A 72,089-nucleotide genomic window follows, 5' to 3' on the forward strand; every position below is an offset into this window, starting at 1 on the left:
AGAATATGTATTGATTAGCCCAATGCTTTCCATTCCAATGGGAGGTGCTGATGTTGTACTAGGAGTCCAATGGCTACAATCCTTGGGTACAATAACTTTTAATTTTCAAGAACTTTTCATGAAATTTTCTGTGGAAGGAAAGGAAGTTGAATTAAGGGGTATTGCAGGGAAACCAGGAAAGATAATTAGCTCTAACGGTATGACAAATCTTCTAAAAAAGGAACAAAGAGGTGTAATTGCACAATTATGTTCGCTAGATGTGTCCACAGTGGAATCATCTATTTCTCCAGATCTCCAAAAAGTCTTGGACAATCATTCCAAGGTATTTGAGACTCCCAAAGGTCTCCCACCTATTCGTGATCATGATCATGCTATTCATCTGATTCCAGGAAGTGTTCCTCCAAACATCAGGCTATACAGATATCCTTATGCCCAAAAGAGTGAAATTGAACGTATGGTTGCAGAAATGCTAGAGGCTGGTATAATTCAACCAAGTCAAAGTTCTTTCTCTGCTCCAGTCATATTGGTGCACAAGAAGGATGGATCATGGCGCATGTGTCTAGATTATAGGGAGCTCAACAAGCTCACTATTAAAGATAAGTTTCCCATTCCTGTCATTGATGAATTACTGGATGAATTGCATGGATCAATTTACTTCACCAAGTTGGATATTTGTTCAGGATATCATCAAATCAAAATGAAGATTGAAGACATTTTGAAAATAGCATTTAGAACTCATGAGGGTCATTATGAATTTTTGGTCATGCCTTTTGGCCTTACCAATGCACTTTCAACATTTCAAGGTTTGATGAATTCAATTTTCAAACCATTCCTTAGAAAATTTGTGTTATTATTTTTTGATGATATACTAATCTACAGCAAGTCTTGGAAGCATCATGTTCAACATGTTAACAAGGTGCTACAACTATTGGAGGAGAAACAATTATATGCAAAAAGATCCAAATGTTTCTTTGGAGTACAAGAGGTGGAATATCTGGGTCATATTGTATCTCATGAAGGAGTTAAGGTAGACCCTAGCAAAATTAAAGCCATTAAGGAATGGAAAATTCCCACATCCATAAAGCATCTGCGAGGATTTCTCGGGTTGACAGGGTATTATCGCAAGGTTGTTAAGAACTATGGGAGAATAGCAGCACCTCTAACAACATTATTGAAGAAAGATGCATTTTCATGGACTCCAGAAGCAACAAAGGCATTTGGACATCTTAAAGAGGCAATGTGCCAAGCACCGGTCTTAGCTACACTGGACTTCACAAAAACCTTTATTGTGGAATATGATGCTTCAAGAAATGGAATTGGTGTTGTTTTAATGCAAGATGAAAGACCCATTGCTTTTGAAGGTCGTCCAATCAAGGGAAAGTTTTTACACAAATCTATTTATGAGAAGGAAATGTTGGCAATACTCCATGCACTTAAGAAATGGCGACCCTACCTAATGGGAAGACACTTCAAGGTAAAAACTGATCATGATAGCCTTAAATACTTTTTAGAACAAAGATTATCCTCTGGAGAGCAACAAAAGTGGGTCTCAAAGATGTTGAGTTATGACTTTGAAATCATCTACAAAAAAGGGAAGCAAAATGTGGTGGCAGATGCACTCTCAAGAAAGGATGAGGATGTGGAAGCATTGTTGTGCGCCATTTCTATTATCCAACCAGATTGGATAAACGAAGCAAGGGAGGAATGGAAGAATGACGAAGAAGTGTGGGCACTTATTCGAAAGTTACAACAAGATTCTAGTATATCTGATACATTTAGCTGGCAAAATGATTCGTTATGGTACAAGGATCACTTATACCTCTGTAAGAATTCCCAACTAAAACAAAATATTCTTATGGAATTTCACACTTCTCCCTTAGGAGGGCACTCAGGATTTTTAAAAACTTACCACAGGGTTAAGAAGGAACTTTTTTGGGATGGCCTTAAATCAGATATTGAAACGTTTGTGGTGGAATTTTTGATTTGCCAACAAAATAAAGTTGAAACAATTAAGACACCGGGTCTATTACAACCTTTATCCATTCGAAGCCAACGTTGGGAGGAGGTTTCAATGGATTTTATCATAGGTTTACCCAAGTCTGAGGGAAAGAGTTTCATCATGGTGGTAGCTGACAGACTTACCAAGCATCCACACTTTTGTGCATTATCACATCCATTTAAAGCTAGTACAGTTTCTACTGCATTTATGGAAACAATTCAAAAGCTACATGGAAACCCAAAGATTATTGTAAGTGACAGAGATCCCATTTTCACTGGAAATTTTTGGACAGAATTATTTTCTTGTCTTGGTACTCAATTAGCTCATAGCTCATCTTATCATCCTCAATCTTATGGGAAAAATGAGATAGTAAAGAAATGTTTGGAAGGATATCTTCGTTTCTTTGTATCTGATAAACAGACACAATGGTTCAAATGGTTTCCTCTGGCTGAATGGTGGTATAAAACTTCCTTCCATACAACAACAAAAATGACCCCATTTATGGCACTTTATGGGTATCAGCCACCATCCATCACATCATATTTAAGAGAAAATTCTAAGGTTCAAGCAGTGGAACATCACATTGAGCATCAACAACAAGTCCTCCAACTCTTAAAGGATAACTTCGTGTTGGCACATAATAGAATGAAACAACAGGCAGATCAACATCGTAGCGAAAGAAGTTTTGATGTAGGTGATCGGGTATTCCTAGGGCTACAACCATATAAGCAACTGTCCCTCAAGCAAGCTAAGAAGGATAATAAATTATCACCAAAGTATTATGGTCCATACAAGGTGTTGCAAAAGATTGGTACTATGGCATACAAATTGGAGCTTCCTGCAGGTTCTCGATTGCACCCAGTTTTCCATGTTTCATGTTTAAACAAGGTTATAGGTGACAAGCTCCTAGTTCAAATGATATTTCCAGAACTTGACGAGGAAGGAAAAATTATATTGGAACCGAAAGCAGTCACAGAAACAAGAACTCGACAGCGACGAAATCGATCAATTTTGGAGTATCTTATCAAGTGGAAGAAATTATCTGGTGAAGATTTTGTTATCACTCAGGTTGTTCCTCAGGAAAGCTCTAATGGGGGAATATGGCCAAGGTAACCAATAACCAGTCTTTTAGCTGCAGACTCTAGCCAATCTACAACCAGAGAGGGCTCTCTCTTTGTAATTTATCTTTGTTTTCAAGTATTTTAGGCTACTTATGATGTACAGGGTTTTGTTTTAAGTTTGTTGGATGGTAATCTTAAACAAAGCCGGGATGCAAGTCTAAAATAGTTTATACCATTGGGCAGATGGGGTCAATGAGGAAGAACTGCTGATAGTGTTTTCTTTGATAAAGGAAAATACTACAGAGCAAGATAATCGTTCTTGGAGCAATTTTAAGATCTGGAAATTGGTGGAATGGAAGCCAGTGGATGAAGGGCAGTTAATAATTCTTCATCACATTGGCAGAGGGAAAGTGTATGAATATTATCATGGAGCAGTGAAGAATTCCTAGGCAATATTCAAAGTGAAAAAATCAATTGAAACCGGAGCAGCTAAGAATTCTTGTTCATGCTAACTCTAAAGAAAACATAATTAACAACAGAGATTGAACACAGAGTGTATTTAAACAAATTATGGGCTATTATTTTTCTCTATTGCTAAGATTATGAAACATATATGGATTTTGCAAACACAAAAGACATAAAAAGCAGTTTAGAATAACTTATTGATCCATAGAAAGACACGGGAATTCCATAGTAGGTCCCAGAACATCAAATCCACATTTAGACGGTCCAACAGCAATGACCTTCAACAACCTTTGTAGTAACAAGTCTCAGAATTACAGCGCAGTGCAGAGAGAAAATCACCAACCCCGAATATATCTTATGGGAAGGTATTTATACAAAAAAGGAGATACAAAATATCATGTAGATAAGCTATTGAGCAATAACTTCCTACAACTACTCTACAAAAGAAGTAAATGAGAGAAATGAATGCAACAGTAAATATTGGTGTGTTGGCTGTTATTTTTTCAGAGATATTTGACTTTTGGACTGAGTGAATCGGCTGGTAGCTACGTCTTTACTCTACGTTGCTGCTTTTGTTGTCTTGTTGTGTCGCTGTGTTGTTGTCCCGACCTTGTCATCAGTACTTGGTCTTGCATTAATGAGCTGTAGTCACAATCTAATTTTATTTTTTTTTTGCCGTTTTCATTCTTTGCCAGGTGGCCCATGCATTTGAATTTGCTGACCTGTAGCTGATTCAAAAAGGGAAAAGAAATAAAATTACCTTGGTAAAACCTCCAGCATTCACTGCCACCATTGTTCTGTTGGCAACTGATGTCTCTGTATCTTTATTAGTGTTTCATCAGCTTCAGTGTATCTATAGAAGTTGGGCTGGACTTCAAAAAGATGATTTATCTCATGTTCAATGTAGAACAAATTTTCCAATTTTTCATATAGAATCTGTCCAGAGGGAGGTCCTGTCTCTTCCATGCTGCTTGATGATGCTGTAATTTGATTGGAAACATAGGTATTTACCCAGTTAGCATACTGTTCATGTGTTAACAGCCTCCCAGTACTGGTCAATAAGCTTGGTAACCGTTTGCTCTGCAATGTTGCAAACTTTAGTTTGAAGGCATTTATCTCTGTCTACATTTATTGGCACTTTCTTTCTAAAGTCTGTACAAAATTCCTCAGGGTCAGCACCTTTTTAACTATCAGAATGGTGTCTGTCCTGTTCCTGATATCTATAGCTGCCATTTGTTCTTTGGTATGAGTATTCAAAAACTAAATCACTCTACTGGCCTGTTCAGGCATATTTCCCAATAATGCTCTGGCCTTTCGAGTCTCAAATTGAGCTATCCCTATCAATTCTATTTGCTCATGTATAGTCTGAATTGATTGCCATTGGTCAGTGATAGATTGGCCAATTCTGGCCCACAAAATTGTCTTAATTTCAGCCAGAGTTTTATGCAGAGTAAGCTCTTTTTCTAGGGATTTTATTTTATTATCCAAGGCCTTTATTTCCCTTGTTTTTCAGCCACTGTTATCTTGGACTTGTCATAGCTTACTTCCAATTTGGCCAACTTTTCTTTGGCCTCTTTCAGCTCTAACATTGGGACTTCTAGCTCTTTTACTACTCTCATCATTTCTTCCATACTCATGCTGGATTCTGGTGCTGTTGTCGCTGCTGCTGAAGCATTCGTAGTTGATGTGCCTGCTGTTGATGCTGGGATGATAGGAGGGATTGCTGCTGCAACTGTGGGAAGGGCAGTGGTGACTGTTGGAGTTGTTTCAGGTGGCTAGGAGGTAGACTCTCCTTGCTTGGCTTGCAATGCTTTCTCCAATTCTTGCTCCATTTGAATTATTCTTTGATTCATCCTCATCAGTAAATCCATTGTATCTCCTTCTACCTTCTCTTCTGCAAGTTCTGTAGTTTGTGGGTGCATGGTTGCAGGCAGCCTCAATTGCTTTCTAAGTGCAGCAATATCTTCTTCCTTTTTCCTTATGAGGGCTTTGATGCCGTTGGCATCCTTAGGATCATGCCCTAGCTCAACAATAATTTCCTCCGGGGTCTTTATTCTGTTGTCTTTAGCCAAGGAAGATATTCTTTCCAAATCTAATTGGGCAGATGTCTTGCTTAATGATTCCTTTAATTGATGAGCCAACATCGCCTTGTCTGCCAATGTTGCATAGACCATTTCACCTGTTTGCTTGTCTATCTCAATTTGGTCCATTGGATGTATGTCTTACGAAGCAAATTTGCAGGGTGATGGACTGTGCAAGCCTGGTGACGAATTGGTCGTAAAATCGCATGCAGCGGCCTCCACTAACGCACAAATAGAAGTAAACAAAAAATAGTCATTTTCGCGACTTTTAACATAATTTGGGCCTTTTTGGGATTTTAGCGCTTTTTTATGATGACGTCATCATGATGTATTTTTGTCGTGTAGTGGGTACGGAGGATGATGTGTCAGCTAACGTGTTGAATGATGTGGTAGACGACACATAGGCAAGGTGGTGATGTCAGTAGGTGAGATGGCGCTGATGTGGAGCAGTGGCGGTTGACGTGGGTATGACGTCATGGGGTATGAGGCGGGCCGGTAAGCGGTATTCCCCGCACCGCCTTAGGGCCATGGTGGTTTTGGAGGAGGGGGCTCTGATCACGTCGGGAAGCCGACGTGTGGCAGGGGTACGGCAGAAATACTGCCAATCCCCCGGACGCTAATGTTCGGCGGATAAGGGCTTCTGATATCAACACCAGTCGTTGGATCTATGGCGCGGGATCCGACGATCGACGGGTAATGCAAGTAGCAGGGGATTATTAGCGTGGGACCCGCACTAATATTTCAATGTTTTATATTTTTCGCAACGGTTATAAAACCTTTGGTCATGGTGGAATGGTTATTCATTTAACCAAATGTCAAATGAAACCCGATATATACATGCGCACGTAGAGTTAACATATGGTTTAGGTGGGAGGGTTTAGCATGGTTGTTTATTTAACTGGGTGTTAAATAAACCCCGATGGACTATGAACGCGGAAGGGTTATTATGAAGGTCCCAAATGGACTAATAATTCCTGAAACTGTTATATGGCTATAGTTTCCAAGGGTAGGAATATTTATGTATTTTTTGGGTTTTTCATATAGTTTTTTTATAGAATAGGGGTAGGGCAAATGATAAAGGAGCTATATAATAAAGTTAATGTTAATATGGTTTTTATGGATAGGTAACGCTAAGTTTATAAGGAAATAACTTAGGTTTTTAGGGAAATGAAGTAAAATGGTAAGATCTTTTACACAAGAAATGTGGCTTCTTTTAACTAAGTAAACTCAGAGTTCAACTTAGCATTTCTCATAAAATAAAGTGAAATAGGACCACTGGGCAGATCCCAAGGTCGTTGAGAGGATGTTAGTAAATGATTTTTGGGGGAATGAAAGGGGAAATTAGTCATGCTCCACTGTTTCACAACCAAAAAACTGCCATGGTACTTGTGTCATTCATGAGATGAGTCTTTCTTGACAAGACAAAAAGGTGATCACAAACTTTCTTCTGCAACCTCAAACAGTCTACCCAGCCTAATACACCTAGCATTTTTTCTTCCTTTTTATTGGGTGCATTTGGACTAGCAAACCCTGATTTTCTTCTTTTTCTTTTGAATACTCTCCTATCTAAGTCTGTCGTTATCTCTTCCAAGGGCCTAGATTAAGTAGTTGGGCACCTTTGTTTCTCTACCTATTTACTCATCTGCCAAGCTTGAACTGTTTGGACAGATCTTTATTCTCTATTCTAAAGACAAGTAAATTCAAACATGACCTAGCCATGATTGTATTTTTTGGCTATTCATCAACTGTATCAAGAATCAACCACCTGTACACAATGAAATTCCCCAAAAATGGAACAGTAGCGCATTTAAACTAGCACACTTTCTTAGTCTTTTGGTTTAGGGTTCATTTTTATCACTTTTTCTGACCAATTCACTCTTTTTTCCCTTTGCTTTTTCTTTTAGGGTATACCCTCTTTTCATTTTTTAATTTTCTTCATTTGCTTACAAAATATGGAACCTTTGCAGCATGCAAGGATGAACATATTTGGCTCTTCCACAGTCAATCATGAAAAATGAAACCTATTGGTATAGGAACCTAATAGTGGCCCCACTTGGGGATGGCTTTTCCTGGTGAAAAGTCACGAACAACAGGTCAGATGGCCTTATGTTTCAACTCTTGCTGTAATGTGAAATTCCTCCTTTGTTGTACACAAAAAGGTGCCTCTGCAAAATTTGAGTGTTTCTCATCAATTCATTCACTTAGTTGCAGCTTTGTTTAGGTTTCTCTGTCTAAATATTTGTGATCATTTTCACAGCTCCCAAGTCTCCTTTTCAACTTCTTCTGATAAAGACAAAATTTGGTACCATAGGGTGGCACAAGTCTTTGTCTTACCCTCAAAATTTGCTACATCTCATTCCTTATCATATTGCTGTAGTAAATTGTAGAAAGTAAACACTATTATGTACAAATTAAAGTGTTGATTTCTTCAAAAAACCTTATCAAAATAATGCTTCAGCTTTCGACCATTTACTGGCCCATCATCTGCCTCAGTGTCATCCAAGCTTTTGAGAAAATAGGTGTTGTTTCCTTGAACAGCCTGAATGACATAACGTCCTTTCCAAAGGAAATCAAATTTGCCATGCTTCCCTTTGTCCTCTCTCCTGGAATCTCACCTTAAAACTTTGTCTCCTATGAAAAAGTCTTTTGCTTTGGTTCTCTTATCAAATAACTTTTTAAGTTTTTCTTGTAAAACCTGACCTCTCTGATACACTTCTTCTCTAGTTTGTTGCAAGTGAATGGTTTGATTGATTCTCCTTTGAATATCATTAGGCTCTGCTTGTATTTCTTGCAGCAATTTGATCACAGGGATTCCCAAGGAGGAGGGGAACACAGCCTCCAAGCCATAGACCAATTCATATGGGCTTGTTCCAATGGATCTTTTTGTAGTTAACCTATCTGCCCATAGTGCATTAACCAACTTCTTATGCCAATTCTTTTTGTTCTCCTCCAAAACTTTTTTGATGATGTTGATGAGGCTCTTGTTGGAGGATTCAGCTAGGCCATTACCTTGAGGGTAATAAGCTGTGGAATGGCCTAGGGTAATATGGTACTTATGGAAAAAAGCAATCATTCTCTTTGATTTAAAGGTAGCAACATTGTCTGTAATAATTTTCTCTGGACAACCAAATCTAGAAAGGATATTGGATTCTAAGAATTGCATGATGATTGAATCATTGGCTTGCCTGCAGGGGATAGCTTCTATCCATTTGGTAAAGTAGTCTGTGGCAGTCAAAATCCACCTGTGTTGGCCAAAGGATGAAGGGTGAATCTCTCCAATGAAGTCTAAACCCCATTGTTGAAATGGCCTTTCAGTTGAAATGGGTTTGAGGGGCAAACGCAGCAGCTTTCTCTTGCCTTCAAAGATTTGGCATTTATGGCAAGAAACTACAATTTTTTTCACATCAGCAAACATGGAGGGCCAATAGAAGCCAGCTCTTACAATTTTATCAACTGTTGACTTCCAATACAAGTGTCCACCACAGTCCCCTGCATGAAATTCCTTAATTAATTTGTCAGTTTCATCAAATGTTATGAAATTAAGCAAAATACCCTCATGATTTCTCCAAAACAAAACATTGTCTATGATACAAAACTTTATAGCTTTCATTTTCAAGAATATTTTTTTAGTTCTGGATAACCCTTGAGGAGCTTGCAGGTTTAACAATATATAACATATGTCATCATACCAAGGTGATTGTAAAAAGGCTTGATTGATCTGTGGAGTCGCCATCTCCTGTTCGTTATCCAGTTCATTGATGTCAAGGGCTTGAAAATTGGTTTCAGTCATTAATTTAGCTAACCCTTGTCCTTTTATGAGTTTTGTAGGCTTGATTTCAATGTCATACTCTAAAATTTTAGCTATCCATTTGCCCCTTTTACCTTCAATTCCTTCTTGAGTCAGAATGTCTTTGACCACGGCATTTGGGACATAAGCTATCACATGAGAATACAAGATATAAACTCTGAAATCTTTGATGGCTTTTACAAGGGCATAGGCCTGTTTTTCCATGATTTGATACTTTAAAGGTGCATCTCTAAGTGCTTTGCTTAAAAAAGCAATGGGCTTCTCACAGCCTTGGTCATCTTTTTGTAATAGGACTGCAACAATGGTATGCTCAGATGCAAAGGAAAAGATCATGATATCTCTATCAAACTTGGGGCTTGTGAGGACTGGTGTTTTTGTTAAAGCTATTTTGATGTCATCAAAGGCTTGTTTAGCTTCCATTGTCCATTTGACTTTAGAATCTTTCTTCAGCACATTATTCAATAGTCTTATCAGTTCAGCCAAATTGGGAATGAACCTCCTTAGGAAATTGATCTTTCCTAAAAAAGCTTGCAGTTCTTTGATGTTTCTTGGGTGGGGCACTTGGAGAATAGCTTGTATTCTATCCAAGTCAATTCTAATGCCATCTTTTGAGATTATGTGACCTAGGAGTTTGCCTTCTTCTAGTCCAAACAATGATTTCTTTGGGTTCAATGATATGCCATATTTTCTGCAAATTATGAACACTTGTCTCAGATGTCCTAGATGTTCTTGGTCTGATTTTGAAAAGGCAGTGAGATCGTCTAGGTAAATGACTAGGAAATCATGTATCTCTTTTGCAAAGGCTATGTCCATTTCAATTTGAAATGTGGTCCCTGCATTTTTGAGTCCGAAAGGCATCTTTACATATTTAAAAGTTCCCCAAGGTGTTGTAAAGGCAGTTTTGTCTTGATCATCCTGGTGGACTAAAATCTGATTAAATCCTGAGAAGCCATCTAACAGTGAGATCCTAGAAGCTCCCACTACCCTTCTTAAAATATGATCCATCTTGGGTAAGGGGTAGTAGTCCTTGAGAGAGACTTTACTCAAATTTCTTAAGTCAACACACAATATTATCTCTCTTGTTTTCTTCCTAGTAGGTACTAGATTTGAAATCCACTCCGAGAACCTGATAGGTGCAATTATTCCAGCTTCATACATTCATTTGACTTCCTTTTCAATAATGGGAAGGAGGATAGGATTCACCCTTCTAGGCTTTTGTTTAAAAGGTTTTTGATTTTCCTTCAAGGGTATTGTATGTTGGATGACCGAAGTATCATAGGACTTGAGATCCTCATCGCTCCATGCAAAGACATCTTGGAACTCTTTAAACAACTCAATGTATTTTAGCTTTTGATCAGGAGGCAATGTTTTGGACATTTTTACCATTTTGGGACTTTCTGTGGTTCCAATATTGTAGTCCTCAATTTCTGCATTCAGTGGTTGCATTTTTGGCTTTCTTGGAATATCATTTGAATCGAATATATCCTCCAAAGGAGTAAGGCCTATGGGCAGAAAATTATCCTTTAGTTCAATTATTTCAGATTCTCCCTCAGCCATTTCATGAAGGTCCATTTGCTTCAGCTCCTGTAAATTTTTGTTGTCAAAAGTTGTTGGATGCAAAATCAAATTTGTTGTTTCAGCTGATATATTTTGCTCACTTTTTCCTATTTGGTGTTGATCATCAATAGTGCTTGTATCAATGCTTGTGCTTGAGAATTCCTCTTTCAAAGTCAGGAAATTATTTATTTGTGTATCATTTTCAAATACCTACCAATTTTTGAAATTATCTGGGACAGTAGATCTGTGTTTGACTTCAACAGTGAAGTGGTGGTTGGGCTCAAATGGAAGCTTGCAAGTGCTGGCAAAAGTTGCCAAACTATGGGCATGTAAATTGTGCTTTCTTGGAATTTTGGTGAGCTGATATTCTAAGAAGGTGTTGAGTATTTCAATGGCTACCCCTCTATAAGATCTTAGCCTAAGGTCATTTGTGACAAAGCTCCCCTTCATCTGTTGGATAATCAAGTTTGAGTACCCTGGAATGGAAATCCTCATTGCCCCTAGACTTCTAATCAGTTTTAGTCCCAGCAAAAGTGCTTCATATTCAGCCATATTTTTTGTACATCTAAAATTTAGCCTATATGCATGACCTTGAGCATGGTCATTCTGCATGTTGTGTATCCAAACCCCTGCCCTTGCTCCTAATTTGTTCACAGATCCATCAAAATCTAAGTACCATAAGATTTCTTGATTACCACTAGTCTTAGGAGTTTGAGAAACTTGCTCAGTGGGCAGATTTGGATTTTGTAACTCATATGATATGTCATGTTCATTTGTTGCATCAATCACATCAATAATTTTTTGATCTCGGGCACTAGATTGTTGATTTATGCTTTTTGTTTGTGCTGTTTTCAGGAGTTTGACATCAGTTTTGGGACATATCTCAGCATTGTATAAAATGAATGAATCCATATCTGAATGCACAGAATAGATAGGGAATTTTTGGGGTTTCTGTTGACTGCTAACCACATATTTCATCAATGTTTCTCGGTATAATCTCTTTGGTTGACCAAAGACAGAAATGGTGGCATATGACATGTCTAGCTGCAAGGATCCTTGGAGTTTGGCACCCCAAGATCTAGACAAAAGCATTCCATATTTGGGTGGGATATCAGCTACCACCACATCCATCAAGATTGTCTTGGCCGGGTATTGCACTAGGGATACACACAAATCTTTGATTAGGCCTAGACATCTGACCTGGCTGGAGTCAAATGAGAACAAGTCTTTGTAGGGTCTGGTGATATCTAGGTCCAGTATTTCCATGACAGACTTAGGCATTAGGTTATGGGAAGCACCAGAATCAAACATTGCATTATGCAGCACCTTATCATGAATGTTTAAGCTCACATAGAATGGAGGGATTCCACCATCTACTGTTTTACCATTGACCTCAGGACCAAAAATCAGTTCTGGTTGGTCATCTAATACATTGACTGCATCTCTATTCTCTGATATTTGAAGTGACCTATTGATTTGTTCCCTGTACACTTCATGTTTAGCCAATTCAGACAACAGAATGGCTATTTTCAGTTTGCCTATTTCTGTTTCCAAGTTGAAAGGTTTTTCTACTTGGACTCTTGTATTGCTGGCAGCAAGATTTTCCTTTTTTGTTGTATTTTCAATGACCTTTTCTTCATCCTGAGTGTTATTGTGGGCTGAACCTGTTTTGACATTACTTTCCAAGGGGTTGTTTGGAATTTCTTTTGAGGGAAGGGATGCGGAGGGCTGATTTTTTAGAGGCTGTAAGTCAGAGATGTCCTCAACAATGGGTTGCTTTGTGTTGAGGTCTGTTTCAAGAGGGGGTTCTGTCAGGGCAGCTTTATCTTTCATTTTCTTTGGCTGCTTGGTATCTTTCAGCTTACTAGGCTCAGGCACATCTATGGTTCTGCTTCTTAACTTATATTGTTTGTGGAATTCATAGACCGCTGCATCATACCCTTCTCTGAAATCAAATGACTCTCCTGATTTGGTTTGGAATTGGTTAAAGTTATGAGTTTCTTGATCATCTTGTGTTAAAAAAAATTGTTGTTCAGTGTTCAAACCCATCAGGTTAATTTGGATATCCTCTGTTGGTTCATTAGAGGTTGAGGCTTCGGCATAGTTCTCTTGAAATGGAGGTCTGATATTCTGATCAGGGCCAGCCTTGCCGCTGTTAGGATTTTGATTTCTTCTAAAGTTTGGATTTCTAGTGGTGTTACCTGGTTGGCCCTCCTAAGAGGATTTTCTTCCAATAGTCTCTACTCAGTCTCCTAGTCTATCCATGCCTTTGATGATTGCATCAAGTTTTTGTTCAAATGCTGAAGGCTCTTCTTTGAAAGTGGTTCTTCTTTCAGCTCTAGCTCGGGCTCTTTTAGAGATCAGATTTGCCTCTACACTAACAGCTATGCTCTGCATGTCTTCCAAGTTGGCTGGAGCTCTTTCCCTTAGCTGATAGGCCATGTCAGGGTCAAATCCATCAGGGAATTTGATTAAAGCCAAGTCAGGTGGAGGTCTGAGATTTTGAGGGATAGCAGTGTATATATTGTTAAATCTAGCACAATAGTCTTGGATAGCTTCTTGAGGGCCTCTTTTCAAACTATCATATTCTGAAAGGATATGCAAAGGATCTTTCTTCTTTTCCCATCTATTGAGAAAGGCTTGGTAAAGGGTATCGGGATCAAAAATTGAATGTGGAGCAAGTGCTCTAAACCAGGTCCTCACTTCACCTGTTAGGCTTTGAACAAAAATTTTCATTCTGACATCATCGTCATCAATTTCATAGTTCTCAAAATAGTCCATCATTTTCTTTGTGTGTTGTTGGGCTGTATAGGAGCTAGTACCATCAAAATATGTTATTTTACTCTAGTAATCCTGAGGCATAGCCCCTGGATTTGCAGGCAACTGTAAAGGAGCATAACGGTTTGCCATGTTTGGAGGTATAAATGGGACAACTGGTAACAGAGGGATAACAGCTGGGATAAATGGAGTGAATGGATGGGTGGAAGCTGTACTTTGGGATGATGATGGTGAACTAGGAGGAGGTGTGGTAACAATGGGAACTATCACTGCTTTCCCAGGAGGAAATTGGGTCAAGTTTTGCTGAAGGATATCAAACTTTGTATCAGCAGAATTTTCTAGACTTCCTTGTCTTCTTAGGGTCTTAGGAATTAAGTTGGGATTTTCAAAAACAGCTGGAGGATCAGGATCAGGATTTGATCTGGTATACCGTACTTTCTTCTTTGGAGCCAGCTTCTGAATCTATTTTGGTATTTTGTAGAAATGTTTAAGGATCACAGCCTTTGGCAATATTCCAAAAGGAAACTCTGTTTGAAGTATAGGAGGCTTTGGGCTTTCCTTTGAATATGTAAAAATGAGGGAACTGATCAAATCTTTAGGGAAGCTGTCTGCAACCTAAAGCTAGACTGGAGATTGACTAAAGCAACGTTTATTTAATCCTGTAAATGCAGAGCAAAAACAGTTTCAAAGGCTACCTGGCTAACTTCAGGCTCCATTTGTAGCTTTAAGAAATAGACATCAATAACAAATAGTCATTCAGTTCCCCAATGGAGTCGCCAATGATGTTATCACTCAGGTTGTTCCCCAGGAAAGCTCTAATGGGGGAATACGCTGAGGTAACCACTAACCAGTCTTTTAGCTGCAGATTCTAGCCAATCTGCAACCAGAGAGGGCTCTCTCTTTGTAATTTAGCTTTGTTTTCAATTTTTTTAGGCTAGTTATGATGCACAGGGTTTTGTTTTAAGTTTGTTGAATGGTAATCTTAAAAAGAGATGGGATGCAAGTCTAAAACAATTTATACCATTGGGCAAATGGAGTCAATCAGGAAGAACTGCTGATAGTGTTTTCCTTGATAAAGGACAATACTACAGAGCAAGATAATCGTTCTTGGAGCAATTTTAAGATCTGGAAATTGGTGGAATGGAAGCCAGTGGATGAATGGCAGTTAAGAACTCTTCATCATGTCGGTAGAGGGAAAGTGTATTAATATTATCATGGAGCAGTGAAGAATTCCTAGGCAATATTCAAAGTGAAAGAATCAGTTGAAACAGGAGCATCTAAGAATTCTTGTTCATGCTAACTCTGAAGAAAACATAAGTAACAACAGAGATTGAACACAGAGTGTATTTAAACAAATTTTGGGCTATTCTTTTTCTCTATTGCTAAGATTATGAAACATATATGAATTTCGCAAACACAGAAGACATAAAACGCTGTTTAGAATAACTTATTGATCCATAGAAAGACACGGGAATTTTGTAGTAGGTCCCAGAACATCAAATCCACATTCAGACAGTGCAACAGCAATGACCTTCAACAACCTTTGTATTAACAAGTCTCAGAATTACAGCGCAGTCCAGAGAGAAAATCACCAACCCGAATACATCTTATGGGGAGGTATTTATACAGAAAAGGAGATACAAAATATCGTGTAGATAAGCTATTGAGCAATAACTTCCTACAGCTACTCTAGAAAAGAAGTAAATGAGAGAAATGAATGCAGCAGTAAATATTGGTGTGCTGGCTGTTTAGTTTGTCAGAGATATTTGACTTTTGGACTGAGTGAGTCGGCTGGTAGCTGCGTCTTTACTCTGCGTTGCTGCTTTTGATGTCTTACTGTGTAGTTGTGTTGCTGTCCAGGCCTTGTCACCAGTACTTGGTCTTGCATTAATGAGCTGCAGTCACAATCTAATTTCTTTTTTTCTACTATTTTCATTCTTTGCCAAGTGGCTCGTGCATTTGAATTTGCTGACCTGTAGCAGATTCAAAAAGGGAAAATAAATAAAATTACCTCGGTAAAACCTCCAGCATTCTCTACCACCATTGTTCTATTGGCAACTGATGTCTCTATATTTTTATTAGTGTTTCATCAACTTCAGTGTATCTATAGAAGTTGGGCTGGACTTCAAAAGGATGATTTATCTCATGTTCAGTGTAGAACAAATTTTCCAATTTGTCATATAGACTCTGTCCAGAGGGAGGTCCCGTCTCTTCCGTGCTGCTTGATGATGCTGTAATTTGATTGGAAACATAGGTATTTTCCTAGTTAGCATATTGTTCATGTGTTAACAGCCTCCCAGTACTGGTCAATAAGTTGGGTAACCCTTTGCTCTGCAATGTTGCAAACTTTAGTTTGAAGGCATTTATCTCTGTCTGCATTTCTTGGCACTTTCTTTCTAAAGTCTGTAAAAAATTCCTCAGGGTCAGCACCTTTTTAACTATCAAAATGGTGTCTATCTTGTTCCTGATATCTAAAGCTGCCAGTTGTTCTTTGGTATGACTATTCAAAAATTGAATCATTCTACTGGCCTGTTCGGGCATATTTCCGAATAATGCTCTGGCCTTTTGAGTCTCAAATTGAGCTATCCCTATCAATTCTATTTGCTCATGTATAATCTGAATTGATTTCCATTGGTCAGTGATAGATTGGCCAATTTTGGCCCACAAAATTGTCTTAATTTCAGCCAGAGTTTTATGCAGAGTAAGCTCTTTTTCTAGGGATTTTATTTTATTATCCAAGGCCTTTATTTCCCTTGTTTTTTCAGCCATTGTTATCTTGGACTTGTCATAGCTTACCTCCAGCTTGGCCAACTTTTCTTTGGCCTCTTTAAGCTCTGACATTTGGACTTCTAGCTCTTTTACAACTCTCATCATTTCTTCCATAGTCATGCTGGAGTCTGGTGCTGTTGTCGCTGCTGCTGAAGCATCCGTGGTTGATGTGCCTGTTTTTGATGCTTGGATGATAGGAGGGATTGCTGCTGCAATTGTGGGAAGGGCAGTGGCGACTGTTGGAGCTATTTCAGGTGGCTGGGAGGTAGAATCTCCCTGCTTGGCTTGCAATGCTTTCTCCAATTCTTTCTCCATTTGAATTATTCTTTGATTCATCCTCATCAGTAAATCCATTGTATCTCCTTCTACCTTCTCTTCTGCAAGCTCTGTAGTTTGTGGGTGCATGGTTGCAGGCAGCCTCAATTGCTTTCTAAGTGCAGCAATATCTTCTTCCTTTTTCCTTATGAGGGCTTTGATGCCCTTGGCATCCTTAGGATCATGCCCTAGCTCAACAATAATTTCCTCCAGGATCTTTATTCTATTGTCTTTCCAAATCTAATGGGTAGATGTGTTGCTTAATGATTCCTTTAATTGATGGGCCAGCATCGCCTTGTCTGCCAATGTTGCATAGACCATTTCACCTGTTTTCTTGTGTAGCTCAATTTGGTCCATTGGATGTATGTCTTTGGTGAGGACTTCTAGATTGGTCTTTATGTAGTCCGCCGTTGTCTGTGGTTGGTGAACCTTAGGCTTGAAATGACTTAAGATCATTTTTTCCTCCTTAATGTCATAAGCTGCCATCAGTCTTTGCTATTTGGAGGGTGTTGTTTTGAGAAGTTGATCATAAAGCTGTATTCTCAATAACTCATTTTGGGCTTTGATTTCCATGAAAGTTCCTTTAATCCCAGATGGTTGCTTACTTTGCTACCTTGAGGAGGACACCTCCATACCATGTTGCCTCTCTGTTTCTTGTCTGTGAGAGCTGGTGGATGTTTGCTGGCTAGTTTCCCTCTCCCTCCTTGGACTCTCTATGATTTCTTCACTAATTTCCTCTTCAATTTGAGGATCTACTTTCTGCCTTTTGGCCTCTCGCTGCTGTGTTGACCCACTTGCAGGAGTAGTCTCTTCCCTATCCCGTTTCTTGCTTCTTTACTCATTGAGAGGAGTCTGTAATGCTGGCACCTGTGGTGCCTCTGTCTATAGTGGAGGGGCTTGCCCTTGACTCTGTTCCTTTGAGGTAGTTGGCTCGTCTGTCATTGTTTCTTGCTCTGTATCTACTACCTCCTTGCCTTTTGTTGTACCTGCTGCTGGTGTAGTCTTTTCTTGGGCAGCTTGTGAGGCTATAGTAGTTGATGTGCCTTCTCCGACTTGTTGTGGCAGTTTGAAAGACACCTGACCAAAAGAATACAAGTCAAGAGTCTTTTCCAAATCTTTGACATTTTGCTCCATTATCTCTTCCTGAGTGAACTCCTCAACTAGTGTGCCTTCTACGCACTCATCTTGATTGGAAAATTGTTCTATCTGTGGGATTTTGCAATGTTCATAAGCTGACAGCCTATATTTTATTTTTCTGGCATTAATAAAGCCATTTGGGTCATAAGGTACCCACCAAAAACTCCTTTTCAATCTGAGTTTTTCACCCAATATCTGATCAGCATCTTGCCATCCTTCTTTTTTTGTTCATGACATAGGGGCCTAGTTGCTCTTTGAATTTCAACTGAGCCTTTTTCTTGGTGCTATGGAAGTGAGTCAAATCTGAATTGATAAATTGCTTGTAATATTCCAAGGCAAACAGTCTCATTGGCACATATCTTGGCAGCCTGTAGGGACACAGCTCACAACCATATATGCTGATGACAGTGTGATTTTGGTAGAAGTACCAGTCACCTATTTTGTAGTTTTTTGAGAGCTGGAATATTTTTTGCATGTCATAGGATAGTCTAGGAGGAGGAGCTCTCTTTAGGAGAGAAGAGAGTGGATAGAAAAACAGGTCAATGATAGTGGATAGACAAAGAGTAGGGGGAGCTGCGGACTTCATGAAAGACTGAGGTCCAAAAAATCACAGACCTCTTTTCTCCTTTAGAGTCCAATCTTTTGATGGGGAATTGGAAACAGTCTGGCTGATAATACAGGAATAGATAATAAATGTATGATGAATACTTGAATACTCCCTCCCTATCTAGTTTCACTAGCTGGTCATGTATTTTGTTAGCAATGAATTTGACATAATTGTACTTGACAGCAGGGGGCTGCCCTGGGATAAACGCAGACAGTAAGACCAATATAGTTTCATCAATATGTTCACCTGTCTTGAAACCCAGAACATAGGATATCATATCAAAAAGTAACTTACCCACTTCATTAAAACATACATAGAGAAAAGGAGGTGGCCCTGTAGGCTGGCGATCTTCTCTCATGAATACTTGGACAATTCAAGCTATCTCTGAGCTGGAGAGTTTGGGACCTTCATCAAGCAGGAATTTCATAGAAAAAGGGAACAAAAGCTGAGTTGGCTTGAAGTTTAGCATTTGATTGATGGAGTCATGAGTTATATGAAAGAGGATGCTCCCAGATGGAGACTTGACTGCCCTTTGACTTGGTTCATAGTTTTCACAACAGAGGTGAATTATTTCATGGAAGATATTGACAGAGGGGAGGTAGTATATGGGAAAATTTGATTCCCATATCCCATAAAAATCATTGTTATTCAAATAACTATTCCTCAGCTCACAGAATGTCTGCAGGTGGTTTCTGTCACCAGCTAAGTCCTGGATTAGATAGTCTCTATCAGCCAAAGGTAGTGTCTCGAATTCCTTATGGGGTGCATTGAGAGGAGTAATGTTCAATGCCACTGGAGTCTCAATGGCTCAATTTTATGAGTGTGAGATTTGGAAACTGAGGTTTGTGTAGGCGAAATGAACAGAACAATAGTTTCAGGCCTCTTTCTGTGAAATTTTGTAGATTAAATTCGGCTGAATGAACTTATGGGGTGAAAATGAAAGTGGAAAGATAGTCTGCAGAGTTTTCTTTAGTGGAAACTGGATTATGGACAGCTCTGGGCTTTTTCCTTTGGTGTTTCATAGAATAGAGTGAACTCGAGTTCGAGTCTACAGGAGAAACTTTTGCAAAGGGAGACTATTTTTACAGGGTTCTTTGGTGAAAAACTGGAGAAAATCGCGGTTGTGGTGCACTTTCCGCAGGTATTTTAATGTGTTTGAACTTAAAATTTGGAGTTCATAAGCAATTTAGCAGCGGAAACTAAGAAACACAGGGTTTGGGCACGACTATAAGTAAATACCTGTTTTGATGGCGCGGTGAGTGATTAGCAGCAGTGACTTGAGCTGCAGGGTTGAGCTACGAAGCAAATTTGCAGGGTGATGGACTGTGGAAGCGTAGTGGTGAATTGGTCCTAAAATCGCATGTAGCGGCCTTGACTAACGCACAAATAGAAATAAGCAAAAAACAGTCATTTTCGCGACTTTTAACACAATTTGGGCCTTTTTGGGCTTTTGGTGATTTTTTATGATGACGTCATCATGACGTATTTTTGTCGTGTAGTGGGTACGGAGGATGATGTGTTAGCTGATGTGTCAGATGACGTGGCAAATGGCACGGAGGCGAGGTGGTGATGTCAGCAGGTGAGATGGCGCTGATGTGGAACAGTGGTGGGTGACGTGGGTATGACGTCACGGGGTAGGCGACGGGGCGGTAAGCGGTATTCCCCGCACTGCCTTAGGGCCATGGTGATTTTGGAGGAGGGGCCTCCGATCATGCCTGGAGGCCGACGTGTGGCAGGGGTACGGCAGCAATACCGCCGATCCCCTGGACGCTAATGTTCGGCGGATAAGGGCTTCCAATATCACCTCTAGCCATTGGATCTATGGGGCGGGATCCGACGGTCGACGGGTAATGCATGTAGTGGGGGATTATTAGCGTGGGACCCACGCTAATATTTCAATCTTTTATAATGTTCGTAGCAGTTATAAAACCTTTGGTCATGGTGGAACGGTTATTCATTTAACCAAATGTCAAATGAAACCCGATATATACATGCACGCGTAGAGTTAACATATGGTTTAGGTGGGAGGGTTTAGCACGGTTGTTTATTTAACCGGGTGTTAAATAAACCCCGATGGACTATGAACATGGAAGGGTTATTATTAAGGTCCCAAATGGACTAATAATTCCCGAAACTGTTATATGGCTATAGTTGCTAGGGGTATGAATATTTATGTATTTTTTGGGTTTTTCATATAGTTTTTTTATAGAATAGGGGTATGGCAAATGATAAAGGAGCTATATAATAAAGTTAATGTTAATATGGTTTTTATGGATAGGTAACGCTAATTTTATAAGGAAATAACTTAGATTTTTAGGGAAATGAAGTAAAATGGTAAGATCTTTTACACAAGAAATGTGGCTTCTTTTAACTAAGTAAACTCAGAGTTCAACTTAGTATTTCTCATAAAATAAAGTGAAATAGGACCACTGGGCAGATCCAAAGGTCCTTGAGGGGATGTTAGTAAATGATTTCTGGGGGAATGAAAGGGGAAATTAGTCACGCTCCACTGTTTTACAACCAAACAAATGCCATGGTACTTGTGCCATTCATGAGATGAGTCTTTCTTGACAAGACAAAAAGGTGATCGCAAACTTGCTTCTGCAACCTCAAACTGCCTACCCAGCCTAATACACCTAGCATTTTTTCTTCCTTTTGATTGGGTGCATTTGGACTAGCAAACCCTGATTTTCTTCTTTTTCTTTTGAATGCCCTCCTATCTAAGTGTACCCTTATCTCTTCCAACGGCCTAGATTAAGCAGTTGGGCACCTTTGTTTCTCTACCTATTTACTCATTTGCCAAGCTTGAAATATTTGGACAGATCTTTATTCTCTATTCTAAAGACAAGTAAATTCAAACATGACCTAGCTAGGATTGAACTGTCTGGCTATTCATCAACTGTATCAAGAATCAACCACTTGTACACAATGAAATTCTCCAAAAATGGAATAGTAGTGGCATTTAAACTAGCACACTTTCCTGGTATTTTGGTTTGGGGTTCATTTTTATCACTTTTTCTGACCAATTCACTCTTTTTGCCCTTTGATTTTTCTTTTAGGGCATGCCCTCTTTTCATTTTTTAATTTTCTTCATTTGCTTACAAAATATGGAACCTTTGCAGCATGCAAGGATGAACATATTTGGCTCTTCCACAGTCAATCATGAAAAATGAAACCTAGTAGTATTGGAACCTAACAGATTCCACATGGGAGGATGAGAATTTTATACAGAAGCATCCAGAACTTCTCAAGCGTTTGAGGACAACACTTTTTTGAAGGAGATGGGCATGTTGGGTCCCTATAATACTAGTGATTACCCCATTACTATTGTAGTTGTAATCCTTATTAATATTGTTGTGCCCCTATTATCCCTGTATTGTTATTACTGTGCCCCATAGAATCCCTCTATTGTTATTTTTGTGGCTTTATATTATTATTGTTAGGTCGGTTGGGTTATATTGTGACTCCTTAGACTGTTATATAGAAAGGAGGTTTTGTCATTTGAATCATCCAAGAATTTTTCATTTATGTAATGTAAAGGAGGTTTCCCCCTCGAATAGGCTGAATTCTAAGGCGTTGATCTATCTTTTCTATCTTTTCTTGAGGTGGTTTCATAACATAACATTTCTCAGTTAAAATAGGAATTAATTGAGTACTGGTATTTGAACCCATTTTTTACAAATAACTAAAATATTTAAAACAATTTTCCACTTTACTATTGTCTCTTCCTTCAAAATAAACTATATAAAGAATTTCTTCAATACTGAGCTGAATACTTTTCAAAAGATTTTTGAATAAAACAATGCTAGAGGAAATAGAGAAATTCTATTTTTCTTCTGCTTACACTCCACTCGTCAACTTCCATAGAAACAAATTGCAGGAATAAATTCAACAATTTTTTTTATAGCAATATCTTTTTAACTCTAAATTACTTAACCCTCCTTTAAATGAAAATTTCAAGGAGCATACCAATAGTTGTACGGTTTGAATGCAGCAATTTGGAGTTTTAAACAACTCCAACTTCACAGCTTTCACACTCAAATAAAATTATGGTTTCAGTGTAGCATTAAACAACTCCGACTCCATGGCTTTTACACTCCAATACAAATCTGAAGATGGTAACTCTAATGAGATGCATACATGGCCTTGACTTAATTATAATTTTCAGCCCAATATAGCTCCACGCCACTCTCCAACAATTCCTTAACAATAACAACTATTTTGGTCACAAGTGATCTACAGAGTAGTTTTTTTCATCCTCACACAACAACGGATTTAAGGGTCACAACACTGGCTTCTCACTGAATCTCAAGGAATAAAGACTTCCAATGAACTCCAAACTAGCTCTGATACTAGATAATAAAAACAAATACAAAGTTGATCAATAAAAACATGAAAAACAGAGTGAACAAAAGCTGGAGCTGCTTAATTACACCAACAAGCAAAAACTGAGATTGGAATATTTCTTCCTCTTCGTGATCCTTCTATTTATAGGAGATTTTAAGTCTGTTACATCATTTAAAAAAAAAAATTAGGCAGTGCTACCCCTTCACATTTCATCGGTGTTGGCCTTTCATATTTGAGGAGGTGAGGCAGTGTGATCAATCAACGGCGACTCTTCGGAGTTTGAAATTTCATAGCAGTGGTGATGGTAAAGGACGTGAAATGATTAATTTTTCTTACAGATCCCAAGACGGTCAGCATGAGAATATACTGATGTTCTCAGTAACTAGGATTTAGGTCATGTCACCTTGTTCTACTCTTTGATATTGATAGAATTAAAGTTAAGGAATTAGAATCTCAAGTTAATTACTAGTGCCATATTTCTAATGAATTAGAATGGCTCCAACACAAATCTGGACTGAAAATGCAATCTCTCCTTGCTCTACCTATTGCCTTTGCTAGGATAGACTATGGCCTAAAAGCCTTCTCATTTGGAAGGACCAGACTAATTGTTTAATGTGATTTTCCTTGATAGGAAGTCAAAATATACACATTCTATAATTCCATTACCATATTTTCAACTGATTTTTAAGCTATAAGGAATTTTCTGATATAAATGAAAGCAATGTCATCATATCTCATGTTTCCAAACTCCTTGATTGCTTCTCCCATTTTCTCATCCTCTACGTAGCTTGAAGTTTTCCTGTAAATATTTGACATAAACAGTGATAATACATGCTAAGGATTCTTCACTAGCCTTTGAAATTAAGACAAATTTGTGGCCCTTTCAAACATTACTATTATGATCTCAATTTTGAAGTGAAAAAAATCCTATCAAACTGCATTGTGGTCACTTTTCATGTCATATTTAATGAGGTTTTGAAACATATACAAGACATTGATAGTGATTTTAAGTTTTATGCTAGTAATTCTCTATACTAGGAATTAAACTGGTTGCTGCAGAGAACTAATCTCTCTACCCTTTGATTTTGGAAGTCATATCTCAATCTTCCAATCATCCATTTTTTTCACATACAACATATTTTTTTGAATACAATACCCTTGATTTCTTCACAATTTTATAAATACTTCTTAATATGTTATCATATATGACTTTGTAATGCCTTGCATAATAGGCATGCCACTATTCTTGATGTCCTCATTGAAGGAATTCTAATTTGCAATTCTAGGAGCTTTCATTTTCCATTGTATTTCATGCTTCCCTTTTATAACTTATAGTTATATGTTTTAATATCTCTTCCACTACATTAAATATAATTATAGGCATATCTCCATAAAATAATATTGTATTGTGTTGAAATAATGGAGCTATCCTTAACTAAGAATGTCATTTATATGTTGTTGAATGGCTCTACATAGATTCAATCACTACTCCAAATAATTGGCATCGACTATATTACCTCTTTAAGAACTACATCCTCACACTTCCACATTACCCTCTCTGATAGAATGCATCAACACCAAACTCTCCTACTAGTTGCATATTGTTGGGCCACCAAATTAGCATACATTTTCACTACCATTTTCACCTTTATCCTCATTTTTTCATCTCATTTCATCACATTATCACTACATAACCCTATATTTCCATTACCATATGGGTTTATATTTTCATTTTCCAAAGTTATTAATTTCAAGTATTTAAAGTGAATTTATGATTAAAAGTTAGAAAAATAACATGTATTTGCTTATACCTAAAGGTGGAATGAGTTTGGTGACATGTGTAGGTGATTTGGAAGGTTCCAAGATACTCTTATGTGGCCTCCAAGACTAAAATTCGAATTCTCTTGAAGATTTGAAGGATATTTGGGATAGGGGTCAAGCATATCTCATGAAGAAAAATCATGGATAAAGGAATATGTGTCCCATATTAGTTGTAACCATATGAGGGATTAGTGGATCCCCATTAATGAGTTAGTTGCTTAAATTTTTGTATAAATAGGAGCACCTCCTCCATTCCAAGGGGAGGACTCTTGGAGCATGTATCCAACTTATGATGGAATAGAATAAAGCTTCATTTTACATAAATTTCCATTATATAGTTTTAGATATGAATTGTGTTAATGTAGTATATGAATTTATGGAATAGCTTGTCACTTTGTTCTTAGGAGAATTGAGCTCACTCTAAAAGGATCAAAGGAACATTTTATTTCATAATAGATCTTATTTCATTGCTTAGATGTTTGAGGATTTGTTTATGATTGATGAATGAGTTTTAAATTAAAATCTTATCAGCATATGAGGGAACAACCAAGGGTCTAAGTTAGGCTCTTCCTCTATTTGATTTGCATGATAATTGAAATCCATTCTTTTACTTTTAAGTTTCAAGTTATTTCATTTATTATGCTTATGAATGAATATTAGTTTAGTTTGGATCAATATATGAGGGAACAATCAAGAGACTAAGTTCGGCTCTCTCTCTACTTGAATCTGAACAACAATTAAATTCACTCTCTTGTCTTTATTTCAAGTTTCTAGTTTTATGCAATCAATGATTTCTTTTCAATCTATAATACTATAGGGAAGGACGACTAGGACCTCCTCAATCAGGAGCCTCTTCCTTGCATATTATATTGAATCGGAAATCATTTAGTTAGTCATAGAGTTAGTTGCCTACTCCTCCATATATTTTGCTAGCATCATCACAAGCTTACGAGTTTCCCTGGTTGATAATTTAATGAAAGTAATTTAAGCAATTAAATTTCCCAACACATATATTGGAAAAGTTTCATATGAAGACATGCAAGTCAAATCGATCATTATGCTTAAAAAAGTAGCTTACAGGGTCTTTCATCACTCTCTGTAAGGCCCAAAATTTGTCTGCAGTTTCCTTCATACTTATGTCTCTTTTTCTCTTCTTGTATCACCCAAAAAATCTAATCAATTCTACATTAAATTCTTCTTCTTCCATTTTCACAAGGTCGATAAGAGTTCTTGAAATTTAGGTTGTAAGGCATAAAACAATTTTGACTAAATACCCATCAATACTACTACACACAAAGGAAACAGCATCCCAAACTAGCTCTTCATAATCAGAAGAAGGTCTTCCCTCTATAGTAACTCTAGTGGATATGCCCACACCTACAATTATCTCATTCAAGGCCCTGAACCCCTATCTGAGATATTGGTCGATACAAGGTAGAGGAATTGTGAAGACATAATTGAGGACGTACGACAATGTGTGTGGATCAAGAAAAGTATTTGTCTTTGACCTTATTGATCACAATAGAGATTAAATCCACCTTTCTGCATTCATTGAGTTAGTTTAATTCTTTTATAATATAATCCAAGTTCGGAAAATATACATTGTTTCAAATGGCAAAGTAAAATAAGGAAACCCCAATTATAACCATCTTAAGAAAAAATGGGATAATTTTTTGTTTCTTACAACAACTATCAAGCCATGTACGCATGATGATCCAAGTTTTCCTTATGAACCATTTTAAAATCATCAATGAAATCAAGTTTACAAGAACAAATACCAATGTTGATGTTATTGGTATTTTCAGTTCCACCTCACTTGCCTCGATAATCGGATGAAAGGATGGAATTGAAACACTTATGAAAACCGTCACATTAAAGGAAATGTTGGGACTTAGCATTGATAGTACATTATTGGGAGATGATTATGAATCTAAAGGGAAGAAACTTGCTCATTTGTGCTCTTTTGGTAGTCCACCATTCCTTGTAATCAAAGGAGGTCGTGTATCTGAATTCAACGGTATTATCATAAGGACTATCTGCACCAACACCCTTATCATAAATTCAAACATTAAAGAAACTCAAGAACTTCAAACGTGCTTCTTTGAAACAAGATTCAATTCTTCCTCTCCATATTTGAGCAAAAACAACAACACTGCTACTAGGTGAGCCTGAGAAAGGAAGATGATTCACAACATTAATTGCATAGAAATTTCCAAGAAATAAATATGTGTTTCTGTTCATGCAACTATAGCTTCTTTTCACATGGACTATTTCTACCTTCTTGCATGCCCATTGAGTTTTAATGGCAAGAAATACATGAAAAAGGTGATGCACCATGCTAACAATATGTGGCACTACCCAAAATGTAACGATGACTTCCCAAAATGTGACTACCGTTACAAACTCGGAATTGAATTACATGAAAACATTGAGCACTTAGACAATGTGATCTATTTTTCAATGATGTCAGCAAAGAACTCATGGGTGTTACAAAAAAATATTGGATTCTTCTTTCCCTCGAACTTCTCATGTCCAATAAATTTGAGAAATAATTTCAGGTCATTTTTTCCTCCTTACACTTTCCATGAAAACATACTTTTTCAATGGTGTTGAGAATTTACAAATAGTTCTGGTCAACTCAGAAGAACTTCATTATGAATTTTCATGCACAGAGCTCCTCCAAGACATAATAGAAAAGTCTAATGCAAAATGATATACTATCTGTCATCTTTGAGATCTTTTCATGCCACAAAGGACCACTTCCATGTTGTACATGGAGTATCATATCTGTAGAAATCATTATTCCATACTCTCATACAATATCTCCATACCTTTGTAATACACTATTTCTAGCCAAGATTCTTGTTCAAAAAATCTAAAATATCCATGTTTATACCTTTCAATTTAATAGAAAATACATAATAACATCTATAAGAACTCTAGTTCATTTGTTTTTGTACAATATCTACATGTTTATACATTGAATATTTCTTTTTATAACTATTCATGTTATCTCACAAACAAAAAAAATCAATATCTCACTATATTGATTCCGGCATTCAATGTGATCATAACAAATTGACACACAAATCTATCATGTACCTTTGTAAACATTCAAGAATGTCATGGACACATTCTTTTCCTAACAATGCTAATTTTCTCTTGATTGTATAAACTATATTTTAAATGTAAAGATTCAAAATTTATTTTATATGCATGTACACTTCATTTATAGTTCTCTATAATTTTCTTATACCTCCATTATAATAATGATTTATTTGTACTGTCTTAGATATTCCATCCAACAGTGAAAATGAAGATAAAAGTACATGAAGGCACCTCCTTTATGCATAGAATAGAGACACAATAAGTGCATTATGATGACTACTTTATAAAAAAAACAAAAACTCTTCTACCCTACCTACTTCCCCTCCCACCTTGTGTGCTTCCTCAAATGTGCAAGCCAACTCACCTCACCTTTTTCAAACCCAAAGCAAACCCAACCTCAATGATGAACATCATTGATTTTGAAAACGGATAAATAAAATTTATCCCATGCATGTTTTCACAATATGCAAAGAATCATACCTAGGCATGAAATCACGACTTCTACATGGTAATATTTCTTATTTTCGTTGTGCCTCATCTAAGCCTCCATATTGTTTTTCTCATTAGAACAATATGGACCCTAACACGCAACAAATTGTCCTTTCTAATCTAACACAAGTTAAGGAAAATCTCATCGCATGTGTCAACCCTATTATACAAGTTACTCATGCTCGTGGTGGGAAATACAAATACAATGACCATACAATCAACTTCCCCCAAGACATCACTAATATTGCTAACTACTTACCTCATATGGTTTCTAACTTAGACATCCTCATTTTCAAAAGACACAATACTCCTAAAAAGGATTATGAATTCCTTGTTTGTAAATCATGTGTAATGGCAATGCTTGAATATAAACTAATAAATGATCCGTATTACAAGGATGTTTAACTCAACTTGTCCACAATTAACTCTTTTCCAGATCAACCTACAAATATACATTCTCTTCTTCATAGTGTAACCACCTCTTCAGCCAAGTCTGATGAACTTATAATAGACTCTAATTATAAACTTGGTGTAATCCTCACTCCATTAAATCTCCAACCTTCATCTTTCGGTCCAACTCTCCCAAATTCATGTACTGAACTTGAACACATGTGCTTATTTACACTCAACTAACTCAAATTCAACAAACTAGCTTGATTTCCCTACAATATCACTATCCCCCTTAAATGAAGACACCACCAAAGGCTTTTTTAGTGCGTCATTCCCCACACTCTTCGGTACATGCATTTCTATGATTGCACAACCAAGAATTATAAAATTTAATATGAATGAATATTATTCACATTTAATGTCCTACAATAATAACTGATTTGGCTAACATCCAAGATTCTACTACTAGTTATATAAGATTCTAATGCGCCATTGTAGCTAAGAAACTACGACCATATTTGTAAAAAAACACATTGAAAACAACTTACCAATAACTCTTTCATATCTTCGACAATGTGTTCGTGAATTTCCTGATTCCAAATTCCCAGAACAAATTAGGCATTTTGGACCAGGTCTTATAAGAACACACTCTTACTAAAACAAGTGATGGTGTGAACTGATTGATCTCATCAGAAAAATACGAAGGCCAACATTTTTCTTCACCCTAAATACAATTGACACTAAGTGGCCTAGCTTATACATGCTCATGCCTCCCAATGTTCCCTTAAATTCATGTAATCTCTTCGAATAGAGAATTCAAAATGTAATAAAAAACCCACATATTACAACCCAATATATGCATTGTAAATTTACAATTTTCCTTGAAGAGGTTCTACAAAAGGGCTTCCACACACTTGATTATTGGTGCATTTTTTCATATAACCATTTTCTCCTCCATTATTTTTACATTGTTAGTATCCTTATTCTACAACTTTTGCTTTTTATATTATTTTTTAGATACGAATGGAAAAATAGAGTATTTGAACACATACATGGCTTCATTTGGCTAAAAGATGCACAAATATTGACACTCTTGATTGGAACAACGAAACAAAGGTGGTTGATGCTAAGAATTGTTTCTATTGGTTTGTAACAACTTAGAATCCACGTCATCTACAACATAGCAATCTTGTGCTTCATTAATCAACAATCAACCTTCTTGACACAACATCAACCTTCACATCAACTCTTTCTAAAGACTATGAAGAGCTTGTCAATTGTGTGCAATAACACACAAAGTGTCATGAACCTTTTTATCTCTGTAAAACAAACAATGTCTTGAGTTGCCAATATGGAGAACCATCAGAATTATAGTGCGCATATTCAATGTTTATTGACGATAAAGGGCATAAAATTTACATCCCCGCTTGCAATGATGATAGATTGAACATCCACAATGTTGAGCTTCTTTCCATTTAGAGAGACAATGTTGATTACCAACTTGTTCTATCACACCATGTTGTGTTAAACTACATTTCAAAATATGCAAAAAAGGTGGAAACAATATCATAAATCTATCATCAAATTTTATCACCTCTCTCAGAAACAGTGCCTCCAGAAACACCTATCATTAATTTTGTCTGAAAAGCGCTAATAGAAACTATTGAAAACAAATATATTGGGGCACAAGAAATATGCCACGTGCTAAATAAACTACCACTTTCACTCTGTAGTTGCACATTCATTTATTTGGATGCTAACCAATCTATTTTTATATGTGTTTCCCTTGATTAAAAAAACTCCCTCTTAACACCAAATTTCAGTCTCACATGCATTAATAGACATGTTTCATTAGAACCATCACCTCTCCTTTAAGTTGCATGTTCTTGGTCATTTTCTACTCGTAGAATGCGAAACCAATGGAAACGTGTGTTCCCTCCATTCATTATTCATGTCTTATCACGATACACTACCATTACTTCTCCTAGTGATCCTTCTTATGATACTTTATGTTGGACTGAACTACTATAATATTTTCCATTCTACACACTCCCTAGCGTACATTGGTTCCACCAATGAAGAAATAATTACACACTGGGAACAAAAAAATGGGACATATACACCATTGAATGTTCATCAACAACCTAAAACCCCACAATCCGCAAAGCCTAAGGATCCATTCACTCATGTGCTTCCCCCTCCTCACTCCATTGACATCGATGAATTGAAAATCCTTACTCAACTCCACCCAGGATACAACATTGAAATTGAGCTTGAAATGGTTAACCATCGTGACTTTGATACTAGCAATAATTGGTCACATACTACTATTCCTCTCCAGTTGCAAGAATGTTCAACACATTTTATTGAATTCAACCACTCATCTACCAAAATCCAACACCATCACTCTTCAGGCCCACACCAAAATTACTGCTTCTCTCCTAGCCAAATGTAACACCCTCCTCCCACATTTACCCAAGTTAACTAGTCTAATGGGTAAAAATGTGACGAGATGATACTATGATATGATTCAACTCCCCGTGTAAAGTTAAGGAAGTCAACCGAAAAAACACAACCAATCTAGCCTTCTACACATGTTACAGAACCTTTAGGAGCCAACCAACCTTTTGAGGTGACCAACCCTTAAGGTGACTTGACATTTTACTAAAATATATCCTTACTCGCTCATATGACATGGGCATGCATGCAACTAGGAACCTCTAGTCTCTCCCAAAACAAGGGCATGCCAATGACTGGAGACTTTTTTAGCTAGTTCCGAGCAAGTGACCCCAGATTATGTGCCACTTTTTAGGGCTAGGAGTCAGGCCATTGCCCAAAACTTCGTGAAAATTGCATAAATGAAAAATAACATTGAAATAATGATACTAATGCAAATACTTTATCAATGAATTAATCTGAACCCTACTACCCATGATATCCATTTTGTCAGACATCTCACAAATATGCATTCTATAGCTCATAACAAAATATTTGAGCATGGGAGTATCATACTTATTTGAGAATCGGTAAAAACATTAATGCCTTATCACAATAGCAAAATTATCATCTATTAGGTCATATATTTTTTTTATATTCATTTACTAATCAAAACATGATGAGACAAATATATCATCACTGTCATAAGAATACTCATAATCAACATATAACCAACAAAAATAAAAAGGATATATCAGGCATACAAACCATATATAAATAAGTATATTTACCCATCAAATACAAGATGAAAGAAGCTCTTATTAACATATGAAAAATGCATCCATGTCTAGGAGTTCCACAAACCACTTGACCATAGACTAGGCTAAACCAAATCTCTCTATCAACCAATCACCTCTATGCCATATTCCAAGCATGAGTGTGGAATCTCATGGAACAACTCCAATAGAACCAAACTGAGGCTTCTAGAGGCTAAGCTACCTCAACCCTCAACCAATGATTCTACATCACAATGAGAAATCACTACCCATCATTAGATTAGTATCTGCCAAAGTTGTTGAGGGCTCCAGATCATTTATTGCAATTAGGGCTTCTAGGACTAGTAACCCAACCCACAACTACTACCAGGCTCTCGAAGCGTTTGTCCAACTAGGGATTCCAAGACTAGTAACTCAACCAACCAAGGGCTTCCAAAGCATTTGCCCAACCAAGCCTTCCAATACTAGTAACTGAATCCAAGTTTTCACAGGGATTTCGAAGCATTTTTCCAACAAAGGCTTCTAGGATCTAGTAACTCAACACACAACCATAAGGAACATGACATCCAACTAGAAAACAAAAGGAAAATACCCACAACACTATCACTATCTAGGAAATGGAAAGGCTAGGGAAATATATTGTTAATATAGGAAATCCTCCATGCCAATGATATATCATAACAAAGGAAGCACATGAATGTGACATGCATGTCAAAACTAGCAAGGAAATCATACATGCAACTCAGTACCTACAAGCAAAACCCATTGTATATGTTGATCTCGATTTCCTCTTACACTTTCCTACTCTTATTTTTCCTTCATGATGCAAAACTCCAAGTAGGTCACACTCCTCTAAGAGTGCTCGAAGAAACTATAGGTGTCCAAGAGTATGAAAGAGAGTAGAATAGAGAGCTCCAAGATAAAACTTAAAGAAAAAAAATAAAATTAAAAAAATAAAACTAAATAAATAAATAAAAATTGTCAACTGATCCCCAAAATCCTTTTTATTAATGAGGCCTCTATTTTCTTCAATTTTCCATTATTTTCCTTCATTTTCCTCCTCACATGCAACCTATGACCTTTCACCTTCCTTTTCTCCTAATTTCCATTATTTTCATAAATAAAATGTCAATTAATGCCACTTTGCCTTTCCAAAGCCTTTGCCAATTTCCGTAGCCATTAGTTACTCACAAGTGATCCTCATCACTATGTTTTTAACCAACATTCAACTTGGAATACATTTTACATGACCATGATTATTATTTTTCCTTTATTAACTTTATTACATGGATTTTTGACAAGGGTTGTTACACCAAAGAACAACTTTTGACATTGTTTTTACTCAACAGGAAAGGGAGGTTGGTGTCTCTGCGCACTGCAGGGTTCTAGCAGGTAAGGAAGGAAGCTTGATAGTTGCAAAAACAAAGCATATAGTTCCGGGAAGCTGGATGAGGCTAGGTTGCTTGGAAAAATGGCTAAGTGTGAGATCAGTGAAACATATGCAAACATTGATAGGACTCGACTATGATCGTAGACAAACATAAGCTGGATGAGGCTAGGTTTCCTGGCAAAATGGCTAAGTGTGAGATTAGTGAAACATATGCAAACATTGATAGGACTCGACTAGGATCGTAGACAAACATGTAGACCATCCTGAATACGTAACACATACTTTTCTTGATCCAACAACCTTCGTGATGTGAGTGCATGAGGTGAGTGTGAAACATGTCTATGTGATGACAACCACTCATACGCACACAATTCCCTTGAAGCATGACAACATATGCTACAAAAATATGAGAACGCGGACAACTCTTTATGATTAAGGAGATGAGATTGAAATCATCATCTTACCAACAAATAACCAAGGATGATCGATCGCAAGATCCAAAGTAGGCTCCGAAATTTTCATGCCAGCCAAAATTTTGGAGTGTGGTTGTAGCCGGTGCAACAATTCCAAAAGACAGGATTAAAGTGACCTTGACAACCAAGTATTAATTATAATGTGATCATCCCCAAGCTGATCATACCCATGCTCAACATAAAGAGAAACTGAGCATGGCCACCAACCATACACTACAGATCCATGATATTAAATGCTAGTATATGGTCATAGAAGGGGAAGAGGTCGAGGCCTTCCTACTAGTAGTGCTCACCTAGACAAACTCGTCTCCTTCCAAGATGACCAAAATCTCTCCACTATGCATCAAAACCAGAATGCAACTAGTGGAAGGGGTGAAATATTGCATGCTTAATGCAAAATCCACATATAAAAGGTAGAGGATTTCCAACTCATGACCCCACATCCCTCTACTCCAGTTCTTTCACATAGACATTCCCTATGTTCTACAATTTCTAACATGATCACACTTGGAAATATAAATGATGCTAAAACTAGAGAACATAGAAGATCAAGGATAGTCCTCTAACTGACTTTTCCTTTGGAAGATCAATGCAGACTATCGAAAGCACAATTTTTTCCACTCCCTGTTCTCCTTATATCGATTTAACAAAGTAATTTTGTTTATGCCAACCTCTAACCTCGAACAATCGCACCGGATTAACACTCCATCCAAAGTCTATGAACTCCACTCCACCCTCCTTGCCAATGATACACACATATTATCCATTTAGTTCATGCACAATAGACATTAATTACTAATAAGGTTAGCTTCCATGTCGCCAAACATGTTTTCTAGGTGGTGTGGTGGCATCACAAAACCTGTTGCCCCCGCAACCATCATGTTTGTCACCCCATCCAAGGAGTTATAACCAAATATCATTTCACTGGTAAAAGAATATTTTAATTTTGTTCTACAAATATGTGCTTACAAAGAGGGAGAATGTAATTCCTTTAAAGTTCAATATAAATCTATCATACAAATAAAGTAAAGCATTTTTTATATAAAAAAACAAACAAAACTTCTTAAATAAATATTTCAACCTTATAAATTTGATACATATTGAAAAGTGATAAATCCACAATTGAAATATTTTAAATTAATATAAGTAAATCGATTGTCACTTTTTTTATGCTCAATGTGAATTTATCACACAAATAGAATTATTACCTATTTTTTATATTGAAACAATAATAATAATAATAAATAAGGACTCTAGCTTGGTAAATTTGATAAATTTTTTTTATAAGTAAGAGATGAACCTTCTATTAAACTGGACAAAATACATAATTTACAAAGAGCCGCAAATAGTTGGGGCAACAGGACCATGAACTGAAGTAAACAACAACCTTATTGGTCAAGACAGGGAGCTTACAGCGATCCACAAATGGACCCACCTGCAACATTATAGGAGGTCACTAAATAAAATGGGTTCGAAACCCTCATGCAACTGGTAAGAACCAAACCATGCTTATGAATGAAAAAGCCTCGACCCATCAGCCAATAAGTAGCAAGCCTTGATCTATCTGAGCCATCAAAAGCAGAGTTCCAATCCATTGACCAACATGGATATCGTGTAGACAAGAAGAACGGAGGTTAGCCACGTGATGAGAGTGGTTTTCTCTCACCTCTCCTTGCCACGTGTTACCCCCTAAATGGAATTTCGTGCATCTACCCGAAAACCTGATACCACCCATGCCCTGCGTGATATACCACTTTTGGTTTTTGGGTGTTGTGTTCATGGTATCACGGCAAGTTAGGGGCCCATAGTGGGACCCATAGTGGAGCCCATTATCCCCTGCACACGGACCCAAAAGAAACTCTAGAATGAGTCCACAAGGCCAACTCAGTTCCGTGACCTTAAGACAAACAACCCGTCCAATCCTAGCCATCGAAACCACTATCCCAATCCAACGGCCAGTGCAGATATCACACTGCCTAGAAGCTCTGGCATTAATCACGCGATGAGAGTGATTTCCCTCGTTACGCGTTGCCACAAGGTGTCTTCTGAGTGGAATCGTGAACATTTGCCAAAATGCCACATACCATCTGAGTCTCATGCGATAAACCATTTATAGTTTTGAGTCAATGGTTTCGCATAGAAAACAACCCGGTCATTGGTCATGCACGGAGCCTCCAGCCCATTCCACCATTCTCTCTGAGCCTTCCATCTATAGTCGCCAACAGAAAATTGTTGAGCCAAAAACACATAGACCACCCGATCTGTGTCTCTTTCCATCTCGTGACCATCGTCATTCATCCAAAAGGAAACATAATTGTGGAAAGCTATCATAGATATAGATGACTTATGTTATACCATTCTCATCCCTGTCTCCTAACTCCCTCCGGTTAGTTTTGTTCAACCACAGATCCCAATCATTGGTTGCCAGGCATAGACACTCTTCTCTCAGTTTACCTACAGATACCTATTCCCAAGCTTGTCTAGAATCCTTGTTCCTATTGACCACCCCTTTGTTGGCCAACCGATCCACAAGCATGTTTTCCTTCCATCTCACATGAGCAAATCTTATTGTTTTAAGAGTTTGCAGATGAGAGTGTATGCAATGAAAAATCCACATAAGATTCCAGTGCTTCGACACTTTGTCTAGCGAAGTTCTATAGTGAATCCTCTTGGCTTCTCTGATGGTCAGCTCTGAATCTGTTTCAATTATAACATTCTGTAAATGAGCTTCCACAATGATCTCCAAGCATTTTTCCAACGCCAGTAGTTCAGCCATGTTATTGGTGCCCTTTTCCAAGTGGCCATGGAAGATAAATTTTATATGCCTCTGTTGATCTCGTATAGCTCCCCCAAAGCCCGCTTCCCCTCGACTACCCTTAGAAGCTCCATCAATGTTTACTTTGAGGAAGCCCTGTGGAGGGGGTTGCCACCTGCTAGCCCTTGAGCTTATTGCTCTTACATCCTTATGAGTTCCTTGAGGAATTATGGATTGCAGACCCAAATTGAGAAGAATGATCTCCTTGTGAGGCAGACGAGGGTTATTGGGAGTTTACCTTACAAGCCTTTTGACCATTTCTTTGAGCTGGTTCATGATCTAAGTTATTATGTGCTATGGTTCACTAGCTTTGTTTATGAAGATTCTTCTATTGTGTTCTTTCCAAGCATTCCAAATGGCAAAGCCCAGAACTAGCATCCAGGCTTTGTTGATGATTTCATTCTTTGAGAAGTTATTCCTCCAGTTTTTCAAAGCGTTGGAGATACTGAGATTGTCCCTGTTGGTTTTTTGGAAGCTTGAGGCCACCTAGTTCCATACCCTAGCAGAAAAAGGGCAGAGGTTGAGTAGGTGCTCAATCATTTCCTCATGTGAGCCATAAAGGTGACATTTGGAAGGTCTTATGAAGCTTTTCTTAAGGAGGTTTTGCCAAGTTAGTATCTTCCTTTGGTACACTAACCAGATGAATATCTTTATTTTCATACAGTGAGAGGTTTTCCAAAGCTTCTTCTAGACTATGTCAGTATTGAAAAAGTTAAAACCTGTTATTGTGTTTTTTGCCTCTTTGAGATTAAAGTTTCCTTCATTATTCTTCACCCATCTTAATTGGTCAGGTGAGGATGAGACCAGAATCCATCTCTACTCTAAGTCCATGGTGAGATCATCTGCCCTATCCTTCAAAGGACTTTCATTTTTGTAATACAGATCCTTCCATTTCATCCATTTTCCATTATTACTCTCCTGGTCCTAGAAATCTTGTACCAAGAAGAGATCTTTGTTGTTTGTGTCTCTCTTGAGAGATGCCCATTCATTCATGTTTAAGATGGGTTCTTGTTGCCAAATGTCCTCCCAGAAATGAGCCTAGACCCCTGCTCAGATTTCCTAGAAGTAGTGTTGTTGAATGGTGTCTTTGTTCTCCCAAGCAAGGTTCCAACTATGTGACCCCCTAATTTGTCCTAACATTTTGATGTGATCCTTTTCCTGAAAGTAGTTAGCATACTTTTCTTTCCAAATCTTCACCCATGGGGAATTTGGCTCCTTAATCCATCACCACCACAGTTTAGCTCCCGGAGCTTTGCTTAGAGTCTCTGGATCATGCAGCCCCAAGCCCCCATGGCTTTTGGGCTTTCAAAGCTTGTCCCAGGCAACTATAGGCCATTTTTTTTCTCTTCCCTTCTATCCCACAGAAATTCCCTTTGAATGTTCTTTATCTTCTACTTGATACCTTGAGGAGTAGGGATGGATGCAAACATGAAGATGGGAATGGCCTGCAATACCGCCTAAGTGAGCACCAGTCATCCTACTAAGTTTAGAGCTTTGTATGTCCATTTATTGATTTTGTCCTGAAGTTTGTTCAAAATAGGTTCCTATATTTTCTTGCTTAGAGGGTTATTAGTGAGAGGAATGTCAAGATATTTGGAGGGCAGTTGTTCCCTTTGAAAACCAAGAATCCTAGTAATGTTTCTCTGTATAGCAATATTAGTGTTAAAGAAAAAAACTTTGTACTTGTTTTGGCTTACCTCTGTGCCTGCAGCCATTGCAAATTCATCCAAAATTTCTTTGATTTCCCTCACCTCTCTAACTGTGGGTATGCCCTGCAACATAGTATCATCCACAAATTGTTGATGAGTGTTAGCCTCTCCATCCAGGGTGAGCCTGATCCCCTGAATTCAACCTTCAGCATTTTCCATCTTGATTTCCCTACCTATCCCTTCCATCATGACGACAAAGAGGAAAGGTGATAATGGATCTCCCTACTTGAGCCCTCTAAAAGGTGTAAAAGTTTTTGAAGGAGCCCCATTGAGCATAATAGAAAAGTTGGTCATGGTGACTAGTGCCATAACCCATCTTGTCCAGTTTTGGTCGAATCCATAGGCTTTAATAATAGCTCTTACATAAGACTAGCTGAGTTTATCATAGGCTTTACCAAGGTCCAACTGAATTATCATCCCGACTTGCTTATTTCTTTTGAGTGAGTGTACCACCTCATATGCTTGGATGATGTTGTTGAGAATTTGTCTGCCATCAACATAGCCTTTTTGCTCTTCCGAGATGAGGGTAGGTAACATGGGCTTGAGTCTATTTGCTATCACTTTGGAGATGATTTTATACACCACATTACATAAGGCTATGGGCCTGAACCCACCAAGAGTCATAGCATTTTCCTTTTTGGGGATTAAAGCTATGAAGGAATCATTAAGTGCTTCCAGAACATTTTTATTTCTTCTTGAGTGTTCCACAACCTCAAGGATATCCTATTTGACTGTATTCCAGTAGGATTTGAAGAAATCAACATTGAAAGCATCTGGTCCTGGTGATTTTCCATTTCGAATTTCCTTGATCACCTCACTGACGTCCTCTTCCGAGACTAGCCGATTGAGATTATGGTTATCCTCTCTGGTGACCAACTTGGGAATGTACTGTGTGAACTAAGAAATGTACCTATTTCTATCCTCCATAGGCTCCTCTGCAATGTTAGAAAAGTGTTGAACTAGGTTCAATTCCATATCCTTGTGAGTGACCAGTTCAATACGCTGAGAATCCTTAATTTTTGTGATTCTATTATGCGCCCCATGGGCCATAGTCGATTTGTGGAAGAACTTGGTATTTCTTTCCCCCTCTTTAATCCATTGAATCCTGGATTTCTATCTCCATAAAGTTTCCTCTTGTAGGCAACGATCCTCCCATTCTCCCTTCAAAGTATTAGTTAGTTTTTTCCTTTCCTCATTAAAGCCCTCTGAGATATTGATCTGATTGACTTCTTGGAGTTTTTTCTCAGTTTCAATTCTGGCCTTGATGATGTCTCCAAATTCCTTTTTTGTTCCAATTCTTGAGTTTGAATTTAATGTATTTCAATCTTTACTGAAGCATGTACATCTTAGTACCTTGAATGTTCAAATCCTCCTTCCACCATTTATCAATGTTGCTGGTAAAATTGGGGTGCGAGAGCCAGGCATTTTCAAATCTGAAAGGCCTATTTCTCGAAGTGCCCATAAAGTTAGCTTCTAGCCAAACTAACCAATGATCTAATCCTCCAAAGGGTAGAATGGGCATTGTGATGGTTGGTCCTGTCAGGAGGAGATCCTCAGAAACTATGAATCTATAAGTTTTTGACACCACTTGGGATGCCCCTACCCTTTTGTTGTTCCAAGTGAAGGTTCCATTTATTGTCTCTGTATCTACTACTCCCATGTTCATGATCAAATACTGGAAAGCTTCAGAATCTCTGCCTAGCTATCTGGTCCCTCCTTTTTTTTCTGAAAGAGATCTTATCATATCGAAATCACCTGCAACTATCCAAAGAATATTAGGATGTTGTGCTGTGAGACCTTCTAGGGAGGCAAGAATCTTGAGTTTATCTTCTTGCTGTTGAGGTCCGTAAAAATTTGTTATCATGTAAGTCTCTTTGTCACCTAAAGAACTACACACCAAAGAAAGATAGTTTCTCAACGCTTCAGCATCCAGGATTCCAATTTTCTATGGATCCCATAGTGTGAGAATCCCACTTGCAGAGTTATTGGATTTAACTTCTAAATACTCATACTTGATTAACCACTTATTGTGAATTTCTCTTATTTTTTCTATTGAGCATTTGGTTTCCTTAATAAAGACCATGTCTGGTTTTTCTTCTTTTACTCTATTACTTAGATTTCTCTGTTTCCTTCTACTACCTAAACCTCTAATATTCCAAGTTGTGAGCTTCATAAAGAAAGGATGGTAAAGGAATATATGGTGAGATCTTTCATCTTACCTGAGTTAATTAGTATTTTCCCACATTCATTTAGTAGTTCATTCTATCTTTTTCTTCCTCTTTTCCTCCCTGGGTTCTTTGGAGATTTTGTTTGTGGGTTCTCCATCATTTTGATCCCACTTTGCTCCTGGCTTTCATGGTTTCTTTTGAGACCGGTTCCCTTCAATTGTGCCCTCCATAACAAAGTTGTTGGACTTGATCATAGTCTTCTTTTGGCAATGATTCCACTCCTTTATTCTTTCCTTGTTCCAGAAAATGTTCTAGATCTAGATTTTCCCTGTCTAGAATCTCCTGTAGTTCTTGGTCATTCGTTCCTGCCTCACTTGGAGTCATCTCCTGGTCCTTACTGATCTCCATGCCATTTTGCAGTTCCTCCATCTGCTGGTTATTTTCTAGGATGTCCTCCATTTCAGCTTCCATGTCTTGCTCTTTAAGTGCATTCTCCCTGTCCTCGATTGTCTCCACGTTCTCCTCCACTTCCTCTAAGGTTTTGAAACTATTTTGTTTTGTCTCTTTGTCTTCATTAGTCTTCTTGTGTGATCATTTACCCCATTTCCCTTTGCCCCCAACCTTGATAAAACACTCATGATCTCTATCCACAGAGGTTTTTCCATTGCCTTCCATATTTTTTGTTGGACAGTCTCTGAAGAGGTGGTTGTGTTCATGACATTTGCAGCATCTAAATGGTATGTGCTCATTATCCACCGTTTTCACCCATTCTTCATCATATACCTCTAAAATTATTGCTTCCGGAAGAGCTCTAGATAGATCCATTTTCATACATATTCAGGCAAAGGAGGTATATTCACCTTTTAGAGTTGCCTCTAGTATCTTCATAAAATGCCCCAGTTTGTTTCCTATGGTTTTTAAGGATTCTGGTTGCCAGTAGTCCAGGGGTAGTGAGTAAAGTTTGATTCAAAGTGGTACTAATGTAAATGTTTCATGTCTGGGAACAAAATTCATCATCCATGGCCGCATGTAGAGTCCTGCCACAACATAGAAGTAAGGCCCCTCTTCAAATACTCTATCTTTGTTCTCTAGTCTCCCGAACACCATCGTGAAGAAGCCCTTAGAACCCACATGTAAATGCATTTCTCCCTTTCACTTCCAATGACTTCTGATATAGATATATAATTCCCTCTCTGTTGGCCATAACCCCATGAACTTGAAAATTATCACATGTTCTTTCATGTGGTCCCTATGCACTTGAATCGCTACATCACTGAAAATGACCCAGGGGATGATGCTTGATTTGGGTTTGCAGACTCCCGTAGTTTTCATGGGAGGCATTTTCCTACTATTTCCTCCCTTCTCATTGTCCTTACTTGTTACATGTTGCTTTCCTTCCTTATCATTGGTTTCATTTCTTCCCACTCTTTCCTTACCTCTTGCTTATAAAATCTTTTCCAATGGTTTTTTGAAATACTTTCCTCCTTCTTCCTTGCCTCCCTTTGTGACTGCTTGACTATAGGAGGGAGCGGCGCTCCCCCCTTGTTACAGGGAAAGGTGTCTATTTAGAACTACTCTATCCCACTAAGGTATGACAGCTACCTTAGAGACAAACAGAGAAAAACTACTTTTGTATCTCCTTTATGAATTATAGATAGAGAGGAATAGAAAGAACCAACCTGTGTCTTGCGCTAATCCTTTGATTCGATCACTCTCTTCTTTGATAGTCTCCAGCTACCTACTCACTAGCACGCCCAGCTTCACAAAGTACCCGAAAGATCACAGAAGCATAGCACTATACAAAGACATGGATCTATATTCATAAACAACTTAGGATCAGATTTAAGTTAACCATACAAATGTAACAAGCATCAATGATACAAAAGCATGAAGGAGAACTCAAATAGCTTTTATTGATAAACAAGAAAAGATCCAGAAGCAGTTACAACCAATGGTTCCGACCCAGCATCAACCTCCCAGCAAAGAAGCCCCTCTTCACCTCAAACAAAGCATAGATCACCCAACAATCTGATGTTTGTCTCTAGAAACCAACAACAATTCCTTACAATATGCAAAATTCCAGCCTCTCGATCTCTGGGATGAGGGATCCATATATAGATATCTGTAAGGAGGATGAGTCAACTTGTGATTTGATTAGTGTCTTCTCTTTGTCAGTTCTTGCTTCCACTTGGAGACTGAGGGCCTCTTACTCATCCTTGGTCGAATTCAGTGAGGCAAGTGTCATAGGAGAAGATTCTGGAAGCTTCCATTGCCTCTCCACCTCGCGGAAGGGAGTTTTGAAATGCAACGCACCCTCACAGTGCATTTGGGTGAGATGCAACGCACCTAGCCAGTGGAGCAGCTGCAATGATCCTGTTTTGACCAATTCTGAGCAGTTTCTGGTGGAGAACTTCTAGGAGAAGCTGTAATCTGTTGACCTTGTTCCTTTAGGGGTTAGAACAACACTTTTAGGGACTTAGGAGCCCTTGGTTTATGGACATTTCATGATTGGAGTTGTAGGGCACAAAAATGTCTATAACAGTTGCCCCCTAAAATATGAGGCCGTTAACCTTTTGGTGTCGGGTGAAATGCTTTATTATGAGGATCTGAAGTTCTTTCAATGCTGGGAGGAGACCTGTAATAAGATACAATACAATATATTATCTTCATAATATTTTCATGATCTAGCTGAGGCGGGCATTCCCATGCTTAGCTTTATAAATTCATTTTCATGTACATAGGACAGACAACCGTCTGAGTGTATACTGATGATTCTGATAGAGCCATCATCCTTTTGGTAGGATGATTATCTGTGCTGCAATGCTGTACATTTAATGTCTTTATTTCCTTGAATATATATCGCAGCCCGGATGGATGAAACTAGATCCGAGGTCTTCAATCTCATCCGATCTTCACTCGAAGTACAAGTCGATCCATGTGAGAAATGTTCTGAAGTCAAACATGGAAAGACATCGCTTGATTACCAGTCAATGATGTAAACTGTTAACAAGCGCGAGAGGAATCGCCGATAATGATAATGACCCTCAAGGTACTGCAGTACAATTCACGTGGTGTGAATAAAGTACTTGGTATTGAACACCATGCAAAATCTTTCGGTCGAAGGCCATTGATGTAAACCTGTTGCCGGAAGTGAGAAACTTGCCATTGAGGCATGCAAGCTTCAAAGTACTGAATGGGGTGTTCCTAGATCAACTTCTTGGATAATGAGTTGATGTCGACAAGAAGTGATCCGTCACAGGAGGGCCTTAATGAATCCCACATCAATGACACAGAACAGAGTAAATGATTTTGATGGAGATGAAAACAATATGGTGATATAAGGTTCAGGGTGGCGGTCATGAAAGAATGGAGTATAATGTATGGTAGTGGGTGAGACACAGGTGACTTCTCTGGATGACTTCTCTTGAACATATCGGCGACACTGATGTGATGGATTGGTAGCATTAACCCCAAATGTGGATGGTATGGCGTGACCATGGTGATGTGACCGGTGAATGAAACAACCCAACCCGACTCGGACACGGAGTGGAAGTGTCATGTTCAAGAGAGACTTGCTACCAACAAAGTTTCTTTGAGTTTTCTTCCCAATTTTTCCCAAGTCATTGCTGACCAGTACCTCTTTATTTTTGTCAAGCTTGAGGAGGATAACATATGCTTGTTCCATAATTTTCCCTTTGGGCAAACCCATCGCTATGTTTTAACGAGCCTAACGATAGTGAAACTCGTTCTCGTCTAAAGACAAGTTTGTCGCTATTAATCTTTTTAACGAGTTTAACGACAAAGATAACTCGGTCCTTTTCAATTTTAGAGAGTCTGAAAAGGAACGTAAAGGTAACTCCAAAATTCCTTTTTCGTCATCTAATCCCTTAAGTCCGAAAAAGTATAAAACAATATAGAAGGGATGAATTTTTGATAGTTTTAACAAGCCGAACAAAACAAGCGCTCGATCTTTTTGTGTAATAATCCCTCAGGTCCAAAAAGATTAAAATCTAGAGGAGGGATAGCACTACTTGTCCCTTTAACGAGCTGGAGAGGCCAATGGCTCGGCAATCTTTTCATATTTTACAAGTCAGTTGAAAAGAGCTTAAAGGAGACTCGTCTTTTGAGGAACGAGTGATAAAATGGGTAGCAGCTGATTCCAGGTAAGGTTTGGAATTTTCCAATCATGGCAGTGTCACAAGGATGGCTAGTGAAATCACTCTTCGCAGCTGTTCCTCAAAATGGGTAAACAATCAAATGGAGGTGAATGATCGGCCAATGAAAAGTGGAGGTGATGGTGCAAACACGACCAAGGCTTTAATCGCTGAAGTACTACACTCACGATGGTTATTTACCGGGGAATAGCTCATTTTTTAACGAGCTTAAACGCGGGTGGAAACATTTGCTCATGTCTTATGTTTATTTTTTAACAAGCTTAAACTATGTGCTAAAACTGCTCGATTAATCCAGTCTTGTGATAAGAATGTCTCATATGAAAATGGAAACTTTTAGAGATTTGCCCCACATCCTTTCATTATGCAAGTTAGGAAATGACCAATCCTACGAGTTTAAAGGGTTAGAGGTCCTAAAAATTTAAAAAATAAATAGCCGCTCTTCGCTTGCACTCCAAAAGGTTTGCATGCCCCCAGGTATAAAACAGAGTTTCAAGGTTACCCCTTCTTTAGTCCGTTAAAACATTTGTTTTACCGAGAGAGGCCTACCTCTTACAGGTTACCCAAAGATTGTTCTATTCACAGCGCAAACAAAACATTTCTTCGGCGATGTCTACCGAGATAAACAAAGGTGAGCGGCGGTGCTCGCTAACTCACATAACTTTGACAAGAGAATCTTGTTCCAGAATAACCCCCTCTTCCAATCACGGATGAGGGTACAGACTAGTCATATTCTCCCACGGAAACCTACCCTATACCCGAAGTTTTCCTGTCGAAGTAGACAAGGGTGCATGCCCCCTGGGTTTCAGTCATATCCCTCCGAATCACACGCGCTCATCGGGAGGACGGACTGGAAATCGAGACATTTCTTGCGTGAAAAGACCATTCAGGGATGGTATATGACTATTTGCTTTGTATGATCTGGGAAATGAAAGCTGGTCCACGAGCTTGACCAATCTTCCTTCGTGCGGAAAACACATTACTCTAAAAAGTGAGGGGACAATTGCTCCCATGCAATAAATATAGTCTCGTCCAAGGAGTAGATTGTAATCCAGGGGTCCTTGAACTACCATTACGTTCATGTGAACGGTTTTCCCTCTCAATGTTATGGGCACATCAGGAAGGATCCCTAACGATCGACTGGTTCCTTTATCAAAGCCTGTCAGATTTCTCATCTCAGGCAAAAGCGATGGCGAACCAAGCTCTTTCCAAGCAGTTGAGGAAAGGATACTCACAGAAGCCCCCTCATCTATGATGGTACCAGCCATAACCATTCTATATATTTGAAAAATAATTCGGAATGGTACACTAGCTGGTAAACGGGGTCTGCCTAGTTGATTCCAGTCGAAGGAGACAACTAGGTTGCTTGGAGGTGGGACCGAATAGACGGCCGGGTACGACTCTGACGAACTTCCTTCCTGCAGTAAAGGAACGGGTAAATTGCCCCCATGTTCGTTGGAGTCTGTGCTTATGAAAAGAATTTAGACGGTGTCATCCTTGTTCTCTTCAGTGATTGTATCATCTGAAGATGGAACCTCTGAAGGCAAGACCAGGTCAACTGCCACCTCGACTTTTTGACTTTCGTCTGGTATGGATTCAGATGGTTCATCTTCAATGACAGATGCTTCGACCAACCACCTGAGCGGGTCAGCCAGATTTTCAACTAGTGACGGACTCGGCAAGGGTTTTTTATATCCAGGAGGAAGTCATAATGGTTAAACCGGACGATCATCCAAAACTCTTTTAGCTTCGTCTAAGAAGGGACAACGGTGGACGGCATGATCGCCTTCGCACAGTTTACAAGGAAATCTATATTTTCCTTTTTGTCTTGGGGCTTCACTTTCACTAGTTGACGGTGTGTTTTCAACATGATCATCAGAGGTTGACGACACCAGGTTGTGCAAACGAGGAGACCAGTCCCTTAAGATCCGAGGGATGCAAGGACAATCTCTGTGAAAGTGGTCTCCTTTGCAAATGACACATGGCGATTTAGGCCTGGGCAGTGCAATGTGTGGATTTTCTTTAGACGACACTCGTTTGCCCCCATTCGCTTTTGGCTCCTTCTTCTTGTTCTCTTTCTTCTTCTTTTCCTTCTTCTCCTTAGGAACTTGACTTTTGGCTTTACCAGCCCCATCAAGCGAAGAGGAAGGAGGAGAGTAAGAATTAGAGGAAGTAGAAGGTTGGTGGGTAACTCTGGAGTCGTCTAATTGCTGATTTGATTGTTCAGGAATAGTGGTGTTCTGAACGACAGAGGTTGAGAAGAGCCATACAGGCAAACCAATTGTCAGTCCTAGAAGCGACAATGTGGGCATATGGGGTGCACCAACATCTCCCCAAGAGGAGAAGGGACTAGGATTTCCTCCAAGGGGAATTCCTTGGTTGGTGGACTCCATTTTCTCAACCCAAGATCAACGTAGGAAAGGGGTAATGAATACTCCGTTTAAAATAAATTTTTAGATGCTTTGACACAACTTGTTTTTTCAGTTTGTAAGAGTCGAGAAAAAACAAAAGATGACTCTAGTCTCCTTCGATTTTTAATGAGCCTGAAGTGACAAGTGCTTAGATGGACCTTTTCCGTTAAGGAGTCTGAAAAGGAATGAAAGGGACTGCTCTAGAAGTCTAGGTAGAGGGAGTACCAAACCAATCGCAAAACTGCAGAATACTTTTTATGGTACGACAGTCAATCTTCCCGAATGCTGTGTTCAGTGCATTGCGATCGATAGGGCGGCAGACACGGCTTCCTATGGAGAAAGGATTTAAGCCTATAGGGGTCTCCCAAAATATACTCGACGGTACGTGGGAGCACAAGTCCGTACTGGCACTTATCGTCTCAAAGTGTAGGAATCACCCAACCACCAGTGAGGACAACAGTTACCAGGCTTTATGACGCCGAAATACGTCTCTAGCCTAGACCTCTAAATGTTGTGTGTTAAGTTCCAAAGCATTGTTATATTCATTGAATTTATTTTAAGTTGATCTTGTTTATGAAGTTTTCCTTTCGGGTTCACCACGAGATGTAGATGTAATTCCTAAAATGCAATCTAAAGATGATAAACAAACTTTTTATCTCTTTTGTGCAATGAAAATCCTAGCTACTAGGGAACAGTAAGAGAAAATCTTTTCACAAAGAGTAAAGAGCACACTGTAAATGCACTTTCCTAAATCAAGCCAAATAGACTGTCTATATGCAAATGCACATGCATGTATTTGTTTTCGACTTTCTTAGTATTGATGCTAAAAGGAAAGTTGATGTACAAATCTGAATTTCTTTTCAAGCGACAAATATAAAAAAGCTCTTTTTCGAAATAAAAAATAGAGATGATTAGGACACCTTACGATTTTGAAATGAACACTCGTTCTTGACACTAGAAAATTACAAATTCAGACCAAAGGCAATAGTACCAGGATAATCGACCATCAACAGCAATCAAACTTTCTCTTATGATCGAAATCGACACTTGCGACAGATTCAAATCAAAGGACGACAGTACGACTATGCTACTTTTGCAAAGGAAAACTGTAAACGACTCAACAAACACACAAAAACATCTACAGTTCTTTTGTACAAAGGAGGCGGAATATTAGCAAGGAAAAGAGGTTTCAAACAGACATATACTGATCACAGGCAGCAAAATTCAGGGATAGAACTAGAAAGAATGAAGCACAGGAACCACAGCTACACAGAGCTAGTCTGATCAGCGCACCTGTAACACAGAGAATCTGAAATGCAGCGTAGGTTGTCCCTTCGGGAAGTGCGCTGAAATTCAGAATCTCTGAACAGTACCTGCGTTGGGCCAGAAACGAGACTTTGTCCAGGTTCCGGGTCACAGTTTGCAGTTCAGTCCTTGGTTTTTGGCCGAGTAAAAGCAATCAGTAATGCAACAATCAGGGGTAGATCTAAGGAGGATGTAAGAGCTATCACAAGGGCAATCAGATAGTTTGTGGATCAGCTGTTTAAATCATAATCAGATCTAGTGAATGGATTGAAGCAGCAGTTATCTACTTTGCATTTGTTATGGCAAATGCAGTTCGAATGCTACTTATAAGTTTATGAAACAAACAACAAAGAATGATACACAAACAAACTAATTAGACATTCCCCAGCGGAGTCACCATTTTGTTACAGGGAAAAGTGTCTATTTAGAACTGCTCTATCCCACTAAGGTGTGATAGCTACCTTAGAAACAAACAGAGAAAATCTACTTTTGTATCTCCTTTATGAATTATAGATAGAGAGGAATAGAAAGAACCAACCTGTGTCTTGCGCTAATCCTTTGATTCGATCCCTCTCTTCTTTGATAGTCTCCAACTACCTGCTCACTAGCACGCCCAGCTTCACAAAGTACCTGAAAGATCACAGAAGCATAGCACTATACAAAGACATGGATCTATATTCATAAACAACTTAGGATCAGATTTAAGTTAACCATACAAATGTAACAAGCATCAATGATACAAAAGCATGGAGGAGAACTCAAATAGCTTTTATTGATAAACAAGAAAAGATCCAGGAGGAGTTACAACCAGTGGTTCCGATCCAACATCAACCTCCCAACAAAGAAGCCCCTCTTCACCTCAAACAAAGCATAGATCACCCAACAATCTGATGTTTGTCTCTAGAAACCAACAACAATTCCTTACAATATGCAAAATTCCAGCCTCTGGATCTCTGGGATGAGGGATCCATATATAGATATCTGTAAGGAGGATGAGTCAGCTTGTGATTTGATTAGTGTCTTCTCTCTGTCAGTTCTTGCTTCCACTTGGAGACTGAGGGCCTCTTACTCATCCTTGGTCGAATTCAGTGAGGCAAGTGTCATAGGAGAAGATTCTGGAAGCTTCCATTGCCTCTCCACCTCGCGGAATGACACTGCCATTTGTCATTTCTCGCCCATCGCACCCCACAGAAGGGAGTTTTGAAATGCAACGCACCCTCACAGTGCATTTGGGTGAGATGCAATGCACCTAGCCAGTGGAGCAGCTGCAATGATCCTGTTTTGACCAATTCTGAGCAGTTTCTGGTGGAGAACTTCTGGGAGAAGCTGTAATCTGTTGACCTTGTTCCTTTAGGGGTTAGAACAACACTTTTAGGGACTTAGGAGCCCTTGGTTTATGGACATTTCATGATTGGAGTTGTAGGGCACAAAAATGTCTATAACACCCCTGCGCATCCTGCCATGGAACCCTAATGCGGAACTTGTTGCCAATGTCAAAACTTGCTCAGGTTGCAGAGCCATCAGAAGAATTTTAAACCATCTTAGCTACAACCGATCAAAAAAACAAAATTGGTAAATTTGATACTTTTGGAATATAATAAATCCATTAATAAATTCACATACATTAATTTTATTATTATATTTCAAATTTTAAAATTAAATAATAAACATATGTGTGATATAACATGTGCTTCTTTGTAAGAGGCCACAAATTCAAATTTATAGAGAGATAGAGTATATACAAATCTTTTGACGTCACTCAAATAACTTCTTGTAGGGGTTTCTTGTCCCACAAATTAAGGGGTCTCATACATCAATTTGGTGTTTGTGCTCTTAAATTACATTATTGTACAACTTCAATGAGTCTAATGGTTAAGAACATGTGTTTCTCATATGTCATAATTTATTAAATGAATTAGAGTATATATAACTTAGTACACTTTAACATGAAAATAACTAGCAGCTAGTCCCTTATCCCACAACAAAAATATCTCATACTCCAATTTAATTTTTAAACTCATGTAATAATCAATTTTAACTACCAATAAATTTGTATAGTCAAAATTAATATTCAATATTCTCTTAACAAACGGTGCATGCTAACCAATATGTTCTTTCAAAATATAAATCATGGAAGCCATCCACATGATATGAGAGGACACTGCATGCAAACATTAAATTGTGGTTTGAAATAGAGGGGTTTCCTTCTCGGATTTATCAATGGTGGAAACATATGTAAATAAGAGTCTAAATTAATCAGAATAGGGAGAGAGTGAAACCAAATTGATAATCAAACCCTAAACCAGATTTCCTCGAACCAAAAACCAAACTGATGATCAAAACAATATTTCTCTGAAATTGAAAATTTCCAAATTGAAAATCTAACTAATAATCAAATGCTATAAACCAAAAATCAAAGTGGTACTAAAAAAATAGTGAATAACACAAGTTAAAAAATAAAAAATAAAAAAAAATAATGAATAACACAAGTTAAGTATCAATTTTGTCAATCTCCTTTTTATTATGATTGTTTCCATATTTTTAGTTTTATGAACAATCCAATGAATAACATGAATAATGTTTCAATTTTGTGAATCTCCTTTTACTATGATTATTTGTGTATTTTTAGTTTTATGTAGAATATTTCTCTCCATATTTTCAGTTTTATGAACAATCCAATGAATAACATGAATAAAGTTTCAATTTTGTGAATCTACTTTTATTATGGTTATTTATGTATTTTTAGTTTTATGTAGAATATTTCTCACATGACGAGATCAACATGAAATAACTCTAGCCACACAATAATTCATCTTTAAGGTGACAACGCGTATGAATTTTTTAATCCATGTAACCATGTTATTTCAAATCCTATTAATGCTTCTCACTGGTGTATGGAAAACTAATATTTCAATTGTTATGGATGTTTATTTCTAGAAGATGGTATATTAATTTAAATAAATAGAATAAAATATTTTAGCCATGTAACTACATTATGTCCAATCATATCATGATTCCCAATGGAATATGGAATTAAATATTTCAGTTGTTATTGATGTTTCATGATATATTAATTTAAATAAATGAATATTTAAAAGAATTAATTATTATATCAAATATATATTTTTAATAATATTATATTTTCAAAAATCATATTAAAACTTATATTTATTTTATTGAGAAGTGACCTCAAATGTCTCTGCTACTTCAAGGGTGTCATAAATTCTGAGACATAAAAAATGGTTGTGATTTCCCAATATTAAATAGATAATAAATATTAATTACACACATACCATATATAAATGTTATAAATGTAAGCAGTAACATAAAAAACTCCCAAACTCTTATAACAGGTCTACTATGACCATAATTATTTACGCTGATATGAATTTCCTTCTTGAAAATGGTAAGACCAACCATTGTCTAATCTTTTTATATTAGGCTGAAATATGTTCTGTTGTCTAAAAACAACATCTTTCTTTTATAGGGATCCACATCACTGCATGAAGTATCTACGTTGCGCTATAATATGATGACCAAGTCGTTGCACTTTGTATCATCAAAGGTAAGAAATATAACTCACTATGATGGTTTAACAAATGTTGATCACTTTTTGGATGCATTTGAGAGAGAAGTGCCAGAGAAAAATTGCTTCCATGCCTTGGACTGAGCGATGCACGCTACACTTGCGAGATGGTGGGGAACTCACAAGGACAATTTTGATGATCAACACGTATACAAAAAAATGATGAGAGTGCAGTTTGGTCACCCACAAGTATGACTAATAGAAAAATATGATGGGAGAAATGATCCATGTGACCAATTGGCGAAATGGACTGAAGTGTATAGATCGAAGCCTCAGTTGGGGTAGGTATCTGTCATTTATTTCATTTTCATTCTCCATGGGGTTTTTAACAATTGAATTTTAATCTTTCCATGATGCACAATGGTCTCCCCTGCATTTTAAATACTTGAAACCCTCATGTCTGCTTGAGCAATGCATCTGATCTATCCTCATTGGCTGCACAGTATAATATATTACAACTGTGCATTGTTATCTCTTATTTAGATTTGCATCAACACACCGGGTATCTGTCATTTATTTCATTTTTTTCTCCACCTGGTATCTACCAACAAAATTTTACTCTTCCCATGATGCACGATCAATTGTTTAGTGTCATATCAGGACTGAACATTGGGTTATATTATTTCCCTTAGGTCTCTCCTACATTTGCAATACTAGAAACCCCTATACATGCTTGAATCACACTTAATCAATCCTCATCGATTTCACAGGACAATATATTACAGTTGTGGATTGGTAGCTCTCTACTACAAGTAAGAATTTTAATATAAATTAGTGAAGTTTTGGAATATTGATTGAAAATAATTTTCCCCTGGTAGGTGTTAATCCATCATAATTTCTAGTTGTACTTGAAGTTTTGCCCATGTTAACTATTTTCAGAAGGGTCTAGTCTTCTAGGGAGCCCCATTATGACTTTGATTTTTTTGGTATGGGGTTTATGAATTTCTCTTCCACTTTCACTAGGAAATAAACTATTAAGCCTAGAAATACTTAGTGGAATTCAATGAAATTGAGTGAGTGAATCAAGTTTTTCTTGTCTACTTCTTTCATGAAGCTTGTATTTAGATTTAGGTACTGACTTGCTGACTAGTTCTTACCAAAAACACTTTTAATTGTGACTTTGTGAGTTGAAATGACTTCATTCATCACTAGATAAACTAATTTGATGGCATGTAAGAGGTCAAAATATACCGTCAGGTGCACTTAAATGGTCTTGATGTATCTAGGATATAGATGATTCTTCCCTTGATTTCTTTCCAGCACCTAACATAAGAAACGATTCAAACTCACTCTTGTTACAATTTCTAAAAGTACCTGCAGCTGTTGTTGCCATTCGATCACCAAATATAGCCCTTGAATGTTGTTGGTAATTAATAGGAAATTTATCTCTTGATTACCTATCATTCATCTCAAGAGTATCATTTCTTTTCTGAAGATCTAAAATCACTGAGAGATGTCTCCAAATTTTCTCCTCTTCCCACACTCTGTGTTGCTCTACTAGGTGTGTTGTCTCCAGTGGTTGTCATGTTACTGTTGTCAAGCTTGCATTTGAGGAGCGTATCCTCCATATTTTTTGACGCACCTCACTCAAGAAAATATTCAAACCCACTCTTATTACAATTATTGGAAATACCTACAATTTTTGTTGCTATTCGATCACTGAATTTAGTCCTTGAATGTTCTTGGTAATTACTAGGAAATTTATCTCTTGATGACCTGTCATTCATCTCAAGAGTAGAATTTCTTTTCTAAAACTATAGAATCACTTAGAGATGTCTGCAAATATCCTCCTATGCCCACACTCTATTTTTCTCTACCAGGTGTATTGTCTCGAGTGGTTTTCATGTTACCGCTATTAGGCTAGTAGTGAAAGATCCTCTCCTCCATATTCTTCTGTGACATAATCTTCAAGTTCACATCACACATACATGTTTTACTATATAAATAAATTGCATCAAAATACTCCTCATTTTTCTTCTTCGCTTCTGTCAGGCCAGGTAGTAACTCCTCAAAGCAAAATTGATTCGTATGTATTATTCCTTCAGGTTCGTCTACATTATACACATGAGGGAGACTGTTCACTTCATCTCCCGATGACTGTTTATGTCTCTTATTATTTATTTACATTGATTTTATTTATTCACCCAATCCTGATGACTAGGTGTCAATTTTCCCCCCCTTAATTTGAAGGGATGTTGGTGAGTCCAAGCATCATTCTAAATCATTCAAGCTTTTCTCTTCCAAGTTCTTTGGTCAAGATGTTTGCAATTTTCTCATTGGTGGAACAATGACGGAGATGGATTGTTTTGGCCTCAACATGATGTCAAATCAGATGATATTTGGTATTGTTCTGCTTTGTTCGATCATGGAACTTTGGGTTTTTAGCCAACTTTATTGTAGAGGTATTGTCAATCATGAGTGGAGTTGATTTTACTTGTTTTACCTACAAATCTTCAAGAATTTTCCTGAGCCACACAATTTATTTTGTTGCTTCAGCTGCTGCCATGTATTCTACTTCTGTTGTGGAATCTACTAGAACTCATTCTTTGTGTGATCTCCTGGAGATAGCTCCCGATCCAAGAGTCATAGCATATCCTGAAGTAGATACCCTAGTTTCTTTTTCTCCATCGAATTCTGAATCAGAGTATCCAATCAAGCTGAAGTCGTCCACCTGTGTATACTTGATTCCAATGTCTTGAGTTCCCTTCAAGTACCTTAGAACTCTTTTTGCAGTAGACCAATGTCCCTCACAAGGCTTTTGCATAAACCTGGATAGGATTCCAACAACAAACGAAATGTCTGTTCTAGTAGTAGTTAGGTAGTTGAGACTTCCTACAAGCTGTCTGTACTTTGTTGCATCCTCAAATTCTTTTCCTTCAATAGATGTGAGCTTTAAGTTTTGTTCCATTGAAGTAGTAAGAGGATTGCATTCTATCATGCCAAACCTGTTCAATAGATCTCCAATGTATTTCTTTTGAGAAATAAATATGGACTTCGGATGTTGGGTTACTTCAATACCAAGATAGTAATTAACATAGCCCAAATCAATCATTTCAAAACTTTCCCCAATTCCTTCTTTAAGGATGCAATGTGGCTTTCATTGTTCCCTGTCATCAAAAGATCATCTACATATACCACAAGATATACGACTACTTTCCGAACTTTCTTGAAAAATAAAGTTGCATCATCAAGATCATAATGTTTGAAATTGAGTTTCAGAAGATGCTCAGTTAGTTTTTCATACCAGGCTCGCGGTGCTTGTTTGAGGCCATAGAAGGACTTCACAAGTTTGCATACTTTATGTTCATTTCCTCTCACAGAAAATCCTTCAGTCTGGGACATAAAAACATTCTCTTTTAGATATCCATTCAAGAAAGCAGTTTTTTACATCCATTTGATGGACTTTCCAACCATTCTGAGTTGTTATGGAAAATATTGTTTGGATGGTAGCCCATTTTGCTGTGGGGGAAAAAGTCTCCTCATAATCGACCCCTTCCTTCTGTGCAAAACATTTTGCCACAAGCCTAGCTTTGTGCTTGTCAAGTGAGCCATCAGCTTTATACTTGTTCTTTTAGACCCACTTGCAGCCAATTGGTTTGGTTCCTAATGGAGGATCAACTAGCTTCCAAGTGCGATTCTTTATGAGGGCATCATACTCCTTTTGCATCGCTTCTTTCCATTCATCATGAGAAGCCGATTATTTGAAGGAAGTTGGTTCAAAATCTGTAGACAAGTTCAATTCACAATCATAAGAAACATCCATACCAATAGGTGAATTAGAGTCATCTACATCAGCTCCATTTTGCCAGTTTGAATTTCTAGTTCCTGTCTTTCCAACCTCATCAGGATGAAATATTTCAAGTGTCTTTGTTAGCCACTTTGGGGGACCTTTCTCAGATGGTCCAGGCTACTCTGATGATTGAGTAGGGACTTAATCAATGTTGAGTCTCCCAATTCTGTCAATCACATCACTTAAACCATCATCCGTTGTTGGAGTTTCATGCAAGGGAGAGTGTTCTTCAGAAGAAGATTCCACATGTTGATCTAGTATAGGAATCCCCCCTTCAAGATGTGGAATCTGATTATCAAATTCTTGAAATGATTTTTCTTTTGCGAATCTATCCAAGCGATCAAGTTTCCGCTCAACAACATTGTCATTTTTGGATGATTCAAGAAAAATTACATCTCTAGATACAACAAACTTTTTATTTACTTCATCATAGAGATGATATGCTTTGGAGGTGTTTGAATACCCTAAGAAGATACATTTACAACTTCTAGTGCCAAGTTTGTTTCTATGTACCTTTGGTATCAAGGCGTAATAGGTGGAACCAAAGACCCTGAGATGCTTTACTGAAGGAACATGTCCATACCACATTTCATATGGAGTCTTGCTTCTAATAGCTTTAGATGGAAATCTATTCTTTATATATGCAACGCATAGAACAACATTAGCCCAAAACATTATCTTTACATTTTTTAAGAAGAGCATGGATCGTACCATATTTAAGATTGTCCTATTCATTCTTTCAGTTACACCATTCTGTTGGGGATTATAAGGTACAGTTGTTTTATGTTTGATCCCATGTTGGTGAAGATAGTTTTCAAATTCATTTGATGTGTATTCTTTTCCATTATCAGTGCGAATAGACCCACTATGAGATTGTGCATCATTTTCAATCCATTTATGAAAGTTATTGAATGTTTGAAAAGCATCAGATTTATTCTTCAATAAATAAACCCAACACATTCTGGTGTAGTCATCAATAAATGTCATCATATATCTTTTTCCATTTGCAGAAGGAACAGGCATTGGACAACATAAATCTGAATGAATGAGTTCAAGTTTTCTATGTGCTCTTGAGTGTGAATAATGAAAAGACTATTTGCTATGCTTTCCTAGAATACAAGCATCACATTGCTTAAATTTCCTAGGAATTGTAGGCAAACCAGCAACACCTTTTTTCTTCAACAAGAGGAGGCTGTCATAGTTCAAATGTCCAAACCTATCATGCCATAATAAAATTGATGGAAGTGTACCTTATTCATAATGAGAATTGTATGAGAAATGTTGTGCACGAGCAACGGTTTCTTGCAACTTGAGAAGCCTTTCTTCTTCTATTCCCGTCATGACAAGTGAGTGGTCAGATGCTTTTCTTACCTCAAGCTTGCCTTCAAACATATGAATGGAGTGACCTTGCTGGCAGATGTGGACCAAGGACAGCAAGTTTCTCTTGAGCTGTGGGAGATATAGAACATGATACAGAAGAAAGTCTAGAAGACCAGGCAGTTTAAGCCCGATTGTGCCAAGCCCTGATGGCTTGATTTTTGATTGGTTTGCGAAGTATACTACTCCATCGACATTGTCAGTCAATTCTTCAAAAAATATTTTCTATGAGTCATGTGGTAGGTTGCTCCTGAATCAAACAGCCAATCATTTTTTTAGGAAGAAAGTGAAGCATTAGATAAATCTTCATTTACTCCAATATTACATTGTGCCACAACATAGTGAGTGAATTCAGGTTCTTTACCTTTGTTTGTATCATCAGTTTTACCTTTCTGTTGGCTTCTTTGCTGCTCAATTTTGTCCCATGGTAACTTTCATGTAGAGGCATCATGTGATCCATTTATTTTGCAGCGTATGCAGTGCAAATCTGTCTTTTCTCCTTGAGAGTTTCTGCTCCCACTGCCTCTGAAATATCTTCCTCTTCCTCTTTGACCACCTTTTCCTCTTGAAGAATCTTGAGCACGATGCTTTTCTTTATGAGCAAGGCACACAACCTCTTCAGAAGATTCAGGGGCTGTCTTCTTTCCAAAATCTTTCTCTCTTTCAGCAAACGTTTTCACAAGAGAGTCAAAGGTGATATCTTTGAGATTTCCATTTGCTTGCAATGACTCAAGATAATTAGAGTAAGTAGGATAAATTGCCTTGAAAAATGTGATAAGAGGAATATCCAATTCAACCTTAGTGGATTTGATATCATGCATTATAGACTTTACATCAAATGCAAGAGCAAGAGGATCATTATTTTGCAGTTCAAGAGTGAAGAGTTTAATCATGAGTTGAACAACTTCAAGTGCAGAATGTGAGTCATAGAGTTCTTTCAACTTTTGTAAGGCTTCAAAGGTAGTTGAAAATGGCAAAATATGGTGACTCACCTCTTCATTTATAGATGCTGCGATTAATGCATAAGCTTTGTTGTTCTTGTTTTCCCAAATGACGAGCTCTTTGTCTGAGGTAGGTTGTTCTGGCTCTTTGTCTTTGTCTCCAACACACACTCCTTTCCACAACTCATTGAAAATGAGCATGTGTTTTATCATCTGGGACCACTCAAGATAGTTCTCTTTGCTAGTGAGAACTATTCCCATGATGGATATGATTGAATGCATATTGTAACAAAAAAACTTCTACTGCAAAACTTTTACTCTTAATGGGAAAAAATAATATGGGACAGGAAATTCAAATGTCAATTGGCATTCAGCTGGATAGCGTTAAAGTATAGAATATATGGGTGAGACAGTCTAAATATATGGTGAGTGACTGTGTATATATATGGCAGCTTAAATATACCATAAATATATAAAAAATTGTACAATGCTGGACACAAAGCTTTATAAAGCATCCAATAAAGGTATATATCAGAGTTCCAATAAAGTTCTAGCAGTGTGATAGTGGTCCTTCACGTAGCACTCCCAACTTAAATTCACCACAATGAACAATGCAACTTTCAATTTCCACGCAGCCATTATATCAACCTAATACCATGTGGATTCAAAACAGTTCAATATTCAATGCATACCATTTAACATATGCCATTTAACATAGGCCACCAACATTCAACATACCATTTAACATATTCCATTTAACATAGGCCACCAGCATTCAAAAAAGTTCAATATTCAATGCATTTAACTTCATAAACCAGTGAACAGTCTCTGGTATACAAGCGTGGTATTCATCATATGGCCAAAAAATTCAACATATAGCCAAAAAACCAACGTTACCAAATTTATATGCCAAGAACAACATTAATATAATGCTATGAACAACGTTACCACAATGCTATGAACAACATTAATATAATGCTATGAACGGTGTTACCACAATGTTATGAACAACGTTAATATAATGCTATGAACAGTGTTACCACAATGTTATGAACAGTGTGAATAAGACTGCGTTAAGGTATCAGTTCTCTCCAACGTGGTCCAGAGGTGAGGCTCTACCAGAAACCAATTGACTATTATTTCGAATGCTCATGCAGCTACGTAGTAAACTTTTCCAGTAGCACAACATCAAGGATGAATGCTTTCAGAGTAGCGATTCAGAAGGTTTTCAAGTCTGAGGATTTAGAATTAATTATGGCAGACAAGTGCACAAGGGCAGTGGATAGAGAGCAATAGGCAGAAGGGAGTTACACCTATTTTGGGAGCAGGCTCTGATATCATGTGATGCCAAGTAGTAACTCCTCAAAGAAAAATTGATTCATATGTATTATTCCTTCAGGTTGGTCTTCATTATATACATGAGGGAGACTGTTCACTTCATCTCCGGATGATTGTTCATGTCTCTTATTATTTATTTATATTGATTTTATTTATTTACAGCTTCTTGCACATGTCTCATATTAATGAGTGACATTGACGTCATGGGATTCATAGAAACCCATACAAGGGTGTGTGTGACTAGAGGTATTTTCCATGGGAACATTTTTGTTAAATCACTACATAACCCCCTTCTCATTATTATAGAAACCAATATAATAATAGTGAAAAAGAAAAATTAGAAAAGACATTACAAGAAAAGGAGAACTATATATCTTGGGTAGATTGTTACACAGAATTGGACTAACCAAATCCAAGAAGTTGAAAGCATACTGTGTATCATAATATATTCATGTTTCCAACAAAATGTAGTCATATCACATTATATTTTGAAACTATAACATTGAAATTTCATACGTGGGCATATGAGATTGAAACTAATTATTTGAATTCAAGTCCCTTTTGTATTTGAAACTTGACATGACTGTTATCAATTTCACCAATGATGAAGAATAACATACTGTGCATAGGAACAATAACTATCTATTTCAATATGAGCTATAAAAACCAACATGTGTGAACATATCCTTCCTCAAATCATGTATGAACAAATCCTTCCTTAAATAATGTGCAATCGATATGACTAAAGGATTGACTCTCTTTAGAACAAGCTTCATAACATTTGAAGAAAGTACCTTGATTATTTTTCTCTAATTTCAATTTCACAAACATCTTTTTGAAACAAACTAATTCCCTACAACACTTCAACTCAAAATGAATACTAGAAATTCACTGCTTGTATGTTGCATACCATTGTATACTAGGAGCAAGGCTATTGTCAACAACAAATTTCTGAAATTGCCTTACTGATACCTTAGTATCTTCATTTGAATAACCTTGATATCTTGTCTTTGCATTTAGTTTTATGGTTATGTCAAATTGGCCCACTTTAAGATAACAACATAGTTTATAAGCATGATCATATTATTGTTACAGTTGTAGAGAAAACTAAAATGTATCATGGCTTTATGGGAAAAACATTTAAAATTTGAGCTACCAAACACAAGTTTGACTTGGCTTAATTTCAAAAGTTAAAAACAGGATTAGCTCAAATAACGATTAATTGAATAAACATTTGGAAAATGTCCACCCTAGAATAAAATATATGAAAAACTTTTAAAATTGGAGCTGTCAAACACAAGTTTGATTTGGCTTCATTTCAAAAGTTAAAATTGGGATTAGCTCAAATAAGACTTAATTGAATAAATAGTGGGAAATTGTCCACCCTATAATAAAACATATAGATCCCACTTGGAAATCACAACACTACTCATAAGACCATTTGGAAATCAGAGCATTACCGACAAGCCTTATTTTATTCCCAGTACATTGGTAGATTAAACTAAAAAAATTTCAAGGCTTTGTGGAAAAACATTGAACTAGGATTAGAATTGGAATTATAGCTACCAAACACAAGTTTGACTTGGATTTATATCAATAGTTAAAATCGGGATTATCTCAAGTAAGACTTAAATTAAATAAATAGTGGGAAAGTATCTCACTCAGAAAAAAAGAGATGCCTTTGAATAACCTTCATATATTGTATTTGCAATAGACCTTTTATGGTTGTGTCAAATTGGCCCACTTGGAGATCCTTAATTTAATCAATTCATTCATCAATTAGTGTTCTTAGTCATCTATTTTATATTTTTTTCCATCTGTGGACATGTATCTTTTAATTTTTCATGGTTTCTCAGTTAATGGACAATTTTTAAAGGAAAAATTCACCATCTTACTACTTGATTGCATATCATTCAGAAATCTTTTTGGAGTATACATTTCATGAACAACCTTACATGGTTTCCCTATGACCATTCACCTATTTTCCTAATAGAAAGGTTAAACTAGTACGACTATGGGACTTATTTAACCATATAACTGACATAGATCTTCTCAAATGAATCATTTTCTTTCCCAATGTGAAAAAATTGTAACAATAAAATCTTCTACAAAATCTTCTATTTTGTAGTATAATTCGTACAAAATAGATATATGATCAATTTATAAAACATATCTATTTATTTAGTAGAAGGCATATTGACTAGTGGTTTTTTTGCTGCTTCCTTAGGTAGCTACATCATTGGCTTAGTTGTTTTCACATGCTCCAGAACTAGTGCACTGTTACCTTCCATGGGATTTCCAAATTTTGAATTAAGTGATTCAACTTTAGAATTTCTAGTTTGTTCAACTTTTGACAAGTGAACAACCATTTTGATAAAATTTCAAATTTGTCATTTAACTTTTAGCATGTCAAATTGTCCTTATTATTGAAGCCAATTGTGCATCTAGATGAATTGTGTCCAAGGCTATGGTCCTCATGAAAATTTTGTAGTCCCCTACCACCATCAAGCTCGACATGTCATCATTTTTTGCCAGATTCAAGCCTTGTTGAAGTGCATATGATTTACGTTGGTCTTTAAATTTTTAATAGAGATCCCGATAAAAACAAATACAAAGTAGATCAAGAAAAACATGAAAAACATAGTGAACAACTACTACAACTACTTAATTACACCATCAAGAAAATCCCAAGAATGTATGATTTCCACCTCTCTGTGATCCTTCTATTTATAGCATATTTTAAGATAGCTACACCAGTTTAAAAAATAATTTTTTGGCGGTGCTACCACTTCACATACAATCGGTGTTGGCCTTTTAGATTTGAGGATGTGAGGTAGCATGATCAGGTGGTGGCGGCTCTTGGGAGTTTGAAATGTCATAGTGGTGGTGAAAGTAGAGGACATGAAATAATTAATAGTTCTTACATTCTCCCCCTTAATTATTTCACAAAAAAAAACAAAACTTTTCTATTACATCAAAATTTTGTTACATCATGAATACCCCTATATTTTCCCAGTGAGTTTCAAAAAATTATTTTCCGAAGGGTTTTATAAATATGTCTGCAAATTGGTCTTCTGATCCATAAAACACCATACATATTTCATTATTTCTTACTAATTCTCAAATTAAATGATACCTCATAAAAATATGTTTACTCTTCTTTTGGAAAACATGAGTTCTTGATGCTGCAATATTTGATTGGTTGTCACATAAAATTTGAGTTGGTTCTCTCTATTCATGCAACAACTCTTTAAAAATTCTTCTCATCCACACAGTTTGACATGTTGTTGTTATCACTACAACATACTCTTCTGCAACTGATGATAGAGTCACAATGGATTGATTCACGGATGCCCATGAAACTGTACCTAAAGCAAAATTGAACACATACCTCGATGTTCTCTTCCTATCATCAACATTGCCTACAAAATCATTATCTGTATATCTAATTAGTTTAAAATCTAAATTAGATACATACAGGGTGCCATAATTTCTTGTTCCAACAACATATCTTAAAATCCTTTTTACAACTAGCCAATGGGTAATCTTCAGAGACTCCATGAATATGGAAATTAAACTTACGCCAAACATTATATCGGGCTTTGTTTCAGTCAAATACATAAGACTTCCAACCAATTGTTTAAACAGGGTTGGATAAATATCTAAACCATGATCATCCTTTTTTTGTTTTGTAATAATTTAAATTGGGATTACAACTCGCTTACAGTTTTCCATCTGAACCTTTTCAATATATCCTTTGCATACTAAGATTGACAAATGAAAGTACCATCTTTAGATTGAGTGACTTCAATACCAAGAAAATATTTCGTTAGGCCTAAATAAGACATATCAAATTATGGTTTCATGCTTGTCTTAAAATCATCTACTGAGAGATCTCCACTAAAAATAAAATCATCAACATATAGGAACACAATAAAAATTTTGCAATCCTTGTTTACTTTTTTATACAAATTTGGCTCACTTGGAATCATGATGGATCTATTGTTATCTAGATATTCATCAATTGTACTATACCATAATTGCGACACTTGTTTCAATCCATATAATGCTTTCTTTAGTTTGTAAACTTTATCTTCTTCACCATCAATTTCATATCCACAAGGTTGTTTCACATAAACCTCTTTTTCCACAAAACCATTTAAAAATGTAGACTTAACATCCATCAGATATATTTTCCATTTATTTTGTGTAGCAATAGCTAATACTATTCTTACTATGTCAAGTCTAGATATAGGTGAAAAAGTTTCATTATAATCAATACCAAGTTGTTGATTGAACTCCTGAGGTACAAGTCTTGTTTTATGCTTTTCAATTTCACCTTCAACATTCACTTTAGTTTTGTAAACCCGTTTAACACCTATAGTAATTTTACCTTTAGGTAATTTACAAGTTCCCAAGTATTATTTCTTTCTATAGCATTCATTTCTTATTCCATGGACTTTATCCAAACTTTTTCTTTCACAACTTCATCAAAATTTACTGGATCATATGCAGGTAATGCAAAATTTGAAACTTCATCTATTTCAACATTATACTCATACAATTCCTTTAAACTTCTAGTCTTCTGACATTTAATAATATTCTTTAATGTAGCTATTGTAGGATTAGAATCATTACTTACCTATGATCCTATTGTTTGTTGTCCACAATAACCTGATGGTCTACCAGGTTCATGATTTCTTGGTGTTCTGAGTTGTAATTGAATGACTCTTGGTGACTAGCTTGATGAAGTTCTTGCATAAGGTGTACATGGAATTTTTTTTCCACCTTGTGTTTTTTGCTCATCTTCATTATCCTCTCCATGGGATAATACAGTTGTTTCTACAACAGATTTATGTATGCTTCAATCCAAAGCTTATTCTTCCTTGAACTCAACATCTCTACTGATAATATATTTCTTGGTGATGGGATTATAAATTCTATATGATTTAGACTCCTCACTATATCCAATAAAGATACATTTCTCACTTCTATCATCTAACTTCTTTCTCAATTATTTAGGAACATGTGCATAAGTAATGCAAAAAAAAATTCTTAAATGAGATATATGACAACTCTTACCTTCCTAGGATTCTTTAGGAACTTGATCCTTCATGCTTTTGGTTAGAATTCTTTTAAGAATATAAACATCAAAAGTTACCACTTCTCACTAGTATTCATTTGGAAGATACTTTTCCTTCAACATGCCTCGAGCTGTATTCATAATAGTTTGATTTTTCCTTTCATCTATTCCATTTTGTTGTGGAGTATAACGTGCAGTAAACTGCCTCTTGATTTCATGTGATTGGCAAAACTCAATGAAATCTGTTAGCATATATTCACAACCTCTATCTCATCTCAAATTTTTAATATGATTTCCACCTTCCTTTCCAATTATAGCTTTAAATATTTTAAATAGAGAAAATGCTTCAGATTTCCTTTTCAGAAGATAAACCCATGTTTTTCGACTGTAATCATCAATAAAAGTCAAAAAGTAAACATTACTAGTTGAAGAAGGTGTTTGCATTGGTCCACATAAATCTGTGTTAACAATCTCCAATGGAGCTTTCGCCCTCTACAAAACTTGAGATACAAATTTTTGTTTTTGATGTTTTGCAAGTATACAACTTTCACACAAGATCGTTGGCTATTGAATACTAGGTAACCCTTTCACCATATATTTCTTCTGCAGCAAATCTATACCACCAAAATATAAATGACCGTATCCTAAATTACATAACCACGATTTACCAAAATTCTTAGTTTTATCATTATAAGTTTGAGACAATTCATTTATCATTATAAGTGGAAACATCCTATTCTTTGTCATTTCTACTCTTGATATCAACTTCTTTCTTGGATATTTGTCAATGATAGTACACACATTATTATTGAAGAACACTTGATACATTTTCTCTATCAATTTTTGAATGCTCAAAAAATTGCATTTCAATATAGGCACATAATAGACATCATAAATTGTTCTTCTATCACCATCTCTAGTATAAAGAATAATAACTCCTTTACCTTTAACACATACCTTAATATCATTACCCAATTTGACTTCAGACTGAATAATGGTGTATAGATTGGAAAACAAGCCTTTGTTTCCAATAATGTGATTATTGCAGCCACTATCTAAGAACCAAAGATCATTTGAACATTCTTGAGTCATGTTACAAGTCATAAAAATTGTCTTCTGACTGTCTTCAATTTCTTCTGAGATGTGTGCAAATTGTTTACCAACATTTTCCTGCCTCTTCAAACACTAAATGGCCATATCTTTTGAGATAATAACATTGAACTTTAGAATTATCATACCTTTTATTTCCTCGATGCCAGGTTATCCTGTAAATAGCCCTTAAATTAGAAGGATGTTGCTCAGATTTCTCTTCATGTTCATAATTTTCTCACAAACATCTTTGATTAGCTACTCTATCGCATCATCATGTATTACTCGATATTCCTCTGCCTCTTACTCTATGAAATTGAAGCTGTGTTTTGAAGGCATTCTCTAACGTGCTATCATCGTATCTTGATATCTTGGCTTCATGCGCAATCAACAAACCAGTCATCTATTCAATTTTCATTTAACTTGTGGATACAAAAATCGCTTCAAATTTCTTTGGAAAACTTCGAAGGACTTTCTCCATCACTCTCTTGTTTAAGAGGTCTTCTCAACATTTTCATAATGGATTAACAACACTGATGACTTGAGTCATAAAAGCATCCATAATTTCACTGTCTTTCATTTTCAGATTCTCGAAATCTCTTCTCAAATTCTATAACTTGAAGTTCTTTACTTTATCTACACCATGATAACAAGATTTAAGAATGTCCCGCACCTTCTTCCAAGATTCTACATTTAATACTTTTGAAAGTATCACGTCATCTATGCCTTGTTGAATAAGGGCAAGAACTTTATTATCATTCTTTATGTTCTCTATCAACAACATTTGTTTAACATTTGTAAGGTCCATCTCTATTGCCTCATTAGCAGGCTCGAGATACCCATCAGTAACAAATACGCAAAGATCATGAGAACTCAACAATGTTCTCATTCAAATAAATTAGGAACCATAACATTTCTCAGTTAAAATAGGAATTAATTGAGGACTTGTATTTGAAGCCATTTTTTACGAATAACTAAAATATTTAAAACAATTTTCCACTTTACTACTGTCTTTTCCTTCAAAATAAACTATATAAAAAATATCTTCAATACTGAGCCGAATACTTTTCAATAGATTTTTGAATAAAACATGCTAAAGGAAATAGAGAAATTCTACTTTTCTTCTGCATACACTCCACTCCTTAACTTCCACAGAAAAAATTACTCGAACAACTTCCACAAAATAATTGCAGGAATAACTTCCACACAAGATTTTGTAACAATATTTTTTTTAACTCCAAATTACTAAACCCTCCTCTAAATGAAAATGTAAAAGAACATACCAATGCAGGAATAACTTCCACAAAAATATTTGCGGCAATATTTTTTTAACTCCAAATTACTGAACCCTCCTCTAAATGAAAACATCAAAAAACATACCAATAGTCGAACGGTTTCAATGTAGCAATCTGCAGTGTTGAACAACTCCAACTTTGCAACTTTCACACTCCAATACAATTACGGCTCCATTGCAGCATTAAACAAATCCAACTATATGGCTTTTACACTCCAATATAGATCTGAAGATGGGTAGTCTGATGAGATGCATACATAGTCTTGACTTAATGTTAATTGTCAACCCACTAGAGCTCCATGCCACTCTACAGAAATTCCTTAAGAACAACAACTATTTCAGTCATAAGTGATCTGCACAGTAGCTCTGGTCATCGGCACACAACAACGAATTTAAGGGACACAGCAATGAATTCCCATTGAATATGAGGGAATAAAGACTTCCAATGAACTCCAAACTAGCTTTCATAATAGATGATAAAAAAAAATACATAGCAGATTGATAAGAACATGAAAAACATTGTGAACTGAATCTGGAGCTCCCTAATTACACCAACAAGAAAAAACCTAGAGTGAATGTTTTCTTCCTCTCTATGACCCTTCTATTTATAGGAAATTCTAAGTATGTTACATCAATTATAAAAAATAAAATTAGGCGTTGATACCCCTTCACATTTGATCGGTGTTGGCCTTTCATATTTGAGAAGGTGAGGCGGTGTGATCAGTCGGCGACGACTCTTCGGAGTTTGAAATTTCATAGCGGTGGTGATGGTAGAGGACGTGAAATAATTATTTATCTTACATATCCCAAGACTGCAAGCATTAGAATATACTGTTGTTCTTGGTAACTAGGATTTGGGTCACTGTCACCCTGTTCTACTCTTTGATATAGCCAAAATTAAGGTTAAGAACTTAGAATCTCAAGTTAATTACAAGTGCCATATTTCTACTGAATTAGGATGGCCCCAAAAAAAATCTAGACCAAAAATGTAAGCTCTCCTTCATCTACCCATTGCCTTTGCTAGGATAGACTATGGCCTAAAAGTCTTCTCATTTAGCAGGACTAGACTTATTGTTTAGGGAAATTTTCCTTGATAGGAAGTTAAAATATACAGATTCTATAATTCCATTACCATATTTTCAACTGACTTCTAAGCTATAAGAAATTTTTTGAGATAAATGAAAGCAATCCCATAGTATATAATATTTTCAAACTTCTTGATTGCTTCTCCCATTTTCTCATCCTCTATTTTGTGTAGAATTTCCTTCAAATTCTATACAAATCTACCTTTGAGATCTATGTGGAAAATTTGACTATAGATTAACCTGATAATGCAATATACCAAAGAAAAATACTATAATCTACTTCTACTATCAATCTTGTGGAAGCTTAAAGATCGAGCTAAATTAGCGTTGAACACGTATAACCATAAGAAGAAGAATTAATACATATGAAACATAGAAAATACTCAGGGGAAAGCCTCAGCTAAAAACCCCACTATATATATTATCGTACAAAGTGGAAATATCTTAGAATTACACAAAGCCTTAGCTCTCACAGCTAGCCGACTCTCAATACAATCCTCCTGGATGCTCATAGGAAATCAAATATTCTCACAAGCCTTCTCCTCTACTCTAGAAACTCCTATTTCCTTGCGCAATTACCTCTGGGATGATCTCCTTGACCCAGTGTAACACTACTCTCACACACTGCTCTAACACACTGTCAGAACTGCGCAATCCTCAAGGAACCTTCATCCTTATACATGCATGAGTTTCCTTTATAGGAGAATACATGAAATGGATAGTACACTATCCTTGACAGTAATCTCAACTGGTCTTTCTCAGAATAGACATGAATGACTTTTTGATGAGGGAATCTTCAGTTATCTGGAGTACACTAGTTGAGTTCATGCATGCATCAACTGACCGATAACTCATAATTAGTTCTTCAAATAGTTTGGAACTAATTTAACTGGACTTAACTCAATAAACTGAGATAACCAATTACAACTCAAATATAACTCAATCTTCTCTCTTTAATTAAGGGATAATCTCCTTAATTTAAGGGATACCTATTGCATCACTTCAGAAAGACTTCTAGCTTGAATTTCTCCAACTAATTAATCCATAATGAATTAATTAATTATTTCCAAGCAACTCGTGAGACTAAATTTGAATTTAATTCACAATTTTAATTCAAGGACAAATTAAACTTGGAATATTTTGGATTCTATTTTTACCATTTCTTGTTGCTATTTTCAGCACATTGGATGTAGTTTTCCTATTAATATTTGACATAAGGAGTGATTATACATGCTAAGGATTATTCACTAGCCTTTGAATTTAAGACAAATTTGTAGCCCTTTCAAACATTACTATTATGATACCAATTTGGAAGTGACAAAATTCCTATCAAACTACATTGTGGTCACTTTTCATGTCATATTTAATGAGGTTTTGAAGCATATACATGACATTGGTAGTGATTTTAAGTTTAATGCTAGTAATTCTCTATACTAGGAATTAAATTGCTTGCTGCAAAGAACTAATCTGTCTACCCTTTGATTTTTGAAATCATATCTCAATCTTCCAATCATCCATTTTAGTGCCATACAACATGTTTTTTTGAATACAATATCCTTGATTTCTTAACAATTTTATAAATACTTCTTAATATGTTCTCATCTATGACTTTGTAATGTCTTGCATAATAGGCATGCCACTATTCTTGATGTCCTTGTTGAAATAATTCTAATTTGCAATTCTAGGAGCTTTAATTTTCTGTTTTATTTCGTGCTTCCCTTGTGCAACTTATAGTTCTATGCTTTAATATCTCTTCCACTACCTTAAATATAATTATAGGCATGTCTTCACAAAAAAAGATTGCACCATGCTGAAATAATGGAGCTATCCTTGACTAAGAATGTCATTTATATGTTGTTGAATGGCTCTACAGAGATTCAATCACTACTCCAAATAATTGACATCGACTATATTACCTCATTAAGAACTACATCCTCACACTTCCACATTACCCTTTCTGATAGAACACATTAACACCAAACTCTATTACTAGTTTCATATATTGGAAAACTTGCATATGGAGACATCCAAGTCAACTCAATCGTTATGCTTAAAATAGTAGCTTACACGGTATTTCATCACTTTTAGTAAGGCCCACAATTTGTCTGTAGTTTCCTTCATACTTATGTCTCTTTTTTGTCTTCATGCATCACCCAAAAAATCTAATGAATTCTACATTAAATTATTCGTTTTCCGTTTGCACAAGGTCAATAAGAGTTATTGAAATTTAGGTTGTAAGGCATAAAACAATATTGAAGAAAGACCCATCAACACTACTCCATGCAAAGGCAAGTGCATCCAAAAATACCTCTTCATAATCAGAAGAAGGTCTACCCTCTACAGTAACTCTTGTGACTATGCCCACAACTACAGTTATCTCATTTAAGGCACTCAACCCCTATCAGAGATATTGGTCGATACAAGGTAGAGGAACTATGAAGACAACATTGAGGACTTACACCAATGCACATGGCTCAAGTAAATTATTTTTATTTGACCTTATTGATCACGATAGATATTAAATCCACCTTTTTGAATTCACTGAGTTAGTTGAATTCTTTTATAATCTAATCCAAGTTGGGAAACTATACATTGTTTCAAATGGACCAGTAAAAGAAGCAAACCCCAACTACAACCATCTCAAGAAAAAATGGGATATTTTTTGTTTGTTACAACAAATATCAAGCCATGTATGCATGATGATCCAATTTTTCCTTATCAATGCTTCCATCTTAAAACCATCAATCAAATCAAGTTTGCAAGCCCAAATACCAATGTTGATGTTATCAGTATTTTCAGTTCCACTTCACTTGCCTCGATAATTGGATGAAGGGATGGAATTGATACACTTAAGAAAAACTTCGCATGAAATGACATGTTGGGATTTAGCATTGATGTAACATTATTGGGAGATCATTATGAATCTGAAGGGAAGAAACTTGCTCAGTTGTGCTCTTTTGACAGTCCACCATTCCTTCTAATCAAAGGAGGTCATGTATCTGAATTCAATGGAATCACCATGGGGACTTTCTGCACCGGAACTCTTATCATAAATCCAAACATTAAAGAAACTCAAGAACTTCAAACATGGTTTTATGAAACAATATTCAATTCTTCCGCTCTATACTTGAGTAGAAACTACAACACTGCTACTAAGTGAGCTAGGGAAAGGAAGACGATTCATGACATTTATTGCACGGAAATTTCTGAGAAGGAAATATGGGTTTTTGTTCATGCGGCTATAGCTTCTCTTCGCATGGACAATTTATACTTTCTTGCATGCTCATTGAGTTTCAATGGAAAACAATACATGAAAAAAGTGATGCGCCATGCTAACAATATGTGGCACTACACAAAATTCAACGACAACTTCCCAGAATGTGACTACTGTTACAAACTCAAAATTGAATTACATGACCACACTGGGCACTTAGACAATGTGATCTAGTTTTCAATTATGTCGGAAAATAACTCATGGGTGTTACAAAACAATATCTATTTCTTCCTTCCCTCGAACCTATGATGTTTAGGAAATTCGAGAAAGAATTTCAGGTCATTTTTTCCTTATACTTTTTCAAAGGTATTGAGCGTTTACAAATAGTTCTAGTCAACTCAAAAGAACTTCATTATGGACTTCCATGCAAAGAGGTCCTCCAAGACATACAAGAAAATTCAGATGCAAAATGATATACTATATGTCATATTTGATATCTTTTCATGCCACAAAGGACCACTTCGATTTTGTACATGGAGTATAATATTTGTCGAAATCATTGTTCCATACTCCTGTACAAGATCTACATGCTTTTGTAATACACTATTTCTAGCCAAGGTTCTTGTTCAAAAAATCTAAAATATCCATGTTTACACCTTTCAATTGAATAGAAAATACATAAGAACATCTATAAGAACTCCAATTCATTTGTTTGTGTACAATGTCTACATGTTTATACATTGAATATTTAATGCTATCATAATAAATTTACACACAAATTTATCATGTATATTTGTAAACTTTCAAACATGTCATGGACACACTCTTTTCCTAACAATGCTAACTTTTTTCTTGATTATATGAACTATATTTTAAATCTAAAGATTCAAAATTTATTTTCTATG

This window comes from Pinus tabuliformis, chromosome 6 (assembly GCF_031772625.1).
Source record: "Pinus tabuliformis cultivar Carrire ecotype Pingquan chromosome 6, CPIR1, whole genome shotgun sequence".
Taxonomy (NCBI): Eukaryota; Viridiplantae; Streptophyta; class Pinopsida; order Pinales; family Pinaceae; genus Pinus; species Pinus tabuliformis.